The following is a 70220-nucleotide window of genomic DNA, read 5'->3' as shown; positions in this document are numbered from 1 at the left end:
TGGCTTCTCAGCAGAAGCGAATGGTCACACAGCCCCAGAAGAGTTTGGGTTGAAAGGAACCCTAAAGACCATCCAGTTCCAGCAACCTGCCGTGGCCAGGGATGCCGGCCACTAGAACAGGTTGCTCATAACCCTGTATGGCCTGACCTGGAACACCTCCAGCGATGGGGCATCCACAATTGTCCCTCGAGGGTGGAGGTGTGCCCTCCAGCATATGGAGGGATGTCTGTGGATGCAATCCCTGGGGATCTTTGAGTGAGGGGAGAGCTCGGCTGTCAGCTTTGTTTATCAGCTGAACTTCTAAATGGTGCAGCAACAGTTAGGATTTTAACTGCAATGTCAATACAAGCAAACGGTTAATACAAAAATCTCCTCCGCATCCATTCCTTGGAAATGACCTCTGCAGGGCCCTCCCAGAAATACAGCTATCCTGTGTCCATGCTGCAGGAGACAGTACTTATCCTGAGCCTGACGGCTTGCTGCTGTCTCCAGACATTTCCTTGGCAGCTGGTTTTAATTACCGTCACTATGTGGTACCTCACCTGCTCCTGCAGACTTGGCACCACGAGCTACTGAGAGACTGATGGGGTATCACACCATGTTCCCACTGGGCTGGACAGGAGTTACTGCTCAGGGTGTCAGCACAGGAGGCTCACTCTCATCAGCTCCTCTGGGCATTGCTTTGACTCGTGCCAGGTCTAGGTTTGGCCCAGACAATGAGAAACACTTGCAGGAAATGCTCTCTTTCCCTTCTGCAGCACTGGAAGTACACAGGGTTCTGCAGTTCACTCTTGTGGATTTTGGAGCTGTTAGTGCTGGTCATCTGGACAAGACTCCGTTTCATTAAAAGCAGGGAGAAGGCCTGGTGGACACACAGAGCTCCTTCCCTGGCCTTGCAGCTTGGCTTCTGCCTGGCAGTGGGTAGGAGGCAAAACTGGCTGGGCACCTTTTGCAGGCCCAGAGGCCAGCTGTTTCCCAGGTGAGCCCATATGAGACAGCAGTCCAGAGCTCTGGTTTTTCCCCCCAGCTGGATGCTGGAGCTGTTGATGGGGACATGTGAGGAATCATGGCTGTGATCACTGTGGAGATGCACAAGCGCTGCGTGTGCAGGACACGGGCACTGCTGTCTGTTTGCACTTTTCAAAATGTGTGTTTACACCAACCTGTCAGTTAATAACAGCCTTTTGAGATAAAGCAAAAGCATCCCAAGGAGAGAAGGGAAGAACTTACTCAGTGAACAGGTTGGTTCTACTCCCTAGAAAAGAAACAAAGCCCCAAGCCACAACCAGTGCACTCAGGGGCTCTTGGTGACAGACTCCAGATCGCATTTCTTTTGGAAGAGAAAATCTACTGAGACATTAAAAAAAGTATTACCGGAATAAGACTACTCATCTCAGACTGCTGAGGGTTTCTTTACACTGCTGAGAGCGCTCTCCTCTCTTAGAGAGCTCTCTTTCTACCTGGAAAAAGGACTTTTTTTGTGTGCTGCAGGGTCTGATCAGCCGAGTATTTCCAAACTGCACGGGGTCTACCCTGCTGTACGGATCTTGCACGAGCAGCCCCAGTGGCACCCTCTGAGCTTTGTCCTGGGGTACTGCTCTGGCTGTCCTCACCAGCAAGTCCTGCCAGTCTTACCTCTACCTGCAAGAAAAGGGTCATTGGTGTTTGTCTCCAGCCAGATTCTGTTTTTCTGGCCACAGAGAGCAGCCAGCGAAGCAGCCTTCCCACCCCCATGCCCCGGGGCTGTAGCTGGAAAGGGCTTTGCTGTCCAAGTGAAAGCTGGATGAAGCTGAGGGAAAACAGATGTGGTTTCAAGATCAAGCCCATCATATGAATGAGAAGCCAAACTGCTGATGGATGGGGCAGTGTTTAGCTTGGGCATAGAGCCAAATGCACTGCTGTCCTGCCCAAGCTGTAGGTCTGCTGATGACCAAGAACACAGACCCTTGGAAGGGTCCAGAAGAGCCTGAGTCTGAACAGAGAACTGACCCAGCTGGAGCTTGTGCTGCATCCCAGCATTTCAGCTCTGCTGCAGTGTCGTTTCACAGCACAGACTTGGGATGTGCATTTTCACTGCAGTCCTGGGGCTTGCCCATATGAAGCAGGTTTCAGCTGCCAGCTATGGCACCATGGCTCTCTGCAGGCTGCTGCCCTCGGTGGGCCCCCTCCTCCAAAAGGGCTGCGGTATTGATGGGGAGATGTCACCAAGTGCCCTGTGTGCACTGGGAAAACATGACCTTTGCTAGATCCTGGGTTGGTGGTGGGGCTGGAGTTTGGAATGGCAGCAGAAGTGCTACTCATGCTTGTGCTTGGCCATCTGATGTGGTGACAGACACTTGGAATAGGCGGCAAGTAGGGGGCTAGGACTTGTGCTGTCTCAACAGTGTGCTTTACCCCAAGCCTCAGTAAACCTCTAAGAGGAAATTTGATTTAAAATGATTCTTCCTGACTCCCAGAAGGCCCTGGAGTGAAGAAGGGCTGAGCAAGGGTCACTCATCACCAACTCATTAAAGGCAGAAACCCAAAACTCCAGGGAATGTGGTGCTCTGAGGCAGCTCCTGACACGGGTCACTGGCACGAGCTGCTCCATGCTGTGATTTGGCAGTTGGGAATGCACAGTGCTCCGTGCCCCAAAGCCATGTCCAAATGGGGATGATTTTGTTATTTTTAGCATTTCATACAAAGTGTTCCCTGTTTTCATCCCATAAAACCAAATCCAAGGTTGTGTTTACTCCTGGAGATGTAGATGCTTTGTTTCCATAAGATCTTTGGCTGGAGTTGTGTTGTATTTTCATTTGCATTTCTCATACATAACTCGACATCGAGTTTTGTGTTTGAGAGTGAGCATGGCCTGGGGGAGGAACATCCCCCACCACGGTTCCTGTGGCCTCAATGGGATCACAGTGGGACTGAGAGCTCAGTGAACACCTGGGAAGGCTGAGGGATGGCTGATGCAGTGGCACCTGTCCTGCTGCCCACTCGGGGCAGGAGGGACACTCCAGGGAAGAGCAGAGCATCCTCTCCTGAGAGCATCAGCATCCTGCACCCATGGGCTGCCCAGGGAGGCCGCCAGCTACCAAGTTGCCCCTGAAGAAGGATTTCCCCTTTTCAGGAGCATCATCCCCTTGCACTGCCACATGGTGCAACTGCAGTTTTTGAGAAGGAACAGGGAAGGAGCCACCAGCATCCCTTCTTCCCCATCGCCATTTGCACATCAGTGTGCTCTCCCTTATGGGGTGAATTCAGAAAAAAACATATTTGCACTTGAATACCAGATAACTTCTAGGCCAGCAGTTGATGTCTCAATCCATCTCTAAGGCTCGCTGCTGCAAGCACTTACCTTTGCCCTTGCCCAGAGGTGCCTGTTCTCTGCACTGTGCAGAAAGGCAAAAATTGCACAGGGTGGAATGTGTTGGAATTGGCACTTCGGAAAACGCACACTCTGCTGGAATGTGCTAACATCCAGCTCACACAGGACAATTAACTCTATTTATGTTCATGAGCCCAAATCTAAAACTGGATACAGAAAGCAGCTCACTCACATTAAAGGGTTTTATAATCATTACACTAAAGTATTTCTTTTGAAAACATTTTCCGTTTCTTAAACAGTTAGGATATTTATAAAATATGGCATCAATTACTACATATTTCTTTATTCTCACTGATTAAACAACCTATAATTATATTTAAGCCTCTTATTTGTATATCATGGCAGCATTAAGAAAAGCTCTGTGATTTGTCTGCATGGTTTTATTTCCAAATAGCAGAGAGCTGCAGTCTCTCCTCCTTTGGAGCATTAATGTGGTGGTGATGGTGCTCAAGCAGCAGCAGCCAGGTGCCTGCTGCCCCAGCCAGCTCCTGGCAAGGGGGTGGGCTGAGGCTGGCCATGGTACAGGTAATGTTGAGCTCTGTGTTTCTTGGACTCTGAGTGCGGTGTTTACAGCAGCTTTTCCCAGTCATTTACTCACAGAAAAACACTTTCCTGGATCCATTCTGCTTGCTGTGAAACAGTCAGTGCTGGAATAACCAAATGCTCTCTGGCAGTGTGTTGTTCACAAAGGCACTGCGGGCTCAGCCCTTCGGCAGGCACGGCGAGGGGACACGGTGATGGGAGATGGTGATGGGAGATGGTGATGGGAGATGGTGATGGGACACGGTGATGGGAGATGGTGATGGGAGATGGTGATGGGAGATGGTGATGGGAGATGGTGATGGGAGATGGTGATGGGAGATGGTGATGGGAGATGGTGATGGGAGATGGTGATGGGACACGGTGAGGGGACACGGTAATGGGAGATGGTGATGGGAGATGGTGATGGGACACGGTGATGGGAGATGGTGATGGGAGATGGTGAGGGGAACACAGTGATGGGAGATGGTGATGGGAGATGGTGAGGGGACACAGTGATGGGAGATGGTGAGGGGACACGGTGTGGGGACAACGCAGGGACACAGGGGACACAGTGAGGGGACACGGTGTGGGGACAATGCAGGGACACAATGTGGGGACACAGGGGACACGGTGAGGGGACAATGCAGGGACACAGTGAGGGGACACGGTGAGGGGGCCCTGGGCAGTCCCCCAGGGCTGCGCTTGGCTGACACCAGTGCAGGGATGTGGTGAGCACCTGGGACAGGGCTGGCAGAAGGGCCTGGCTGTTGCAGTACTGCTGCTGATTTCTCTGAACTTCCTCGTTAGATGGGTCTGAAAGCAAAGCTCCTGCTTGAATAAGGAGCACGGACCGTGCCCTTTGGAGAGCCATGGCTCGGTTCTTGTCATGGGTCTTGGCAACTTCTGTTGGGGTTTCACTCCATGCTGATGTCTCACTGCTTGAAAACTACTTAGTATAGATGAGATGGATCCCACTGGCTCTTCCTGAGCTGGAGCAGTGACTTCAGGAGTTCCTGACTGGTGTTGCAGTGACTGGCAGGGGCCTGGGGACACAGTGGTTCAGTCCCAGACTGGAGGGAGCTAAAGGAGCAAGCTGGTACAGATGCACTCTGCAGTCATGTTGCTGTGGTTTAGGTACTGCTGTGGCATGTGTGCACTAATATTAATGCCATTTAAAGGATTTTACCTTTAAGCAAGGACTGGGGAAAGAAGAGAGATGTTTACTTGCCCTACTTGAGTTCCAGCTTTTCCCATGCGTGTGTATGGCACTTGTGGGGGTTAGGAGCAGAGCCCTGACATTTCATTGCAAGATGAGACTCCCTTGCATGGATGAGCTGAGTAGGCAGCTTTCCTTGTTATGCCTTACAGATGTGCAACAACAGCCAAAGTGTGAAGCCAGAAAAGAGCTCAGGAAAAAGCTGCTGAGAATTACTGACATGGCTGGGAGAGTAAAGCCCTCCTATAACACAGCATTGTTCTCCTGGATATAAATCTCAACTGAAATATGAACATCAGGCTTCCAGGGACTTGCCAAAGCTGAAATGTTCATCACCAATATTCAAACCCAACGTGTCCTGCACAGAATCCTATTTCTCACCTTTAGGCTGAGGCATGAAATCCCTACCCTGCAAGGCCTACATGACAGACTGACTTCCAGCTAGTGGCAAAGTCAGGCCAGGCAGCAGGAAGGACTGGCAGAGGAGGGAGTGTGCTTTTCTGGGCAGGAACAATGGCTGGGGCTTATGCCTGAAACCTTCCTGCAGTTCACTGGGCCCTGACAGGCCCAGCCCACACAACAGCAGGGCAGCAATGCTGTGAGTTGAGTTGGTGAAGTTCACCAGATATAGAGGTTTTTGGGACAGGTCTGTGGCACAGCACAGCATCACCACTAAACCTTCAGTGGTGGCTCTGCCCTGTATCTCTGATATATGCAGGAGCTGTGCTCAGCTCCATTTTTGCTGAGTGTTTCCTTCCCATCCAGCATAGAGCCAGTGCCTAATCCAGTGTGGTTTGTCCAAGTAACATGCAGGTCTCAGGACAGCGTATTTCTGTGCTCAGCCAGGACTTTGAAACCGTGTATGCTTGGATGGGGTGTCTGCCAAGGTAAGGCTGGCAGAGATCAGTCCACTGTGTGCTATCCCCATGCAAAACCCTCTCTCCTTGCTTTAGCTGAGCAGGAATTCCCAGTTTGTCCCAGTACAGTGGCAGGAACACATGACTGCAGATGCTGGAATAATGACACAGATGGGACCCGAGGCACAGCTCCTTCTCCCCCAGCAGCCAGGAACTGGCCTTAGGCTCCTTCTCCTGCATGGATCCGATGTTCCCAGCGCATCAGCCTGGCTCCGTGGTTGGCAGTCTGCAATTCCCAGATGGCAGCCTGGAATTTGTGCTGTGCTGGCAAGGTACAAGCCATTGTTTCTCTCTTGGCAGAGTGGCTGAGAGAGTCCCAGAACAGTGGGGCCAGGGACTCTCTTGCTCTGTTTATGGCTCTAACGTTTTGCATTGTTTCTCCTGACCTTTGTGCCCCAGACACTTCCCCTTTCTTTTGAAACTACAGCTTTCTGCCTCAGAAAATCTTCGGGGTGAAGTCTGTACAGTGGGAGAACTGAAACAGAGTTTCATTTTTCCACCCTGTATTTCTTCAGTGGCCCTTCTGTTCACTTAGCCATGGAAGTGACACAGTTATCTAGCAGGAGCAAACAGATTGTTCCAACTGACAACTTGAGTCACTTCTGAAACCCTACACAATATTTCACAAGCCACATCTGATCCTTGAAGCTCCCTCTTTTCTGTGTGACCTTCTCTGCTGTCTTTAGTCATCCTGTCTTACCTGGGGCTTCTTCTAAGTGCCCTTGTACTGATCACATTGCTCCTGCTGCCTCTATGTGGTGCAGGTTGAGATACTTCTGGGAAGAAGGGCATCCTCAGCTTATTTGGGTGGGCACACATGCTTTTCCCAGCAAGGTCCTTCTCCTTGAAGCAGGATACCTTAGCTCCAGCTGGCAGCATAGAGATCCTGCTCTTTGATAAGCATCTCTCAATACCTGAACTGTTTCCTCACAGTAAAAATGGCAAGATACTTGTATCACTTGTGCAAATATCAGGTTACAGCACAGAAACCAGATTGTCTGCAATTAGAGGACTGAATTAATAGGAAGACAGACAGAATCCTGTACAAGATGAAAGTTCATTGTTTGCCTGCAGATACTGAAATTTCTTTGGTTCATTCTCAGAAAAGCACTGTTTTGTCTTCCAGAGTGACACAGAATTTGATCTGTTCTTTCTTTCAGCTTTGGGATGGGGCCCAAAGTTAGTTCCCTGCAGATCACCTTACTTTATGAATAAGAGGAACTCCTCCTGCAAGTACCTGTGCTGGGAAAAGACCAGCTGTGAATGCTGCTGGAGCTGCAGATGGGAACAGGAGCAGTCCTGGGGCTCAGAGATAACCTCTCCCAGCCTGGTGGAAGTGCTGCCTGGCCAGGAGTAGATGCTGAGCTGTGGGTGAGCGGCCAGGGGAAGGGGAAGGGGCAGCTGATACTGCCCCAAGGCAGAATGCCCTCCAAAAATACCCGACCCTCCAAAATACGTTTTTCCCTGTTTAAGGCATGTAGAAGAGGAGGAATTGTGTAACAGCAGGGAAGCGTACAAGCTGTCAGATGTGGTCTGCTTGTGATTACACCTCAGCTTTTGACCTGGATCCCTTTAGAGCTGGGACATTGGTGCTCACCAGCCTGCTCAGCACCCTGGCTCTCAAATCCCTGGGAGCTTTGTGGAGATGGATCACAGAGTCTGGAAACTCGGTTTGTCACTTGTTGTGCCTGTGGACAGGGCTCGGTGGTGAGCTCAGCAGTGCTGGGGTAATGCTTGGATTCGCTGGTTTTAAGGGTCTTTTCCAGCCTAAATGCTTCTGTGACTCTATGCTGCTGTTTCTGTGATTCCACTCTTGCAAGACCGTAGGGCACACCGTTCCGGCGAGTCAGGAAGCCCCAGAGCGGTGCCAGAGGCTTTTTATGTTCTCGAAACTGCTTCTGGAGGGAGGCTGGGGTGAGTCGGGCGGCGAAGCCTCCTCGTTCCCCGCTCTGGAGGCGGCGGCTCCGAGGAGGAGCGGGGATTTTCCAGGTTTGCATCTGCCTGGGGTTGTGGTGCCGCCTGCTGCCGGGCTGCGGGACGGGGTCTCTGTCCCGCCGGGAATTCGGGACTTGTCCCCAGAGCCGCGCGGTGGCGCGTTCGTCCCGGCAAGGGAGCGCTGGCCCCGCTGGCCCGGCTCTCCGCTGGCCCGGCTCGCCCCGCTGGCCCGGCTCCCCCGGCTCCCCGCTCGCCCCGCTGGCCCGGCTCTCCCCGCTCGCCCCGCTGGCCCGGCTCTCCGCTGGCCCGGCTCGCCCCGCTGGCCCCGCTGGCCCGGCTCTCCGCTGGCCCGGCTCGCCCCGCTGGCCCCGCTGGCCCGGCTCTCCCCGCTGGCCTCGCTGGCCCCGCTGGCCCCGCTCTCCCCGCTGGCCCGGCTCCCCGCTCCCCGCTGGCCCCGCTGGCCCGGCTCTCCCCGCTGGCCCGGCTCTCCCCGCTGGCCCCGCTGGCCCCGCTGGCCCGGCTCTCCCGGCTCTCCCGGCTGGCCCCGCTGGCCCGGCTCTCCCGGCTCTCCCGGCTGGCCCCGCTCGCCTCTGGCCGCTCCCCGCTCGCCCCCCCTCCCCCCTCGCCGCTCGCCCCTCTCACCCGGCTCCCGAACTCTGTCAGACTGTACTGCTTTTGTTATTTATACATTATCTGTATACTTATACAATATATTTATGATAAATGTTATTGTTTTTAGTTGCTACTCGGGAGTGAATCTCGGCAAGATCCATTTGCCCTACATACGGTATTTTTTAAAGAATACGCCTAAACAGCAGCAGCGCTTTGCTTCTCCTCTGCTCAGGTAATAACAGATAACACAATTCGTGCCAGTGAGAAAGTGCTGCTGAATTCTGCACCTGTCCTGGTTTCTGGGATTGAGCACAGCTGTCAGAATTCCCAGTCTGGCCTAATGAGGTCGGTGCCTCTCTGTGGCATAACTAATCTGGACATACGAGCTGCTGCTTTATTCCTTTCACTAATTGCTTGTGGCTGTGAAAGCTTTTCATGCTTTAAAAAAGTGAAAGTCAATCCCCAGAAAATTCAGGAACTGATAACAGTCTCTGCTGGAAGGAGCAAAGATGAGAAGACCTTTGATTTGTAATTTGTGGTCTAACAAACTAAGAACAAAAAATAATGGAAGCTTTGTTGATTTTATTTAACAGAAAATCCAAGCTGGTTAATTTTTGCTGCATGGATTTAAATGCACAATACGGGGTGCCTGAGACCTCCCCAGCCTCACTAGGGTGAGAGTGAGGAGCTCCCCTAAAAGCTATAATTAGAAAGGCAGCTATTTCCCCACGAATTTTTATTTTTGAAGTGTTTTAAATGGCCTGGTCTTGTCCAAAGAGCTCCCTGCCTCTCTCCTGCCCTGCCTTCTTCCCTTCCCAAGTTTCTCTAATGTGGGTCATGCCTCCATGTTTGCAGGTGGCTCAGTACAGAATCTGCATTTTTCTTTTTCAAAGTTAAAGTGACTTTGAAATACGGTTTTGCATCTAATGCAGAATGTAATAAAAAGACTTTAAAGAGCTGCTGACGCCTCGTGGAAAAGTGGAAAACATTCTGTTGAGAAACAATCCTGCTACACTGTCTTATCTGCTGTTCCCTTTGCTCATTTTTGATAGCAAGGGGCACTATAAATATATGTAACTATACATAAAAATGAGAAACCTTGGCAACCAAAGAGAAGGTTGGCTGTTTTCTCATGTTCCTTCACTGTGGGCAGGTGGGTGAGGGTAGACAGAGTTCATCAGTCTCGCTTCATCTTTACAGCTACAGCTGATGCTGTGGCCATTTGCTGAATGTTGGACTGAAAGGGAGTCACGTACCAGTGGATTATTTTTCCTAGAGGTATTTGTTAACCCTCTAAAAATAGCGACAGTGGTTTCTGGAGCACTCTGACAAGGTTGGCAATGGAACAGAAATGAAGCGACGCTTCAGAGCCAGAGGACAGGAGCTGCCATATGGTGATGGGGGCCAGGGCTGCAGCCACAACTCCCCAGGGAAAGGGGCAGGGGAGGCAGCAGTGCAGGGCAGCAGTGCAAGAAAAGGGGCAGGGGAGGCAGCAGTGCAGGGCAGCAGTGCAAGAAAAGGGGCAGGGGAGGCAGCAGTGCAGGGCAGCAGTGCAAGAAAAGGGGCAGGGGAGGCAGCAGGGCAGGGCATGGCACCCCACCCCTGCTTGGCTCCAAGGCAGAGCAGCGTCACACTGGGCTGCTGGGTCACTCTGAGGACAGGGGGACAGTCCCAGAGGAGCTGGGCACACAGAGCTCAGGGACCACTTCCCTGTGACAATGTCAGAAACCCACAACAGTTCCTTTAATCTGCTCTGCAGAGCACAGGTATTGCCTTGCGGAACTAATGGAATTGTTATCGTCGTAAATGGGACCCCACACGGGCAGACGTCTGCTGCAAGGAGTGACTTTGTTTCCAAATGACTGGGCAAAAGAACCTGCTTGATCCCTTCCCTTCTGATGGCTCTTGCAAAGAACAGCTCTGTCAGAAGCCCAGCAGAGTCTGCTGAGAGGGGCTTGGCCTCTGTACAGTAGAAAATCCAGATGTTGGAGCCTGGGCTACAGAGAGGAGCTGGGGTCCCCTGCCTCACTGCCGGGGTCCTGCAGATGAAACCTGCAGTGCTGCATTGCTAAGTGCTCCTTGGCTGCTCCGTTTTCCAGTAATTTTCCCAGGCAAGTGATGCACCTGCCATAGCCTCAGGAGAAAATGTTTATTGCCATATCCATCCACTGTTCAGAAAAAGAAAGTTATTTTGGCACTGAAATTCTGTACTCCCCTCCAAAACTGCACCTTGTTCATGCTGTCAGAAATGGTAAAAAACCAGAAGGTGGGCGGAAACCTCCATCAGGTGTTGCAAGAGGCGCTTTCCTGTCATTAGCATTTTCTGAAGTAAGAGCCTTCTACAGAAATTCTTGAGTGCATTATTAGTAAGTTGTATGAAAAAGAACTGTTTGGACAAAGGACAGCTGGCTTCCAGCTTGAGTCTGCCAGGACTGCCAGCAAGTGGCTGAATGATGTGTGGCAGCATGATGGTGCAGGCATCCTGGCAGGGCAGGTGCAAAATGCCCCTTTTCAGTAGGACAAAGCAAGAGCTGCCTGGTAAACAAGGAAATCCAATTTAAAATCAGGAGTAAGTTGGGAAGCCAATATGAAACAGGTCTGTACACTCCTGAGTGGTAGTGTGAGAGGGTACAAATCACACATAATGTTTAGATGGAATTGCAGCTCTGTGAGATGCCACCCAAGTCTGATGGGATTCCTTGTAGGAACTTGGAGTACGTATGGTTTCCAGACATCTCTTACTTAATATTGAGAAATATTAATTAATTAACTTAATATTAATATTGAGAAAGCCCCCCCTCCCTTTTTTTTTTTTTTTTTTGGCTTTCCTGCACTTGTGACTTGATATTCTCTGAAATGATGTGGTGACATACAGGTGTGTTCTTCACAGAGCAATCCAGCCGTGCTGGGTGAGTGGGTTCAGACATCTGCACAGTGTCATTCCCCTGTCACCAACTAATGGTGGCATAATTAGAAAAGTCATTAATTCTTGCTCAGCAGTGCTAGAAACTATTTATATCAAGGTAGAAAGCCCTGCACGTGAGGCCAGGGTGGGTATGGAATGTCATGTGTGTTGTGGGGCCCAGATCAAGAGGATAATTTTCTTCCAGAAGGGAATTTCCCTTTTTGAGCCTATGCAGACAGTGCAAAGTGTCTCCTCTGACTGAGGTATCACTCTCTGGGCTGGCTGTGGGGAATCCCTTTCGATATCCCCTGCAGGCTGTCACCATCACAGGCCTGGGGGTCCTGGGGAGAGCCCTGTCCTCCCGGCTGGTCTGCATCTCCCTCCCACTGCTCTGGGCTGTCCCGGCGGGCTACCGATAGCCACCGGCCCCCAGCCCCAGGCGTCTCCTGCGCTGGCAGCGCTGCAGCCACAGAGGGCATGGAGAGCAAACCGGGAGCACATCCTCGTGTCTGCACTGCTGCTCAGGCTGGCAGATTGCACCCGCATCCCGCTCCTCGCACCTGGGCTCAGCCACCAGGGACTTTTTGAGATGCATTGGCTGCTAAGAGCCCTTTACCCAACTCTCTTCCCACCTGGGGACTCCAGCAGCAGCTGTACCTGCTCGTTTGGTGTGATACTGGGCAAAGGTTGGTCCCCGGGTCCCTGAGCCAGAGGGGAAATTGGGGCACTGGCGATGCTCAGTGAGTCACAGACAAGGGAAGCTGATATTTACAGGCTTCCAGGGTGCAGCTCAGCTCGGGCTGAACTCCACGTTTTTCCCGTACCGGAGTCAATATTCCCCCTTGAGGGGTTCGGTCATCTCCCCGTGCCTGGGCTTCTCCTTGGTGCCCGCCCTTGGTGAGGGGTGGGAGGAACTCGGGACCTGCCGAAGCAGCAGAGAGGCTGCAGTGGGGACCCGCTGGGTGCTGGGCAGGAGCTGGCACAGAGGAGATGGAGCTGCAGGGAGCTGAGGGTGCTGCTGAGGTGCTGGGGGAGCTGTGGAGCTATGCTGGGGTCAGCTGAGGTGGCATCGTTCAGAGAAACGCTCCCGTTGTCGAGTTAAACACTTCACTGGGTTTTGCCTAGCGAGGCACAAATAGCTTGTCTGTGTGCTGGCAGTCAGGCAGCAGCATAACCACAAGGGAAATATGTTTCTGTCTGGGCTCGCTGCATCTTCCAGGCTTTGCTGGAACGATTTCTCAAAGAAAGCATAAAATTATTTTAGCCCCTGAGATTAGCGGACCGAGCCTTGCCCTCCTTGGGAACGAGACTGAAATCCCTCTGAGAGAGGCCTGGTGGGCAGCTGCTCCTCTCCGCTGAGGTGGGAGATGGGGAGGAAGGAGAGGAATTGTTGGGAATGGGGCACCCGCTGTTTCGGCATTGCGGGGAGTCCCAGTGCTGCCTTTGGCTGCCAGAAGGAGCACTCGGGCTCTGTGGTGTGCCTGGATCATAAAAGGTGACCTCGGAAATTGCATTTCCAAACATCTTCCCCTCTCTGGGAACGATGGCATTGCTCCTAGTGTTTCAGGCTGGGACTGCCTGGGGCTCTTTGTTCAAACTCCCTGGGTGCTGCAATTGTAGCACAGAGCTAACGATGCTTTGCCAGAGCCCAGGATCCTGGGAGGCGGCTGTGGATGAGCCTTTTGTTACCCGGAGGATTAAAAACTGCAGCTGGGGATGAGCTGATGAAATCAAAGTAACTCATCTAGGGACGTCCCGCGGGCATATTTAGCAGTGTGATGGAGCCAGGGTTAGCCACCTTTAGGTTGTTTCAGTCAGCACGAGCCGGCAGGAGGACTCACAAACCTCTGTGAAGAGGCACAGAATCTTTTAAACGTGCTCAGCAAACTTTGTTTTACAAGGAACCTGCTGCTGCCTGCTCCGATTTCACCGCTGAATGCAAGGAAAGGAGAAGTCCAAAGTGCATGGTGCTGCAGGGGAGAATCTGAGGGTGGCTGTCACAAAGGCACAGGGACTGTCCAGGGTCGGTGAGGACCCTGGCAGCAGCTCTCTGGGCACGGGGTTGGTGGGATGTCTCACACCTGGGCAGCTCCACATCTGCTCACGGCCAAGGGGTTTGGGAACCCTGATGTGAAGTTTTCTCGAGCCTCCGTCTCCTTCCAGATAAACCCAGGAGCTTCTGTGTGCAGGGCCAGGGCTGCTTTGTGCTCTGCATCAATCTGTCATCTCTGCTCTTAATGGAAACAGGAATTTGGACTGGGAAAGGAGTGGCACAGAACTGGAGGTAGCTTTCATCTGCCCACGGCACCAGTGGCTGCTCTGTTTGTCCCACATTGCATTGCAAATTAGGTCCCAGTTCAGGCAGGGCTTGCTGCAAAGATGTCTCACTGATAAATAGTGGGCAAGTCACTGTGCCCTTGCCTATGGTTTCCTCTCCTCTTCATTTCCCCATGCCTGAGAGTGCAGGAAATGGAACCTGGAGAGCACTGCATAGGCCAAGGGAGGAAGGGGAAATAGAAAATGCTGTCAGGAACACCAGATGTTGCTGCATCGCACGGTGAAGCATCATTTCTCCTCTCCTCAGAATTCACTCTGAATCCACAGGCTGACATCAGATTGTTCCAGAGGAAGGCCTGGAACAATGTCCCCTGGAGTATGTGACATTCACCACATATCAGTTGTTTTACTGGAATGAGATAGAAAGTAGATTTTTTAAAGCACAAGGTGCAGCTCCTTGCAGCAATCCCCCTCTGTTTGACAAGGTGACCTCCTCCCAGTCCTGGTGCTGCTGTGCTTGGGCAGGTTTTGCAGTGTCCTTTGGTGGGCTCTGATGTGCAGGCACTGAGCTGTGAATGCACACAGGCATTGGGCACACAGCTTGTCCAGAGCCCTTCCAGGAAGGAATCAGCTCCAACTTGTGATTTGCTTTGTTCGTGTCTGTGGTAACCTCTCCTTTGTAGAATAAGATTTTAGAGAGCTTATGAGAATGATCAAACCCTTCAGCTTCACTACTGTGATTAATCAATCACAGCTGCTGCTTTACAGCTCCTTGTTTTGATGTGTTTTGGATTGTTCCAAAGTTATCCCTGCTCAGGGACAGGAAATATATTCCTGAGCCCTGTAGGGTGCTGGGATAGAGCAAAAGCTGAGTTTTCAACTTATTTCCAACATTTCTTGTACCTATGCTGTCATTTATTGCCAGCAAGCATGGGATGCTCCTGGGAATTATACAATCCCCCCCAAAATGTGAGGAAAGGATTTAAGAACCAGTTCTTCCCTGAATGGTAGCTGCATCATTGCAAATATTGTCTGATCTGCCCTTCTTAGCACTGAAGTATCTGAGACTCCAGGTGGCATCTCTAAAGAGTTTGTGTCAATTTTGGAGGCTTAGTTGCATGGCTTAAATGCTCCTTAGCACTTTTTTTTAACAGCTAAAGAGCCAAGCAGGATCATGAAGCTCAGATAGTTTGTAAAACTGCTGTCAAACAGATTAAGCTGGAAATGGAAAATCTGCTGGTGAAGTCTTTCCTTTCTAATGTTTGTGTGATAGAGGGTGATTTAAAGTCCATTTCACCACTGTGAAAAACGAGGTTCACATATTTTTACATAGAATTCAGAAGTTTAATAGAAAGACAATTAGGAGATAAAATAAAATATACAGATATGGCCTGGTATCTCTGCATCCAGCAAAGAAAGCACACCTTGCTAACAAAGGATTGTCCCTTAAAAACAGAACTCTGCTACATATTCATAAATTCTTATACATAATTCAAACATTCCTCTTAAGTTTTATATGTTTCTTTGTTTAGTTTTTAACTTGCCCCCTTCCCAATAAATCAATCTTCTTGGCTCCATTCAGTCTTACACTCTCTGATAACAGAGGTACATTAAGTTCCTTTCCTGGAGGACTTGGAGGACTGCTGTCTTCATCTGGATAAGACAATCTAAGAATGCAAGGGTGTCTCATCTTTTTCAGTCTTTGGGTTATACAAACAAAAGTAGTTTTTGCTTTAATACTATGCCATAGCTCAACATATATGTATTATATCACTATTTCTAAGTTTCATCAATAATAGAAATAGAAGGAATTATATTAACACAACAAAGTTTTCTAACCTGATACATCTAACATTCATTATAATATTTGCAAAAAGCCAATATTATGTATCTATAACACCACTGAGGTGAGGCCCCACCTGGTAGCAAAAGGACAGTAGCGTGGCTCAGCCTGCTGCAATGCACATACAAAATCCTTGAGACTGTCTGCAAAGTATATTTAATAGAAACAAATTGCACTACACAGACTCAGCTCTTGAAGGTCCTGGCAGGACCCCGTTAGTGCCCCTCAGCCATGGCTGGGCTGTGGGTGCCTGCAGAGCTCTCACAGGCCCATTCTGCCATCGCACGTGTGTCACATCTGCTTCCCCAAAACACAGATTGCTGAAGGTGCAGCATTTTTAACAGGCCCTGGCAAATCTGACACCTGGACAGCAGAGCAGTTTGATGAGAAAAGGGGAAGGCATGTAACTGCCCTGATTAGCCAAATGTTCAGGAGGGGAATGATGCAAGCTTAGTTTCATCTGGCTTTGGAAGTGAAGGCACAAAGGAGCCTTTCCATATCTTGGCATGCAAGACAAGTATGCCCGAGTTCCTCTGGGGTGCAACCACCAATTGCCTTGAGCTGCAAAGCCTTTAAGCCCTCCCCTCCCCTATGGAGACCCAGCAACCTCATCCCTGCTGAGGGGTGTTATGGGGACTGAGGGAGGTGGAGCAGAGCCAGGTTATCTGCCTTTGTCCTGGTTGTTTGTGTAGCCTTACACCTGGAAGCACAGGGCTTGAGGTACAAGGTTTCTCTGCTCCATCACATCCCCTGCTTCTTACCTCTTGCTGGCAAGTGAGGCACGGGCCAGTTCAGCAGAGCTGGGACAGAATCCTCCCTGACACCAGCTGGTCCTCACCCTCCTCTCCACTGTAGGCAGAAAGGAGGGCAGCAAGATGGCATTGCCACTGCAGGTGTGCGATGGCAGAGAGATGGTGCAGGGACTGTGTTCACCTACAGCCTGGGCTTCCAGGACTGTCAGTCTGCATTCTGAAGTGGCTTTGTCTGGGGACAGTGCGCGCAAAGATGAGGGAAATCCACCTTCTTTCCAGATTCAGGCGTTACTGGATTTCAGAGTGGGGAGACAGTTTGGTTTGGGCATGACTTTGCATTGCAGACTCCCAGGCATGTGTGTCTCACGCTGTATTAGGGATCGTCTTCCCATCGTGTAGTTTGCAGGGGTCTGTGTCCCCCCAATTTCTCCTTCCCGTTTATTGCCTTGCTCTCATCCTTGCCTTGCTCTTCTGCCCTGACCCTTGCCCGGGGCACTTGATTATTGCCTGCTGGAGCCGTGACCAACCTTTGACTGGCGAGAACCCATCCCGTTCCCTTTGGCATTTGCTGTCCTCCAGCTGCTGCGTTGAGGGAGCCCATGCAGGAACTTGCCTCCCACTGTCCCCGCGTGCTGTGTGTGGTGGGCGCCTGCAGTGCCAGGCATGCTCGCTCCATAAATCCAGGGTATTAAAATTAGTGTGTCATCTGCAAAAGCAAGAGTCTGGAAGTATGCTCTCCCTGGCGACAGTGATACCTTTCACAGCCTCTGCCCTGCACATCAGATACGCACATCCTTCTATTTTCACAGCAAGGAAAACGACAGACTCACAGAATGACTTGGTTTGGAAGGGATAGCACAGATCGTCCAACTCCCTGACGTGGACAGCTCCTACTAGAGCAGATTGTTCTAAGTCCCTGCTAACCCATGCTGGAGCACCTGCAGAGATCCAGGGGCAGGCACAGGTTCCCGGGCAGGCTGTGCCAGGGGCGGTGGGGCCGGGGGCGGTGGGGCCGGGGGCGGTGGGGCCGGGGGCGGTGGGGCCGGGGGCGGTGGGGCCGGGGGCGGTGGGGCCGGAGCTGCGAGGCCGGGGGCTGCGGGCGGCCCTGCGGGGCGCGGCGGGGCCAATGGCGCTGCTGGGGGGGGGCCGCGGCCCCGGCCCGGCCCCGCCCGCCGCCCCCCGCCGCACTCGGCCTGGGCTCGCCGGAGCGGCGGGAGCCGGAGCTGCGGCTGCGGCGGCCCCGGAGCCGGGGAGCGGCGCCCGGCTGGAGCGGCCCCGCCGCGCCCGAGGCACCGGCCCTGGAGCCACTGACCATCGGCCCCGGGGGTACCGGCCGGACCCGAAGGTACCGGGCACCGAGCCGGCGGCTCGCGCGGGGGTGGTTGCGGGGATCTGATGATGGGAGTTGGAAGAAAGTTTGCAGAGGAATCGGAGTCTGTTAATAGCGGTGTCAGTGCGGGCGGTGGGAGGCGATCCGGTCCCGGCTGGGAGCCGCTGCCGGAGCGGCTTGGGTGATGGCAGCGCTGTTGCGGATGGAGCCGGGACGCGGGTTCGACCCGTCAGGGAGCGGGTGGCTCTGCCCCCCGCCACCCCCAGACCCACGGCGTTGGTCCATGGTGACCGGCGCACGCCCTGCCGGGGGTCCAGACCCGCGCCAAACCTCGGAGTGTTTTCCCGGCGGAGTTTTTAGGGACTGCAGCATCCACCTGTGAGGCGGCGTCCGGAGGTATCCAGGCCTCTGGGTGCAGGACCCTCGGGAGGCAGCCCCTGTGCTGCTGGGAGCTGCAGCTCGGGGTGCTTTGCCGGAACGAGCTCTGCACAGGCGTCCCCACGGGCCAGATTGGGAGCGGGAGCTGCCGGGGCTGTTGGGGTACGAGCGTGGATGTCTGTAGATGCAGGAAAATAAGCCTGTTCTCTGTGTTGTTTGGGAAGTTTGGAGAACTTCCTAAGCCACCGGGGCTTGGAGACCAGAAGCCCGGTTGCAGGGAGGCCGCTGAGCCGCGGGCTGGGGCCGCCGTCCCCGGGGACAGCCCCGAGCTGCGGAGCGGATCGGTCCGAGAGCGCCCTGGGGCTGCCCGGCCACACGTGTTGCTCTGGGGCTCTCCGTAGGTCAGAGCCCAGCCAGAGCTCCTGACACAGCGTGAGCGAAATTACTCCTGGTTTGGGCTGTGTGAAGGGTCTCTGGCAGCTGACCCCTGAGCTGTCGGGATTGCTAGCGGTTCGTGTATCTCGGTTAGTGATACCGGACTTGGGCAGTGCCGCCCTAATTCCTGATGCTAGTCATGCTTGGGTGCCTGTCCTTGGGGCAGCCACACACTCCTTTTAACCTCCCGTGATGCTGAAGTGACCTAGTGTGTGGTATTTGGTGAAGAACAAGATTTGCAGAGCGTTGAGTTAAAAATCTTCAGTTTGTATTTTGTGCGTGAGGTTGTGCTGTTTGCTCTTGCGAGAACACGTGCAGTCCCTCTGCAAAACACAACCACCGGGCCCGGAAGGTGAGAGGTGAGCAGGGGGATGTTCTTGGGGAGGAGCAGCTCAGAAAGGGAGACGCCGGGCAGAGGGGTTTGAGTTTTGGAACCCTCGTCATTCCTCACGAAAGGGATAGTGACCTGGAGCATTGCCTGACCCTAACCCTAAGCTTATTGCACTGAGCTGTGGGGCAGGGAGCAGCAGGGACCTGATAAACAGTAAGAGGTGTTTAGCTAAAGGCTCTAGACAGTGACTCATCTGCTGTAGGAAGGGACAGGAAGGGGAGGCAGTGCAGGAGCTTTCTAGAGTACAAATGGGGCTTTCCCCCTGATTTTATCAGGAGGCAGGAGATCAGGAATCCTTTGTTACTCCCAGAATAGTGTAGACCCGTAGGTTATAAAGCTCCTGATACAAGTGTCCCTGTACCAGCACCTCCTGCATCCCTGACCCTAGGGAGGACCCTGCCTTCGAGCCACATCCTGGGGTGGGACAGTTTCAAAATTTGGGGTGATTTCCAGTCCTTACAAGTGGTTTTATCTGACCATTCTTAGTCACTTCTGAGTCACTCCAAATAATTGATCTTTGTCCATACATTGCACCATGGTTCTACGTGTGCCTGACTGGCTGGGGTGTTTCTGAAGTCATTTCCCTTGCCTCTGAGTTGCTCAGTCTTAACTTTTCTTCTGCACCCAGTCTTCTTCCCTCGGGCTTTTCTGCCTTTTCCTGCCCTGGACAGCACAGAGGAGGTGCAGTGCTGCTGCCTTTCACTTTTCCAGGTGTGCTGCACCCTGAGAGGCCTCCCCAGCTATTTGCAGCATTGCTGACTGCCCCCACTTGAAAAGGCTGTGTAAGGAGTTGTTTGGCTGATATTTGCTTGGATTTGTTTTATTTGCTGCTTCCAGTTTGCAGAGGAATTGGTGCAGCCGGTTGGTCCTTGCTGACTGAGCACCTTGCTCACAACAAGCAGCTGGCTTCCTCTCTCTGGGGATTTATGGCTCCTGCACCGCCTCTCCCCCTTTGCTGGGGATTTACCTGGGAATGGTGATGCCTGTCTGGTGGTGGATTTGTAATCCCTCCCTGCAGGGAGGGAGGAAATATCCCCAAGCCCCCCAACAGACAGTTTTCATGCCAGTGGTTAAGGGCAGACAATAGTGGGGGTTGCTGAGAATTATTCCTTTGCAGGAAGCAACTTTTGACCAAAAGTTGGTATCTTTTTGAGACCCTTAAGTCTCTAATCATACCCTTTTCCATTGCAAGGTGTTCTTTCACGATTAGGTGAGTTCTTCAAAGTTTCTTGGAAATGGCTGTGGGATCCTGGGGCTGGTCCTTGCACTGGTGCCTTGGACACTTTCGGATCTGGGGTTCTCACTTTATCTGGGTTAAGCTCCCAAGGAAAGAGGTGTGACTTTTGAGATACAGAACTGGTTTGAGAGATCAGAACTGGGCCAATTTCTAGGCCAGAATGGGGCTCTGGGTGTCCCAAGGGCAGATCTGGGTACAGAAACAGTTGAAGGTCAAAGTTCCCACCTCCCTTCCTTGCACAGATATCTTCCTCTGCTGAGTACAGAGGGGGTTATCTCCCTGATATCTGCTGGGCAGGTAGCAGGACATAGCTTTATTACTCTTTTCAAAGCATGAAAAACACCCCTTGCTGAGAAGTACTGGAGCTGTGAAATGCAGACAGGGCTGTCCCCAGGAATAGCAGCAGCCTGAGGGAATGGAGAGAAGGCTTTTCTTCATGCCCTACCACCTCACCCTCTGAAGAGAGAGTGTTCACTGTGTCTGTGTCCCCCAGAGGAAGCTTTAGCAGCGCCAGGCTTTGCTGTAACCCTCAGGCACTGTGTGGATGAGCCTGGATGGAGAAATGGCTGAATGGGACAGTGCATCTTTGCCTCTCCATTTCAGTTCTCCTGTGATTTCCTCGATGTTTTATTGGTAGCACACTCCATGTCCCCTGCCCTCTGGGGTGTCGTGGAGGCAGTCCAGGCAGTGCACAGGTTGTGGGGCACCTGTGGGTGCTGAGGGTTCCCTGTGCCCTGCCCAGGGCACCGCAGGGACTGATGCCCAAAGGCTTCCCTGCTCTGTCCTGCAGCAAGCTTGAGAGATTTACTTAAGGTATATATAGGAGTACATTTGTGAATACATTTAAAAAGTCAAGAGGTATTAAATACATCTTTTTCTGAGCTGTGGCTTGTATCAGAGCTGTGTTTTCTGGGGTGGCTTATGCTCTGCTCTCAGCTTGTGCCTGCTCAGCCTGGCTCCTGCACAAGAGTATTTGGGTCTTTGTGTTTCTGGTCACCTTGCAGAAGACACAGACAGTGGTTTCTGTTCTCCCTTTGCACCCTGTTCTGCTGGGTATTTTCCTTGGCCAGGAGGTGTGAATGCTTTACCTGCCACCACCTCCTGCAGAGCAGAAGATGGCTTTTTGCAGGGAACCAGGGGAGTGGTGCCTCTCGCTTCTTCCTTATTAACTAGAAAGGAATAAAGTTACAGAGGGATCAGATTTTGAGAAAGACCCAGAGTTCCAAAATGTTCCCAGAGGATAGATCCCTAATTACTGTCTAATTGCATTAGAGTTTAATTTGTTGTTGTTTTTACTGTAATGTTCCCATTTTCCTCGACAGTTTGCTCTGTTTCATTAACTAGAAATGGCTGGCGATGAATATTTTCAATATCAAAACTTGCCTGCTGTGCAGGGCTTGACAAGTTTTAGGCCTTTATTGTGCTGTCAGGGACCTGGGTGACCTTGCCAGCCCTGGCTGCCTGGGACTCAAGCCTCAGGTGCAGCACTCACCTAATGGCAGCGTTTTGCCTGTACATGCAAGTTTGGTCCTGGGAGTTCTGGTGTCTGTCCTGCTTCCAGGAGACATGGAAACAGCTGAGCTGAGCTGTCCCCAGAGCAGCTTACGGGCAACTGCTCTTCAAAAGACTCGTTTAATCCATTTCTCCTGAGCACAGCGGGGAGCAGGTCTGGAAATGAATTTGGGAAGCTTCAAAAAGGGTTTTCTGGAGTTTCATTTAGAAAGCAATGGGGGAGAAGAATATCGCTGATCTTAATTCTGAAGCAGAAATATATTTACTTTGCCTTGTTTAAGGGGAAATGGTGTAGAAGGTATAGTTAAGCTTAGACCTGCTTTTTGCCAATGCATCTTTGTTGGTGAAACAAATCCTGGAGGTGGGAGAGTATAAATAAACCTTTCCAATTTATTGTCCTCAGCACTTGAGGCCCTAGAGGTGTCACTTGTCTCCTGCTTCAATATACTTGCTTATATATCACATCCATGTTACTTGTGTGTGTCACAAAGGGCACCTGAGCAGGGTCCCCACTGCCTGTGAGCTGGGTGTGGTGGAGCTGCACCCACAGCTCTCGGTGACGTGAGCCACGAGGAGACATGGGGAATCGTACTGTGAACTCAAAACTGCTCCTAAATTTGATCCAGCCACTTAAAAACAGTGGGTGTACCTGGTGGTGAAGTGAGACATTGGTATTTAAAGCTGTCTTGAAGGATGTAGCCAGAGACATGACACCCAGCAGTGAGCTGTGAAGGTGAGACATGCTCTGGTTTCAAAATTCACTGAGAAAATGGGAAAAGCTTGGATCTGCAGCACCAAGAGTGGCTTGTCAGAAACCCCCAGGAACGGGATGGAATTGAACACCCACTGCATTTGAAACCATAAATTAGTCGGTTAAACCTGCTGTTGTGCAGAATGCTGTGCAAGCCCCTCTATTATTTGATATATAATAAGCACATGTGAGCTGATTGTATCAGAGGCAGAAACAGTTGTGGCCTCTGTGTGTGATGAGGGTGCTCAGGCTGGCAGTTCCCTGCTCTCAGCTGTAACCCTGGATCTCAGGACGCTGGTGGTGTCTTCCATGTCTGTGCTTGCCACCTCCGAGCTTCAGTCTTGGCTTCAGTGACAGCACTGAGTGGTGGAGGCAAGCCAGAATTTAGTTTGACTTTAAATGAAAATTAATTAATCAATTCTGTGTTTTCCATCCTACAATGTCACTAGTGAAAGCATCAAGATGATAACTGCGGATTCAACTGCTCATTTGAAAATACTGAGCAATTAGACAAGTTTATGACAATATTATTTCCTGCCACCAGAGATGATTCACAATACTACTAATTGTAGCAATAATTAATCTGTCTAATTTTTAAGCACACAGCTGTAGTTCATGGTAGTCTGGAGGGGCCAGGAGCCACACAGTGTGGGGACCTGTTCTTTTCTCTGTTTAATTATCAGAGGCCTTCACTGCTTCACTTCACTCTCACTGCACTTTCAGCTTGTTGTGCCTTGGTGAGGAGGTGCCAGGCTGCCCCCCTTGCTGCTCCCAGAGACACAGGCAAGGGGGTCCCAGCAGATCCCCACATCTGGGAACAGGGCAGTGAAGACAGAGGGATGTGAGGAGCCAGTTCATAGTGTTCTGCTCTGGCAATGGCTTATACAGGACGTTACAAAGCAGCTGGGATGTTTTTAGTTTTGCAGAACATATGAGGAGTATTTCTGAGCCCTTTCTCCTCCTAGCCAGACCATAAGGCTGACAGCCACGGGTTCAGGGTAACCTACAAACTCCACTTGGAAAACTGACGGTATATGAAACACACTAGCTTGTTTTAATGCCTTTCTATTGCCTCTGAGTACCACAGGGGATGCCAAATAAATACTGTAGGAATTGGAGTCCTCAGACTACGCAGGGAAAGGGAGACCTTTCCAAAGCTATGAGTCAGAGCTGGTCTCTGAAAGGAGCAGCCAGTGCCCACCCCAGAGTTCACCCAGCTCCAGCCCTTCTGCAATGGCAGTTTAATTTCTCACAAAACCAGAACCATTTGCATTTCTGGAGACCCTTTGGCACACAGGGCTGGAGTACTGCAGTGGGCATTGATGCAAACGTTTCTCACTGCTCATCTATTGGTAACAGACAGAACAGTGGTTTTTTGCAGTGGAGAAAATGAAACATGAATTACCCCAGGTGGCTTGCTGAGGTGCTCCCAAGCACAGGGGAGACAGGTCTGACATAAAACTTGAAAGTCCAGCGTGCTTCTGCTTGGTGTGGCTGAGAGTGGAAGATGCTCCTACTTCTTAGAAGACAGCAAATGCAAACAAAAGGAGGGGTTTGTTTTTTCTTTTTTAAATCTTTTTTAAAGATGGGCAAAGATAAAGAAAGTGCGGTAGGAATGATGTAAATGTTTTATGTTTTACTTAAGATAAAGCTCCTTGTTTGCCGGTGCTCACAAAGCTAATTGACAGATTACATGATAATAAGGAGTTTAATGAAATCTGCTGATACCCTTTAGAGGATGTGGAATTTGGACATGCAGTTAAATAAAGCCAGAGGTTTAGTTGCTCTGTGCTAACTGGGGGACTCTGGAAACATTTGCGTTCCTGGTATTTAGTTTCTAAATAATTTAATTGATGACAGGAAGGTCTGCTGTAGCAGAGCTGTGGCTGTAGGGAACAGTCTAGCAGTCATGGCAGGCAGGGAGGGTTCCTGGCCACAGTTGCTCAGCTGCCTTGGTGGCACCTGAGCTCCTGTAAATCCTAGCAGGTGGCACTTGGTGATTCATCTCTGGCTGGCAAATACAGGGTGGGAGTGGAACCATCCTGGGGAAGGGAGAGGAGCTCAGCCCCCACACACTGAACCTCAGCTGAAAACTCCTGGATAACCGGGAGCATCTCTGCCTCTGCTGTCTCTAGCTTGTGTTAGCACTGTCAGCAGTGACAGTGAACTGATCTGGGGTTAGTGCTGCTGAGGCTGATTGTGGTTTTGGGAAGAGGTGCTTCAGCTCAGCCACATAGGCAAGCATGCAGGCTTTTATCAGGGATCCAGAATTAAAATAATCCCCCATCAGCAATGGACAGATTTGTTCTCTGGAGGCTTCTTCTAAGTCTGTTGCCACCTTACATGGCTTTTCCTCTTGGGTTTCTGAGCTGAAGCTGATGGGGACTGACAAGCCCTGATTATGCAAAGTACCACAGGCAACGGGCTGCCGGCATGGGATTTGGCTTGCCTCGCTTCCTGCCATTTTGTACTTTATTAGGGAGCCCCTGGAAAGCGTAGGTCCTGCTTTTCCAAAACTGACCCTGTCCTGATGGGCTGCAGGGAAGGGCAGCGGGAGCCCCTCGCCTGTGCTCCCCCTGCACCGCGGGCCCCACTGGGCAGCGGTGGCTGCTGGCACCGGCTGTCCCCAGCCCGGCTGCCCATGCCCATGAAACATGAATTGATGCGTCTTTTGGTGAGAACCCACCGTTTCCATAGCAACCACGAGCATCAGGATACCCCTGACTCTGGCGTGAGCCCGAGGCGCGAGGCCTGGCAGGCCCGGGGGCCGCAGCAGCGCTGCCCTGCCTGGGGACAATGCCAGCTGCCACCAGCGTGCCACCAGGGCACTGGGATGGGACAGAGCGGGGACGGGAGAGCCCCGGGATGTGGAGGCGAGCGGGAGCAGGCACCAGGCTTTTAGACCAGGCTGTGCTGGACTCCTTCCCAGTCTGGCAGGCCTGGGCTTACTCAAGGGGAATCTGTTCCTGCAGTAGCTGGGTCCTGGGTCAAGGCCCCTCTTCTGTGAACCATCCCGAGCAGGAGAGGCCCTTCCCTCTGCGTATGACTCCAGCAGCCCCTCTGTCTTGAGAGTAGTCTCTGTGGAGCCTGCACAGGTCTGTTTTAACCCTTATTTCGGGAAGTTTCTGAACTGTCCCCACTGCTAAAGGTTGAGCTGTGCCACCTGGCCATGCTGGAGGGAGTGACAGAGCCCGTCCTTGAAGTGTGCAGTGCCCAGAGTCGATATCCTGAGGCACAAAATGTGATTGCTCTCCCTTGAATTCCTACAAACTGTATTAAAACAGTCACAGTATATTAATCTCTTTTTTAAAATGTATTTTTATTCAAATCAGCGCATGTTTGCAATTAAACCCTGCTCCACGATGTAGTGTGAATAATCAGAAAAAATCGTGTGCTTAATGGGATACTTGAATTTGTAGGGAAAGGAGTGATGCTACTTGTAGCATTGCAGCGTGACTCCCTCTAAACTTGGCACTGGCCTTCCCTCAGCTCCCCTGAGGCACTTTGGGGCATGGAGGGCTTGTCTCCACTGCACGCCCAGATCTGTCCTTTGCTGTCTTTGTGCCTCTGATTTCCGCTGCTTGCCTTTTGTTCCCGCTTCTAACAGGCAGCAGGTCAGAAAGTCAGCGGCTGGATTTCAGTGCCACACACAAGCTCGAGTCTCTTGCTTTTGCTCCCCCATCAGGTGGGTGCTTTGCTGCCTGGTGTGGTGAGGTAGGGGCTGCAGAGGCACACCTTGGCCCTTGGCCCTGCTGCTATTGCCTGGCTTCCCTCTGCCACCGAGCACTGCTGATTTTCCTGATGTGTTCTAAGGCTGTTTTCTTGCTTGGTTCTGTTTATAGAAATGGTACCTTGATGATTAGGTGAGGAGATGGGAACATCTGGCAGCTTTCCCCCTAGCCCAGAGCTTATGAGTCTTGGGAACTCAGTGAGACTTCCCTGGCAATTTCCTCCCCACAGTGGTGTGAAAGCTGAGAGGCTCTTTTCAAAAACACCATCTCCATCCATTGAGAGGGCACTGTTGTGTGACTGTACCTTTCTTAGTCCTGACACAGAATCCCAGAACGGTTTGGGTTAGAAAAGACCTTAAATATCATCTTCTTCCAATTCACTGCCATGGCAGGGACACCTTCCACTAGCTTAGGTTTCTCCAAGGCCCGTCCAACTTGGTCCCTTGGGCACTTCTATCAAAAAGCCAACCCCAGTAAATCAGTAAATGAGCAACTTGCCTGCTTACACGGCGGGGGGAGGGAATTGGGAATTGTGTGAAGTGAGGCATTTGGGGTGCTGAGGTTGAGGCTCTGTCTCCCCTGTGTTGTTCTCCACAACCTCTCATCTCTGTGCTGACACATGCAGCAGCCACGTGCAGGATCCCTCCTGCTCCCCAGCTCATGCCACACACAATCTTGTTCTGATTTTCAAGGCTCCAATAAAGCGTGTCAAAATGCATCAAAGGCTCAGTGCAGAAGTGAAGCAAATTGACTCTGTAGAGGATTTAGGGAATGGAGGGAGTTGGGATAAACCCCAAACCAAACAAGAACTGCAGGGAGGGTGAAGCATGTAGAGATGGCAGATGTGCAGCGCAGCTGGAGGGACGTGGAGCATCTTTGATTTGGCAGGAGAATGGGAAAATCTGAAAATAGCACACACATCCTCTGGAGATGTGGCTTGTAGGGACACTCTACCACCACCTCTGGGACACAGCGTTATCTGGGCTCTGTTACATTGCCCTGCTCCACCTCTCTGGGATTATGGAGGGACAGCAGAGGAATCCAGGTACTGCCTCAGGCTGAGGCTGCAGATCCCATGGCTGTGAATTGGGCTTCTTGAACCAGCGCAGGGTGGGCTGCAGAGTCCTGTCCTCACCATGGGATGGTTTGTCCTGTCCTGTCCTGTCCTGTCTGTGGCTGTCAGGGAGAGCCAGCAGCACAGAGCTGCCCCAGGCTGCCCCTTCCCAGCCCTTTTCCTGGCTGCTGTGACCTCCAGCACCCAGACTGTCTCAAGGCAATAAAAGCAGGAGGAGAATTGCACTCATGGAACAGGCTCAGTCATTGTCCTGTGGTGCTGGGAAATCAGGCACTTCAAAAGGCAGTTTTGCATTTCTTCAGATGCCTTGATGTAAGTGCAGTGACAGAGTTGCTCAAAGCACATTAATTATTAGTAAAGTCTTTTTTTCTTTTTATTGCAAGACAAATTAAACAACAGACAAAAACAGGAGGTGTTACATGAGTTGTTAATCCATGGGAGAGTGACAGCAGCAAAAGCCACAAATAATTCATAACATGAAAATCAGGACATTTAATTTTTGGCTTGTTGTTTGCGTTTGGCATTTGTGCACATGCTCAGTTGCCGTTTCTCCTGTGCTCCAGTGTGGAGGTTTCAGAGGCTGTTAATTTTGGAAAAAGTGATGATTATAGGCCTTCAAGACTAAATTGGATAAGAGACCACAATTTTTTTCTCTTCTCTTGTCTGGAAAAAAACAACTTGCTTAACCCTGTGTTTTGTATGGCACTCCTTGTCCTCAACTGGGCAATAGAAAAAATGTGTACAGGAATTCCAGGGCGCTTCCACCACTCTTCTTTGTGGCAGGGTCGCATTCAGGATGTGACCCCACCTGGAGGAACTCAGCTGGTGCAAAGCATTTCCTTAGAAAGGAATTTGGCTTTGCATATGTCTCTGATGTCGGTTGTGGGTTGCTATGCTGTAAAATTTAGTGCAGCTTAGTTAGACCCTTTCTGGGCATTGCCAAAACCTGGTGTCAGTCTGATCAAATTGACTTTTCACTGAGCTGTTAGTCATTGAAACTGCTGAGAAGAATTGCAGCCATATGGCACAAGGTATTGCAGATGAGGTCTCCTGTGACACTGAGCCATTCCTGGAGATGCTGAGCTGACGTGTGCAGGGGCCGTGGATCTGGAGCAGGGCGGGGACTTTGCACTGGAGTGGGGCACGGGAGGCCATAATAAACCCCACGGAAGGACACAAAGCGATTGTCATTTTTGGTAGAGGCCCTGTCATGTCCCCACCTGAGGAGGAGGAGGACGCTAGGAGTTTCAGATATTTCTACCTCAGTGTGCAGACCGAGTGCTTCTGCTCAGCACGACAGTTTGTGTCCAGGTGACAAGGCTATGAACCCCATGCTAATTCGTCGCTTCTCAGCAAGAAAAGTGTGAGAGTGTTCAGGGACATGTCCCACCCTGCTCAGCACCTGTGGTTGCCCTTGAGTGTCCCTCACAGCCGAGGACATGCTGATGGCTGGTGGCAGGGACACCCCTCCCTTCAGGGCTGCATTTTGACAGACGGGCTGTGAGGTGAGATCAGCTGAGGGCTGGTCACTCTTGGAGTAGTTAGGCATGTGTGGGAAGGGAGAGAGTCACAGCGGTATGAAGTGATTAGAAATACATAAATATTAATTGCTTATGAACTCTCTTTATCACACTTGCAGGCAGAAGTTAATAAATCACTGTTTGGATTAACCCACAGAAGGGTAATGCAAAGTGTATCTGAGATGAGACAGAAATGGGGAAGGGAGCTTTTCCAGAGAGGAGCAAGTGCTGGTTTTAGGCTGGACAGCCACAGCTCAAGCTGTGTTCTTTTTCAGGGTTTCATGTCTGGAGTGTGCCTCTTGCTGCAGAGGGGAGCCCTTGCAGCTGTGCAGAGAAGCCATCATGCAGCCTTGCAGCGGCGTCTCTGCACCGCTCCCTTTGTAGGAAGCAGGAATTTGGTTCTTGCACATAACGGGGTCCCTGTGCAGATCCCCGGGGAAATGCCAGCCCTGGACCTTCCCCGAGGCCGGAGTGCAAGACCAGCTGTGCCACCATGGGGACTGTGGCAGCTTTAAAACCTGTCTGGTGGAGAGGGGCATTCATTTCACTGCGTGTTCATGCGTGTTCATTTCATAGCTGCATGTTAGCTGGATGTTCTTTGGCGGCTGCTGAGGAGGGGAAGAGACTTTTGCTCCTCTGTTGCATTTCTGTGGGACAGGTAATTTTCCATTTTCTCAAGTCAATGACTGGTGCTTGAATTTAAACTTGTTCTGGGGCTGTCTTGGTTTCAGTGGCAACTTTGCAAGGGTGATTTTTATAAATGGATGCTAGTTGTGGATCGCTTGTGTGGAAATCTTCCTTGCTAAGGTGAATATATTATTTTTTTGTCAAAATTTAATTTTACCTAGAGCAGTTATTGTTACCAGAGCTTTCTAATTATTTTGAGTAGCCAAGCTTCCATATGCTTAAATCCTCATAGCAGTTTAGCCTAATATATTCATGCAAAAGCATGAAGGAGGCATTGCTTCCATTTGTTCCTTTGTTCCCCCTAATCCCCATTCCCCTCTGCTCTGCCTTGTACTTTTCATCACCCTGAAAAAGTAGTGCCTGGAAAAAGCAACAGTGAAACCCTCTGCCAGAATGGCAGGCTCAAGGACTCCTGATTGTATTCCTGTGCCTGGACAAGGGGACCCTGCCTTCAGTCCTGGAGGCTTTGGCAGCCCCGGGCTTGCTGTGATTCCTGGGCACACAGGGAACTTTCAGGATCTGCCCCTGCTCACCTGTTCATCCAGGCAAAGAGAGCTGCTCCCTGAACTGCCCTGGGGAGAAGGGTCCCCCCATCCTTCCAGCAGTGGTCCTGTGGGAGTGTGGCAGCTGGGAGACAGCTCTGGGATCTGAGGAGCTGCTCGGGGAGGTCAGAGCAATGCAGTGCCAGGCTGTCCTCTGCAGAGAGGAGGATGGGGGCAGCCAGGAGCTGTGCCTCACTGAGGTGCTCAGGTGGTGCCAGGCAGAGCAGCGTGGTTCTGCTGGCAGGGAAGATACACCAGGATTTGGGAGCTGGGCAGGAGAGTGGGAGTTCCTGTCACTTTTGTGTAGGGGTGCGTTATGTGAGGGTCTCTTATTCCAGAAAGACTTTTATTATGTAGCTCAAATATTTACACATGAATTGTGATGCACAACAGTTGCATCGTAGCAGAAGCACCGTGTTCTCCTGGTGCTGAACCTGTGATATCGAGGGGAACGCAGCCCACACCTGTATCAGAAATTACTGCTTAGGGAAGATGCCTGAGATCCAGTTCCTGCTGCTATAAAGGAGGACAGGTGATTCCATTTGAGGAAAATAGACTCGGGCTCTGTTATCAGAGCCCAGAATGCTGAACTAATACTGAGAAGCTTTTGATTCACTCTGATTTTTGCAATGAGGGTTAGTACTAGCATTGCAGGCTGCATGCAAATGAAGGTGGTATTACCTGTCTCTGGCTTGGTTGCTGGATTGAGGTTTAATGAGATTCTTTGGTTTTGTTTTGTGTCAATCTCTTGGAGTTAAGTGAGATTTCTTCCTTCCACTGTTTTGCTTTTGATGCAATTTTGCAACACTTCTTGTATTCCTAAAAGGGTCTTTTGGTGTCTTTGAAAGTTTCTCAGTGCAACATCTCTCTGGACAGAGTAATGAAGACTTTTAAATGAAGATTAAAATTAGGCAGATAGCAAGAGAAAACAAGCAAATATCTTTGCAGAATCGAACAAAAAGCAAGTGCAGCAGCAGAGGAGCTCTGAGATTTTTGTTTTTGTCTGGTAAACCAGAACACCTGAGCAAACCTTTTCCTGGAGCTCAGGGCCGGCTGGTTTCTCCAGGCTGGCAGTCTCTGGTGTCAGCTCAGCTGCTTGTTTTCATGCAATATGCAGGGACCACAGTAACCGCGGGATGGCAGGACACCGGGGATTTGGCATAACCACCTCCAGCTCTGCTGCACAGCCCGGCACTGACCGGCCTTTCTCCACCTGGCTTTGTCTGCTAATGACATCTCATAGCCTGTTCATTTCCATGTTATTTTTCTTCCCAGTCAGTGGAATGAACTCTGTAAAACCTGTATTATCAGTCTTCATTATGCTCAGGTTTGTTGTGATTGTGAATTAATAGGTTTTATTTTGGCATTAATGAGAAGGCACCAGCCTCTCTTTTCCCTCTTACTTTGCATAGGGGTTGGTTTTAAATATTCTCTCTATGTAGCTGCTTCTGTTGTTTTCTGGCTCTGCTTGGGTTCAGTCTGTCTTAAGCCTCAACTTTCCTCATGCACCCCTTGATTGTGAGTTCAGATCTGTATACCTGTGGTGGCACAAGGAGGAAGCTATGAACAGAGGAGCAACATGTTCCTGTGAATCAGAGCACTCAGCAAGCTGGTTTTAAAGGTGCAATGTACGTGTAGAAAATTCTGGGGAACATGTAAATATTTGAACAGCTGCTGGAGAACAGCAGAGCCCAGTAAATCATCCAAACAATTCTCTTCCACATCTAAATTGGGAAATACAACAGAGTGCTCTTCCAGCTTAAAGCCACCTTCCTCCAGGTTGTGATGCTGTTTGCCATCTCTATAAAAGTCTTTATAAGCTCTTTTACGTTGTATAACAAATGGTCAAGCATGTTTTGAGCCACGAGCGATCTCTGCCGCAGACGATTCTGTGCGTGGTGTTTCTAGACAGGAAAGGCAGTGGAGAACAGCTGTTCGTGAGTAGCTCACACAGGGATGTCGTGGCAGGACAGCCATGCCATAGGACCTGTGCTGTGTCTGTGGCACTCAGGTGGCTCTTGCTTGGGCACACCTGGCCTCTTGTGTCCAACTGCTCCCGCTGCAGCAGCGACGGGCTGCTCTGGTCTGCCCAGGGCAGGGAATGAACACTTGCCATGGGCTGTTGGTGCATAAACCTGGGGACTCCAAATGGGAGGGATTGGGGATGTGGTGGGGAATGTCTGTGGGTGACATTTACACCTGTATAACATTGGTTTCATTCCCTCATGGTGACAGGAACTGCTCGGCTCAAGTGTTGCCTTGCCCTTGGCTCTATAGCAGCCTTGTCAGACGCATCTGCCTGCTTTCTGTAACTGATTCTGCTTCTTGTCTCTTCTCTCTGTCATGCACAGATGAAATCCTCTGACATCGACCAAGAATTGTTCACTGAAAGTTACTGCAAGGTGTGCAGTGCTCAGCTGATCTCTGAGTCCCAGCGTGTGGCCCATTACGAGGTAGGATGTTCTTGGTCTGCTACTCCACCATTGCAGTTCTGCTTGGAGGACTCAGCATTTGAAGAACTGTTTTTGCTGGTGGCATCTTAATCTGTCAGTGGTGTCACTGCAGCGCTGTCTGCTGCATGTCTGGCTTTTTCTTCTGTTTTTGCCAAGTCAGCCTGCAATTTGATCAGGACTGAAGGAAACACAGTTAGCAAGGAGAGCAATTAAGAGTGCAGCAAAACAAGCTCAGGTTGTATTAAATGTGCTGCACTGTGGCTTGCTGAGTAGGAATCACTGATTGTGCAGAGAATAGATTAGAATTTGTGAATGTATTTAAGCACTTAAGAGCAATGAATAATTAGAAAGGATGGATTATTAGAGACATGTTAGAACAGCAATTAACAGCACTGCATATCTTCAAAACAAACTTAAATACATTCCTATTAAACAAGGAGGAAATTATGGAGGGATATGATGTTGTAAAATCCTTCAGGGAAGGAAACCCACTGCCTGGGTGTAGATCCTGCCATGATGAGGGGCTCTTGGTGTTCACCCAGTGGGAGAACAGGGATTCTCAGGTTAAATGCAGAAGAGGTGCAGGGTCACTGTGTGGTGGCTGTGCACGAGGGACCGTCCTACCCTGCGGGTATGTGAGATGGTCCAGCCTGTCCTGAAGGACTCCAGAAGTGATCCATGTCTGCATTATCTATATTACATAGTTTGTATACAGAGAATAAACTATATTAACTCTGTATAGTCATCATATGTAATGTAGAAATAATATGGATATTTGGATAATATGGAATAATTTGGTTTGATTTGGTGATCTTGGAGGTCTTCTCCAACCTAAACAGTTCTGTGATTCTGTGTGATGAGCCAGGGACTTTTGCACTCACGGGAGGGGTGTGTTTTGCTTCTGTTTTTGGTTACATGGAGACTACCAGTGTCTGCAAAGTTTCAACAAAAGCAGAGTTTGTGCACAGGGACCTGGAAGATGAAGTTACTCCAAGTGTTTGCTTGACTTGAGTGTTTTGCAGTTGATACACGAGGGAGACAATCGTGTGGCCAGTGGAGAATGTGCAGGAAGCTTAATGTACGTGATCTGAGGATGCTGTGCTGCATTAATTAACAATGGGAACAAGAATGTACGCTTGCTTGTAGGGCACTTTATGTGTCTGTTTTGGTGAATTTCTTAGGAGCTCTTCTGTAACTGCTCCTCTGGCTGCCCTCTGTGTGCAGCAGAGATCCCTGACAGCTCAGTGAAGCTGATGGCTGCAGTTTTAGGGACACTTTCCAGATCTTGATATGGGGCACCGTGGATGCCAAATTTTGCCTACAGGAGGCAGGAGCATTGCTGCAGAAACAGGAGCAGTGCCTGGTGAGCCACAGGGTGCTCAGCCAATCTTCTCTCCTTTGTGCCTGTCATTGTAGGTATGAGCTGAATCATTAATTCATGGCAGATGTTTTTGAAATATAGAAAACAACACTGTTTTCTGTTGTATATTTTAGTGCGAGGTGTTGTGCTCATTTGTCATCCGCTGTGAAATCCCAGCAGACACTGTAGATGTTTGGCACAATAGTGTCATTCCCAAACCTTGCTGCTGGGTTGCATAACACAGAGCAGAGGCTTGGAGTGAGTGAGCTGTAAAGACTACTTAGGATCCCCTCCGGTGGCCCAGAGTGCCAGGAGTGGCCCTGCCCTGTGGCTGTGCCACACTTTGCTGCTCGACAGGGAGCAGTATTCCTTTGGAGCACCTGTTCTGGTTGCCACTCCTGAGTGTGATGCTCTTTCTCCTGGTAACCTTCTGGCACCCTCGTCCCAAGAACCCACAGGCACGGTGAGAGGCTGGAAACCTGCCCTGGGGTTTTCTAGGGAGGTGGAGCTGGGGGCTCCATCCTGCCTGAGGCTGCCAGCCCTTGCTGCAGGCCATTAGTAAATAGCAGGAGTGTAAAATTCACTGTTTCTTTTTAAGTATCAAAGTAGCCAGTCACAATTTTCACACCTTTCTCTTTTCTTTCCTTTTTACTTTTAGAAAGTACTGTATGGTTAAAAACTGATTATTTTTGTAGGGGAAATATCAACTTCAGAAGACTAACTTTTCTACAAATTTTCAGGAGCCCTGGGGATGGCCAGCCTGGCTATCCACGGGCACTGAGGACCCTTGGTGATGGTGCAGCCAGGGATGCTGGGTGCCAGGGCTCTGTCTGGGTTTGTTTTGGTCAGTAGCACACTTATCCTTCGTGAGTGAGCCTGGAGAGAAAGGGAATTGATCCACTGCCTCACTAGCGCAGTCAAGTGAGCTCTGCAGCCCTTGTGTCAGGGACTGGAATCCTGGCTCTCTGTGCATGCAAAATAAGACATTTCTCTGTAAGAAAATAGAGGGAAACAGCCTATGAAAGGGGGACGTTTTTATCTTGCCAAACAGGAATAGTCAGTTCCAATCTCTGTCTCATCTCCTTCTCCAAATCACCAACCAATAACTTTTCTTCTACGCTACATTGCCAGGAATAAAAAATGATTTTATGTCAGTCATGCAGTATTAAATGATATTATTTCCAAGGGCAAGTGTAGTGGAAAAATGACGAAAGGATCAGAATGTTTGCAGCATTTTTTGCTTCCAACTTCACATAGAGCAAATACTGCCTTTATTACATGTGCTTCATGCAACTGTGTTTCTGGCTTTGTCTGGTGTGTCTGGTGCACCCTGGCTCTCCTTCCCGTCCTGGTGAAACTGCCAGGTCCTGCCCTCCTCTCGAGGGTTCACCCCAGGACAGAGCTGAGCCCAGTCGCTGCCTGGGACATTGACTTGCAGTGACATTCCCAAATGAGGAAATGCCTTAACGAGCTCAGCGCCCGCTGCGGTGCCGAGCGTCTCCAGGGGCTGGTGCTGGGCACTTCTGTGCAGCCGTGACTGCGAGATGAGACAAATCTTACTGGTTGGTGTTGGTGCCCAAATGAGTGTGGACTTGCAATTTTAATTCTTAAAGCAAATTAATTTGTCCCTTGAAGTATCAGAAAACTCTATTCCCACTTCTGTTCTGGAATAAAGCAGCAAAGTAGGGACGCCTGGGGCAGTCCCTGGGTGACACTCACTGTGCTGCTGTGCCATGCCAAGTATCCCTGAGGCTCCCTGGCTCCCCTTTCCTTCTTGGGAGGAACAAAAGGGAGCAGGGTCGCTGTTCGTGTGAAGAATCCCTCCACTGCAGGTGATGGCTGGCTGTGCCAGGTGGGAGGTGGCCGGACACGGGGTGATGGACAGTTTGGGGAGGGCATTTCACACCTCATGTTCCACTGTGCTGCGCTTGCTGCAGTGCCATTGAAAGTCTCTGCCCCAGAAATGAGGTTTTTCTTCTCTGTATCTCTGCATCTTTCTTTCCTCTGGAGCTGGAAGCCTCTTTGGTGCCGGATTCTCTCTGGATTACCTGTAATTTAACATTTCTTTCCAGCTCTGTCTTTGAGAGAGGTTATATTAATCACTTTGGTGAGGTGCTCTATAAATTAAAAAGCTAAAACAAAGAGAGCTAAGGTTTCTTAGTTAGCTCTGAGTCTTCATCTCTATGTAGAAGTGTTCACAGCCATTAGGAAGATGTTACCATTTATTTTTGCGTTTCCCCTTGAAAATCCTGCAGGAAAATTACCTCATATACAAAGTTGCTCTCAGATTTCAGCCTGAGCTGCACATTCATCACCACATTTGCTCCTCAAGCTGCTGTAATGCTCTTCTCCATTTTCTCCATAATCTTTATTGCTTCAGGTGTTCAGAGAGTGCTTTGTTTTTCCATTTAAAATGACAGAAGATGCAGGTCTGTAGGAAGAGCAGCCCAGGAGGGGGCCGTGCAAGTGTGGGCTCACCTTATGGGATGAGGGAATGCTGCCTGAATGCTTGTGCTGGAGCAGCAGGGGAGGGCAGAGGCAAAGTGTATTAAAATTCAAATGCAGAAGAAGCTGGGGAGAACAAATCAAGTGCCATGCCCTTTGGCTCCTCTCCGGAGCTGTGCACTGTGGAATTTCTCACTCTGGAGCGAAGCAGGCGAGCGATATCGACAGCCTCATCAATACTCCTTGTCTGCACGGGCTGGAGTGGTGCTGGGGTTAATCTGCTTCCAGTTGGGCTGTCCTTGGCTGGAAACGGCATGAAGTGATGGCTTGTCTGAAGGAATAATAAACATTGTTTACTATTGGCACATTAGTGCCTTAAGGATCAAGATGTGTGTGCTCAGAAAGGCAATCCTGTGTCTAAAATATTAATGTGCTGCAAGAGCACATAGTCTATTTAACAAAACAAATGCTGTGCTAGAAAACAAGGAGCTGGAATGTTTTGTTTCTACTCCCGGCTCCCTGTGTGTGATGCTGCAAGCATTTCCAGGATGGAGGAGTGGAAAGGATGTGCTTTAGCTGAAAATGAAGGCTGCACAGGGCTGTCGTGTGTCAGGTTCTGCCGATGTCAGTGATCGTGGAAGGGAACGTGACATTTGCTGGCCATGATCTCTCTCACATGTTGCTGCTCACCTGTCATGTTGTGTCTTGCTTTGGTGGCAGTGACATGGAAATCCTTCAGAGGATGAAGGAGGAAGGGAAGAAGAACCTTGGCTTGAGGAAAAAAGCTGAAGAGAACATATTTGTGTGGCAGAGACGATGAAGGTGCTGCTCTGGTTTTTTTCTGTGCACATGCAGGCCTGCTATGGATATTCCTTGGCAGTTTGTGCCATGGTAACAGCCCCAGTTAAAATATATGAGGTAAACGTGGCCACCCATTGCATAAGAGGGAGATAGGTGGGTGCCAGGGTTTTAGGGCACAAGGTTTGTGCCTGCTCTCTGCACACAGGGCAGCAGCAGCTGCTGTGTCACAGTGTGCTGTGGGAACCAGTGGAGACGGGATGGGACTTTACAAGGCTCTGTGTTACTACTCTGTTGTCAACATTAATGGCTGAACATTATTTTTAATGCACTCCCAGTGTCAAAATCTGTTGCTAAACAGCAAAGACAGCAGCGCAGATGAAGCCCTGTGCACAGCTCCCTTCCCAGGTACCTCTGCATAGAGGCCTGTTGCTGCCTAAAAATAGCTGAAGTTAAAAGGTCCTTCAGAGCAGCAGTAAAACACACTGGGAAAATGGGACCCCAGGGTTAGCAGGAATGGAGAGGTGTAAGGGATGTCACATTAGAGCTGCATGGAATGAGAGCAAAGAACGATTGCGCTGGCTCACCCTGGCCAGTGTCCCTGGGAGAGAAGTTCCTGCAGCTCGTGCTGTTCCTCAGCATTCCTTCCTGATCCTGATCTTCCTGGGCACCTCTTTGTTCCAGGTATTCTCTCTTGCTTGTCTTCAATATTTCAAACTTGCAGCCCGTGTTTGGATTGGGGTTCTGTGTGTTTGAAAGCAGTCTTTAGTTCTCGTTGTGTGTTGTGACAGAGCCGCCCCCGTGCGCTCGGGGCTGACGGGCTCAGCAGAGACTGGCACTGTCGCGCTGTGCCGGGGATTTGTTCCACACAGCAGAGATGTGGAGCAGCAGCATTGCTGCTGTGGAGCTGCTGCTGGGCAGCTCGTGCACGGCAGACATGGGATTTGTGTTAACTCTTCTGCCTGCTCCTGGGATGGGCTGTGCTGGCAGTGAAGTCCACCCACACCTTGAGCAGCAGGACCCAGCAGTAGTGTGGCCCGAGATGAGGGACTTGAGCTGCAGCTGCAGGTGAGCAGCGAGGACTTAGCTTGCTGTGTGGAGTACATTTCAGAAATTCCCAGCCTGCTCACTCTGTCCCTGCATCCCCTTTCCCTTGGCATGTTTACAGAATCATAGAATGGGTTGGGTTGGAAGGGACCTTGAAAGGTCAAGTCCAACCCCTGCCAAGAGCAGGGACATCTTCAGCTCAGTGGGGTTGCTCAGGGAGGTACATTGCCTGGAAAAACCCATAATACATAATAAAATGGAGAAGGAAATGTGTGGTTGCATTAGTGTGGATGTAAGATCCCCCTGCAGAAGGAATGTGAGGTCAAGATGCAAGAAGGGACTGCCAGTGGGTTTGGGGAGGAGCAGGTGCCCGTGGTGGCCCCGGCTGTGGGGACAGGTCTGTGGGTGGCAGCACCATGTGAGCCAGGTGCTGAGCCCAGCTGCTCCTGCCATGCTGCTCTGGCAGCACCCCTAAGGAGAGTTATTCTCCACAGGGTACCCAGCAGTGTGTTGGACAGGAGATGCTTTGGCTGCAGTCAAAACCAATATAGGAAGCAGTAAAGCTGAAGATCCCAGTGGAAATGGTGATTCCTGAGACAGAAAATTCATCAGTGGGTCAGGATCCCCACTTGGAGTCAGCCTGGGGAGCCGGGTGGAATCATCACAGATGTAAGGAAGTGGAGCTAGGGGTTGCTTGGCTGAATAGATCCTCAGTAGCTGCCTTAATGTGTAAACAAATCAATGTCCAAAACAGTGGTGTGCCTCTCATGGCTTTGGAGCAACCAGTTTGATGGGGGTGCAAATTCAGCTGAGCACCTGGGAATTGCAGACACATATCTGTGTGCTCAGGAAGGCAAAAGCATGAGTAAACACTTTTAAAAAAATTTAAAAAATTAACTCATGGAGGAAAAAGGGGAAGTTGATAGAAATGACCATGAATTATAAATGAGGCATTTCAAAAATTACAAAAGGAGAAAAAGGACTTTGGCATCCAGCAGCGTCTGGAATAACAGCCGGGTAGTTCAGCTCTGCAGCAAACCACAGGGATCTTGACAATGTTTGTTGTGTGGGTAGTAGAGGCAGAAAAGGGAAGGCATTTGCTGAAAATACTTCTCCTGTCTATTTAAAAAACGCAGAGGATGTTGTTATATCATAGAGGAAGAAATAGATTGGTTCCATTCCAGTAGAAATTTGGAAGGTTGTTTGGCAGCAGTTATAAATTCCAGAATGATGTCGTTCAGGTCAGCAGGTCCAGTAATTCCCACGTGGGTGCTTGAGGTGCGCTGGCCACCTGCTGAGCAGTGTCACTGCTGACCCTCTGTGGGTGTGGGACAGTGGAGGAAGTTTCCAGGAGGAACCAAGCACAGAGCCAGGCACGGCAGTGCCGGGAGTCAGTCCCGTGCGGGGAGCCGGTGCCGTCCGGCTTGGCACAGCTCCTGGGCACAGCATGCTCGGGAAAGGGGCTGGAGGACGATGTGCCTGGATTCCTGCACAAGGTTTGCAGAACTGGGCCAGCCAAAAGAACTTTCTCTCTTCTGATGAGATTACGAGTGGGGCCAATACAGATAATAAAATTGGTATAATCATGTGACTGCGTGTTGCATGGCAATTTAATTAAGAATCTGCCAGCACACAAAAAAATCAACACAGTGTACACTAAAAGGATTAAAACCCAACCTGTGGCCTTCTGAAAAAGAATATTTTTTTACAGACTAAGAGAAGCTGCAGCTGTTTGGGCTGCCATGGTGGTTCCTTCCTTCATCTGGCACCTGTGTCTCTGCTGGAGCTCGGTGCAGCCACGTGCTCCCCAGTGTGGGGGTCCCTGGCCTTCGACTAAAGAGATCACAGAGGAGGAGGAGCAGGAGGGGAAAGCTGAACTTCTCAAAACCATAAAGCTGCCAGTACAGGATCTCTCCTGTACTACACAGGGATTGATGAAGAGATGTATGGGGAATACGGAAATGAGATTATATGCTAGCACAGCCTGGGGGAAGCTGCAGAGACAGTTGATTTGAACCTGAGGAGATGGGAAGAAGGCCCTGCCAAGCAAAGTGTTTCAGCCTGCTGGATCAGCTTGAATCAGTGGTGTAAAGTGGGAGCAGTTCTGGGGCCAGGGTGGGCTGCTGAGCTCACGCACTGGTGAGGAGACTCCTCTCCCAGACCCCTGGGCAAACGCAGGGAACGGAAGGTCCATGTGTGTCTGTGTCACCTGGTGACCCCTGGCTATAAAGCCTCAGCTGTGTGAAGGGAGATGGCTCAGTCCTCCCCAGAGCCACTGGTACATCACAGAGAAGGGATGAGAAGCCCCTCCATCAGACAGGGTGAACAGGGTGTCCCAGAGCAGCTGTGCTCCCCCAGAGAGCCTGCTCTCGCCGCTTGCTCCAGGCAGAGTGTGCTGCAAAACCCAATTTGTGCAAAATCAAATTGCATTTCATAGCACAATTTAGCTCTGCTTTGCCCTTTTATGTTTTAGGGTTGAATTGCCAGAACTTTGCTGTCTCTGCCATGATCTGTATTAGAGTACATTTGATAGAGATAGAAATGATCCATTTATTTACTTTTATTGATGAGCTTTACAGTAGCAAATGAGCTTGTGATGCAGAACTCTGCAGCAGTTGTGTGGAAACAGACCCTGAGCTCCCTGCATAGTCAGGGCTGGTTTTCAAGCCTGCAGTATTAAACCAGACTTAGTGCCTTTAAAAGGTGCTGTTCCCACTAGAGACAGGAAAGTGAAAATGCCTTTGGTGTAACACTTTGTACAGCTACAAAAGAAATATTCAGGGGCACTGAAACACCTTGACTGCACCCAAAATGAGGTTGTGGTGGCTGTTGGAGGTGCCTCCACGGGTCAGTGTGTGCTCATTCCGCAGTGTGGCAAGTTTTGTCTTTCCTAAGGCTTGTGCATGTGGTGAGATGGGTCAAAATGGGAGCTGGAGGTGTCCTAATCCCAGTTTATCCCAGTTTATCCCAGTTTATTCCAGTTTTCTGGCTCCTGTTTGTGGTTCTTTCTTTGGCCCCTCCTTGTGCCTTGCAGCTGCAGGTTTTCAGCAGGGAGAGGATAACCCGCAGTGCTGTTTGCGAGCAGCACACTAAGAATAATCACTGTGCTCCTGCCGTGCTCCTGCTGGGGTGTTGGGATGATAAATACACATGTAAATGTAGAAAATGCCAGAGATAAAATGGGTGACAAATGGGCTGTGCTTCCTCTGCTCCGCAGAGGGAAGGAGGTGCTCACCACATACGTGTGGAGGCCAGGGATGATTTTAAGCTCCACTTTTATGACCACAAGATAACAAGGTTGCATAAGGAGCTGTGTAGTTTTAAATTATGTCAAACATAAGTAATTTCTTTACCTTGGCTTTCATAAATCCAAACAAATGCACCCAGAAAGGTGAGAGGTGTTTTACAGAAGGCTGAAGATTTGCTGTCTTTTAACGCTGACATCTGGGCACCATTTCTGGTCCAGCTGAGTGCCACGGAGCAGGACCGTAAAAAGGATTCCTTTTAACATCTTTGCAGCTTACACACACCCAGCAACCCCTCCCAGATTTTTTCCCCTGAAAAGCGAGCAGGCTGTGGCTGTGTGCGCGTGGGCATCGTGACGTGTTGGGTTAAGCCAACCGAGGGAAGAGCCTCGTGACTCTGGGGAGGATGACTCGAGGGAGGCTGACTGCTCTGCGGGGTCTCAGTGCTCAGGGAAGAAATTCAGCTGAAAAACTCTGGCCACGGTGCCTTTGCGGTATGTTTGACTGGCCCTGTGTGGTGCAAGGGACCCTCTAAGCATCACTCCAGGCAGAAAGTTGGGACCAAGGAGCAGGAGTGGCATTGCACCTCTGTGCTGTGCATTTCAAAGATCTGTTCTGTCATTTTCTAATTACACAGCCACTGTCTGTCTGGGCTGCTCAGCTGATAGCTGGAGCTTTGGGGTTTCTGCACTTCGCTCTGACCGTGGAAGGTCACATTTACTAAATGCAGCAGGAAGACAAGCTGGGGACAGATATTTGACATTGTTTATCTTGACCGATTTGCTTTGTGGAAAATATTATTGCATAGTCACATTTCTGCATGTGAATGCAAATATAGCTCCCTGCAAATTTAGCTCCAAGTTTATACCACAGGAAAAAGAATGTTCCAGAACATGCTAATGATAATTTAATATTTTTAAATAGCAGCTCTGCAATTTCACTGATCTGAAATTATAATATTATGGTGCTCTTGTTCTGTGGGGCAGTTGGAAGGGGTGATTCAAAGGAAACACTTGCATGGTAACAGGTCCCCGTGTCTCTGCTGCCCATATGCTGGGTGCAGGTATTTTGTGGCTGCCAGATTTACCCCCCTGCATCTGGTGGAAGACAAGACCTGATGTAATTCAGGCTTTTGAAGGTTTATGTCTGTGCTCTCGCTGTAGAAGCTTTAAAATCTTCCTTTAAGTCTTGGAAGTCCCAAGGATTTGCTTTGGCTGCTGCTGCTGGGGTCACCAGGGGATCTCCTGTCACTTCCAACCCTCACCTGCCTGTGAGCTCCAGCTGTGCCCTAAGGCAGAGTGAAACCTGCTCGTGTCTCCCTCATGGAAGATTTTTACCCGTCTTACGTTTTATCATTCTAGAAGCGTAGGAGCTGTGGATTTGGTCTGTGTGTGTGCCTCTGACACCTCAGGATGCTGCTGTGTCTCTGGCTGAAGCTCAGTAACCCTCATCTTTCAGCCTGCCCCACCGTGGAAATGGTCTAACAACAAATGCTGTCCTTCCCTTGCTGTCAGATCCCTGCTGTGTCTTGGAACACTCAGCAGGACTTGGAGAGGGGCCAGGGTGGACCATTTCTTCTGCTAATGGCAGATTTCATCCCACAGCTCATTTCAGCTGGGTGCAGAGCTCTGTGAAAATTCTGAGAAGTGCAAGTGCTCCTCACCTGGATCCTTCCCCCTTTTATCCTGCAGTGGTGGATATGTTTGTCAAGGGGATGTGAAATGTCACTCTGGGTTGGTGTAGTGAGCACAGCAACAGAACCCCTTGTAACTTCAGTTCTCCCTCTTCTTTTCTTTTTGCACTCCAGAGCCGGAAGCATGCCAGCAAAGTCCGCCTGTACTACATGCTTCACCCCATCGACGGAGGCTGCCCGGCGAAAAAGCTCCGGTCAGAAAATGTGGGTATCATCCAAGCCCCTGCTTGTTCAGCTGCTTTGTGAATCATTGACTCTGGGCTTCAACATTCTCTCTCTTACAGCCACAGATGATCAGGTGCCCCTGAGGTAACATTTAGATCAGCTGAAATGCAAAGAAACTGGAAATAATTTTCAATAAACTACACAAGAATTATTATGTGCAACAGCAACAGTAATTGCGTTTTTAGTTATCTGAATGTTCTTTCATAGGAAAAAATATGCTGTTAGCAGACACTCAGGGCTTGCTCCATTTCAGTGCAGTGGCTGGATCTGCTGGTGAGCAGCTGGGGCAGGGGATGGGGGCAATGCCTGTGGGAAGCTCGTGCCACCAGGTGTGGGGTGATGGCCACTCTGGGGTGCTGCTGGCAGTAGAGCAGCACTGGGGTCACTTGCAGACCCCTTCATCCAACTTCCAGCATGTGACAGCACTCTAAAGGGTGAGGGTCCCTGGGCAGACGGGAGGAGTCACACCTGGCCAGGGTGTGGGGAGCAGTGTGGGGTGGCAGTGCTGGGTGTGGAGCTGTGTGTGCACACCTGGTGTGTAGTGCCAGGTACAGAGCAGGGCTAGGTACACCTGCCATGCAGGAGACCAGGGGTGCCTGCAGTGTCATGGCTGGAAACCCCTGGCATGAGCAAGAGGTCCCCAAGAGCAGGGTCACCTCCCCAGGGCTCTGGGGACTCGTTCTGGAGGTTGATGTGCTTTATCCAAAGGCTTCTCACCCATGTTTGCTCTCAGTCTGCCAATTTAAAGATTGGTCATTGGCTTCCTCAGCTGTGTTCAAATAAACAAATGAAGGTGAGGAATTGAACCAGCTCACAGCCATTTGTCAGGCAATAGATAGAAGGATTTTTTAAGAGATAGCTTCATGGGGAATTATTAATTCGGCTCCTCCCCACATTCTGGGGCTGTGGGAGAGCTGTAGCGAGGTTCCCAGCACACAGCATCCAAACCAGTTCAGTGTGACTGGGGCTGAGTGCTATTGGTATTCAGTGTGATATCTTGTAATTAAAGGGAGAAGCACACAAGTTTTGCCCAAGGAATCTGAAAGCTCATTTACATAGTAATTAAAACACTAGTGAACTTCTCTATTGCACACAGGCCAATTGCAGATGCAATCTGCCCCTCCACAGCAGGATCTTGCAGTGATTTTATTGAGTTATTAATGCCAGTGTGGGCAGTGCAATGGACAGGTGCATACAGACGGGGAACAGGCTCCTCTAAGGAGTTTGGTTACATCCAACGAGGAGCCACACACTGCATGTGCACCTCAGCATGGGATATGGAGGACAGAGAACCAATCAGACTCAAATAAGTCAAAGTTGAACTATTTCCCACTGCTTTTGTGAAAGGCAAATGGAGAAGGAATGTAATTCTGTGTTTGCTGATGCTTTTGCCAAGGGCAGCCCTAGTGGGGGTGGATTAACGCGTCCTCATGTTCTAGGTGAATGCTAGGCTAGGCCAGACCTAAATTCTAAAATTATTTGTGTTATAAAAATATAACAGGGAAAATCTGCCAACATTTACAGCTCAAAGTAGGCCTGTTGCTGATCAGATATTATACAAGCCTTTGCATTTAGAGAGAACAGAACTATTTAGGACATCTGTAATGCTGCACAATAACATCCCTACCATCTACATGAGTGCACTGCCCAATCTTAGCAGTGTCACTCAGGCCCTGGCACAGCAACTTTAATGAGTATTAGAAACAATCTGTGAAAAACTACTAAATTTGTGTTGAAGTATCTGCAACTAAAAAGGAATATCAGCCTTTTTCCATCAGAAGTGTAACATGGCTGTACGCTGCTGGGTTTGTGTTCTGCTGACCACAGAACTGACACCTGGTCCTTCTGCCAGGCAGCAGCAGCAGGAGAGGTGGCTGCTGCTGTGGATGCTCGGTGCAATGGCATTGGAAACAGCATTTGCTTCCTGACCTTTTTGTGAGGTGGAGGAAGGGGTTGGCTGTTGTTTGAGGATTGCAAAAACACTAACACCCATTAGCCCTTTGGACTGGGAAGCAGAAGGCTTCCAGTGGTTAACAACTCGATTGTTGTGCTCTTCATTATTGCTTTAATTTAGTGTGGAGGAGGGGAAAACCTCATGTCTTGACCATTCATGAACTGGTACTTGCTCTTTGCTGGTACCATGACAAAAACAGACTCCAGAATGGAAATGGCCTGAATTTCCTATGGAGCAGCACAGAAAGCAGCTCTTTAACAGCAGCACCTTCATGCACCAAAAATTAATTCAAATTTAAAAGTTACTTTGCACCACTTTAATGCTGTGGTTTATACTGCTGTGTTCTAGAGTTTGTATAATCTTTTTTTCTTATTAAAACTTGGGAAATGAAGACAGCAGATTTGTATCTGTGGAATAAAAATCCTTACTTTTCATGTGGATTGCTTAAGGAACATCCAGCAGAGGCCTGCAGATGCCTGGCCCTGTGTGAGGATTATGCCTTTTAGCAGCTTGTTAACAGGCAGCCAAATAACTGAAGTTAATTCTGTTGGATATACAAGGCTGAAGCTTCTCATATTACAAAAAGAAGCCCTAGAAATGAGGCTGGCTCGGTACACTGGGGGTGGGGGAAGAGTGGGGATGTCAGTGTTGGGAGATGGATGCTTGAACTCCAAGCCAGTGCTGGAGTTTGTAGGAAGTTCTGTGCTGCAGTGTAGAGAAGGTTTGTAAGGTGGGGTTGGCTGGAGAAAACTGCAGAAACAAAATGTAGAAATATTCCTTGGCTGGGTCTGGGAGCACGGGGTTCCAGAGCTGCCAGTGGATTCACAGGAGCTCCTGTTCATTGTGTCAGCCCCAGGAGCTGGACCGTGGTGAAGGAGGGCTGGGTGGGTCAGGACATCCCCAGGGAGCAGCCACCTGCCCTGTGCAGAGCCCTGTGCCCCAGCTGAGGGAGTGGGCGAGCAGCAGTGTGATTTCACCACCTGCACAATCCTGTCAGCACAGCAGCATTCAGCAGAGGACCCAGATTGGCTTCCCCTGGCCTCTCTGGTTTCAGGTAAAACAGCCCCTGACAAATGAGAAGGTATAATTACCCTTCAGGGCTGGATCAGCCTAGAACACCTCTGGCTCTGTGCAGGGGTTTGGTTGGTGGAGGAGGGGAGGGAGGTGATGCTGCTAAGGGATGATCCAGACCTGGGTAAATGCTTAAAAATGGCAGAGCCCAAATACCTCGTGCACCCCACTTACAACTAACAGCACTTGGAGTACAAAACTGGCTGTTAGGGAGCAGAGGATTGTCATTTGTGTGCAGAGGGGCTCATAGACCCACCAAGAGTTTGGGGACACCCCTCTCCTCCTGGTGGCTGAACTCTACCCACACATCGAGGTGCTTGCCCAGAGACTTGGGTGAACCCAGATGAGCTGCACAGTGAACTGTGGGTCAGCGTAAATGGCACCCTGAACCCTACGTGAGGTATTGTGGGCTCTTGGAGGGGGTTTTAATTTTTTATTTTTAATTGCAGTCTAGCTGAGAAAGTAGGTTGGAAAGGAAAAAATGTCACTGAAGAGCAGCCCTGGCAGAGGAAGAGACCCTGGTGCATTAACACCGAAGTGTATCAGCTTTTCAAACGAGCTCTGTTGGAGGCTCTTTATGTGTTGCCACTGATGATCAATAGATACTGGAAATTTTCTACTCTGCTCTTAACTTTCAAGTGATTTCCCTTTGAAGACATAAAATATCTTGAGAGAAAGCTATTTAAAAGAAGTGCAAATTACACTCAGAACAGTACTAATCACCTCTTGAGATTCCTCCCTAAGGTTTGATTTACAGTTATCAACAACAAAAAAGTGATGAAAATCAGTCATTTTTCTAAAAGTGTTTTTTTGGGGGGGAAAAGATGTCCTTCAGTGGTGGGTCAGCTGTCCACTCTGTGTTAGGTTTGCTGGTGTTGGATCCTGCTGGAGGGACCTGTGTGATTTCAGACAGTTCATTTGTTTCTCCCACCTGCAGAGAGGGTTGTGCCCCCCAGTTGGGTCCCCCCAGATGTTTTGGGGTCTCTTAAAAAAGTTCATCAGGAGGAAGCATCAGTGTTGGATGGCAGGGAAAGCTCTGGGTCTGTGTGATTCCCTCAGGCAAGAACAGCAAAAAAGTCTGAGAGAAGGGAGGCTCAGGGATGTGCCCCGAGCTCCAGGGCCACAAGGGACACGGTGACAGGCATCACACCCCTCTTGCCACCTCTAGCTCTGGTCTGTGCTCCCAGAGCAGGCTGGGGTGGAGGTGCTGGGGAGTTGGAGGTTGGACAGGGCTGGGACAAGGCAGGAGCGAGGCTGGAGGAGATGAGGAAGGGAAGCCCCTTGGCAGCCATGGCTTTGGCATAACAACCTAGATTCCTCCCTCCTATTCTCTTCTGTCTCTGTGACTGTGCTTAGTGGGCTTACACACCTCTTTTTTGTCTGTGTTTTTGTCTCCACCCAGGGCAGTGATGGTGACTCAGTGGATAAGAACAAATGCTGCACACTATGTAACATGTCCTTTACCTCAGCAGTGGTGGCAGAATCGCATTACCAAGGGAAAATCCATGCCAAAAGGTTAAAACTGTTGCTAGGGGAACAACCAGCACTAAAGGCCACAGGTAGGTGCAGAGGCAGTGAGTGGAGCAGGAGGGGCTGGTGCAGAGTGGTGTGGGCTCACGGCGCTGAGGGGGCTTGGCCACGGTGCTGGCTTGGTGTGTGCAGGCAGGAAATGGGTACAACGTGGAAAGCTGAGTAGTGGTAGCTGGCAGAAGCAGCTATTCATTTGTGTTGCTGTCATAACAACCTTTAAAAATTCCTGATGCTCATTATTGTCTGCTTTGTGTATGTAGATTAGGGGTTTATCAGCTGGGACTGGCCCTGATGCCAGAGCCCTATCTCCAGTTCCACAGTTCCAGAGTGTTTTCTCAGTGGAAGACAATGTCTCCACTGGGTGCAGATAGCCAAGCCTGGCTTTAATTATCAGCAGTTTAATTATCAGTTCAGCTAATATGCTTAATAAACCTTTGGTGTTACTATACAGTACAGAACATCATCTGCCCTGCCACAGAGGGAAATTCAGGCTTTAAAAACCCTTGGATTGATTGTCTCTTGATTTTTGCCCATGTGGGTTTTGTGCTTTCCTCCAGAGTGATTCTAGTGATGCAGCTATTAACTTTCACATTTAAAAAGTCAAATGTTGAAATTGGACAATTTAACCATCTTATTGTTTGCTTAACCATAAAGTCCCTGAAAACCACTAATAATCTGTGAAAAGAAAGTCTTCTGTGGTTGTCGAAGCAGAAAATGCTTGAACAAAGCACTCACCTTTCTCTAGGAAGGATTGCTGGGCTGAAGTCCTGCAGACAGATGTGACCCAGAATTGCTGCCAGTGGCACTTCCTTCAGCAAAATACAAATGGAGCTGTGTGTACTGGACCCTGCCTAGCATGTAAATCCTAGATGTGATTAGATAATGGAGGTTGGCACTCTGTGTGTGTGGTTTGCTTGCCTTTTTAACTTCAAAGACTGTAGATGCTGATCCAGAGAATATGATTTATCCTTTTCCAGGGTGAGCTTGGGAGGCCCCTTTGCCTGAGGGAATGTGGGGAATGTGTCAGGGGGATTTGCCCAGTTTAACTGGCCATGCTTGGGCACCAGTGTGTCCTGGGGGAGGCGAAGGTGAAGCCATGGCAAGCTGGGGAGCCACCCCTGGGTCAACCAGGAGGAAAGCTCTCACTGGAGCTATCACAGCCTCTCACACCTGAGTGTGTCGGGCTCCTGAGGCTGTTCTGTGCAGCTGGCACACAGCTGCAAGGGCACTGAGAGCAGCAGGGGCTCGGCCTTGCTGTTCATTTGTCCAGAGCTTACATTAGAGCTTGAGCCCCATCCCTCATGTGCAGCCTGCCAGCAGCTTCTCCTCTCACACAAAGCACCTGCCACAAACCCTGGATTCCTGCTGGAGTCCAGGGGAGCTGATGTTCACAGGAGGGCTGGATCTCGGAATAGGGCATGGACTGATTCCCATGTAAGTTGACAATTTGGATTCACCCTTCAGCCTTTGGGCTTGCTAAGAGCTGCAGCCTTGCATTGTGGTTTTTGTCTCACTTTTTAATCATCTAGATCAGCCTCCAAGGCTCTAAGTGAGTGCTCTGGAGTAACTGGCTCTTCAACCATCCTAATCACTGGGAGGGAGCAACTCGAGGACTCATCAGCTCTTACAGACACTTGATGTGGAAGATGAAGCTGAGCTCAGGAATATATTAATAAGCACCTCCTTGCTCTCCAGCAGTTCTCAGAAATATGCCCTTTGGACATAGCATTTTTCTGGGCTTCCTCCAGTCACCCAGCAATTTTCACTGGATTTTTGTCCCAGTCCTCTGTGGCTTTCACCAGGGAGCATTAAGTCTCTCAGAGAGAGCTGCAGAGACTCCACTGCTCATGAGTCCTGAGAACCAACCAAGCACGGCCCTGAGCGTGCTGGATGCTCCTTGGGAGGATATTCTGGGGTTTCTGTCTCATCAATCCCAAAGAAAAGCATATCTATTCTTAGACCCCCTCACAGAGAGCTACGTTCTCCTTCATGGTTACCATCCAGATGGAACACAGATGTCCCATTCTCTGCCGGTGCTTTCAGGAGAAGAAGTGGCCTGACAGTCGGGTTTCTCACAAAAACGATGTCTCATCATGACAGTGAGATAGTTGTGATCTTTCCTGTTGCTCTGCTGTACAAGGCTGTAGCCCTCAGAGGCTTCATGTCACCACTATTGCTGACTAATTCCTCTAGTCACTTCCAACATCCTCTGTCAGCTTGCATCCCATCATCAGCATGAGTTACAAACCAAAGAATTGTGGGGGAAATAGCTGCTGTCTTCATCAGTCCGAGTGTGAGGACCTGCAGGCATCCATCCAGGGAAGTGGCAGTGGCCCTGGCTGTGGGACATCAAACGGGACTGAGTAAATGGCTTTTTGGTTTGGGTGCTAGGATCTGTCCAGCAGCAGCTGGAGTCTTAGTCCAAGATTCCTGGGATTTCTTCTGCTGAAAACCGAGTTTCCCAGTGCCCCCTTGTTGTGGCTCACTTACTTTCTTGTCCTCATTCTGAGTTTCTGGAGTGTGCCAATGGAAAAAGTTGGGTGCCATTTAAATCCAGCTTGGAATAAAAAGCTTTGGATGTGAGAAAGAAGTCAAACATTAGTTCATTGCCGGAGTGCTAAAGTGTTTCTAACTTTGTATTTTGCCTCTTGCAGCAAAGTAAGACTTTCTCACTTCCCTCCCACAGCGAAAGGGAACGTAAGGCTGACTGTCATGAGCTATTTAGCATTTTGAAATACTTGAAATAGTCAAACTCGCAGCTTTTATGTTTGTGTTTTAGATGGAGAAACATTTTTAACTTTTGACGTTTCGCGAGTGTTTATTATTAATTTTCATGTCTCTGCTTGGGGAATGATGGCATTTGCTGTTCTGTAGCAGTTATGTAGTGCATATCAAAATGATAAATTCACATTTGTGGAGAAGTCAACTTTCATCTGTTTCTCTTTGGGAGAATTTGGTAGACTTGGGATGTTTTTGTTAATTGCCAGGCTGGGCTCTGCACACCTTAGGACTGGTGGGGGTTGTCAGTGGGACTTGAGGAATGTGACTTTAAAGAAAATATTACTAAATTATTAGTACTGTGCGTGCTAGGAGGAAATCCTTGCCCATGGCAGCCCCCATGTGATGCAGGCAGGGGGTCTCTGCTGCGGAGCTGTAGCCCACAGTCTGATGACAGCCAGGTGTGGATGTGGGCTTGGGGCAGGGCTGGGGTGGGCATGGGGGGCTCTGGTGCCAGCCCCCCTGGCAGCCTCCCTCCTGCCTGGTGTTTGGTGCAGCATGATTGGTGTTTTGGTGTTTTGGAGCCACCAGCCTCGTGGAGAGGGGCTCAGAGGAGCAGCCATGGGGCTGCTGGGCTGGCCAGTGCCTGAGAGCAGAGATGCTTCTGTCAGGTTTCCTTAGTGAGCAGGAGCTGTAACTCCTGTGGACATCACCAGCTCTGCGAGCTTCAGCCTCCCTGGTCCCCCTCCGGCAGCAGCATGCATAGGAACAAGGAGAAAGCTGGCCAAAAGATTGGATAGATTTAACTTTATAGCCTGGGGCTTGTGGAACAGCAAGTCAGATCTGTGGCAGAGCTCCTGGGCTGCCGAAATTGCTGGTTCTTTATAATGCTCCCAACATCTCTGCAGCTCAGTCTGCTTCCCTGGACTCAGCCCTGTCCTGGGGTGCTGCAGAGGGCTGGGTCCCCCTGGCATCACCAGAGCTGTTCCAAGTCTGTGTGGCACCTCTGGGCTCTGGGCATGGACCCCTTCCTGCAGGGAGGCTCCTTGGGGACTGCAGGAACACATTTGCAGGAAGCAAGCTGTGCTTGCTTTTCATGAGTCAAGCACGTGCAAAGTGTGTGTAACCCCTGTTTGAACAGGAAATACTGCAATTCCCTGATTTTCTTCCTAGTGACTGTGCTGGCTTTGCTCTTTGCTCACACTGGCAGTTCTGCTGCATGCACCTTGGAGGGGCTGGGCTGTGTCTCTCCTGCTGGAACCATAGAAAAGACTTTTTTTTAGGAGCAAAATCCAGCCAGACCCTGCCTGGCCCCGCCCGGAGCAGCTCTTCAGAGGCAGCGTCATCACTTCTGGAACACTGATACCTTGGCAGTCATCATCAAAAACAATAGAAGGTTATAAACCCCTGTAAATTGATAAGGTTGTAAGTAATGTTATATGTAAGATAGAATTTCCTTGAAGGCTGTCCCTTAACTGAGCAGGTCAGCAGAAGATTTATAACAATATTAACTTTCTCCAGCCATGGGATCAATCACAGCGGGCTCCAGGCATAATTATATATCTAAATATATCCCTCTGCTGCTGTTCCTGGTGTCAGCCACTGAGGTGGGTTTGGCATTTGCTGCCCTGTGTGCTCATCAGGGCTCAGATGGATCATCTCCCCATCATAGACAGCCACCACACACCTCTTGCTACCTCCAAAAGTGTCTATTCCAGTACCATGGAGAGAGCAGGTTGTTAATTATTTAAAGAGCAGACATTTCACGTGGAAAAGAAAAGAAAAGGAAAGCCACATAAAAGGGAATTTTTGAATGAGGTGTGATAATTAAGTGCTAGTCATTGTATATTTTTGTATCCCTGTGTTACCTGAACTTTATTTTACTTCAAACTCTTTTTTTGGGTTTGTGACTTGTATTGTATGAAGTTGGGAAACTCTGTTGAACAAAGTGCATTCCATTATATAAAGACTAATCACTCACTTTTTTTTGGAATGATTTGGGGGTTGTGTTTATGTTCCTGGATGAGCTTTTGATGAATCTGAGGGAAAACAGAATTAAATTAAGGTCGTGTGTTGTTGGTACCTGACAATTCACAATGTGAAGATCTTTGAAGGATGGGACTGGCCATTATTTATTTTTCATCTGTGACAGTTTGCAATGACTATGGCTTTCCCCGTTCCTTCTGAGGCCAAATAAATTGAAAAATAAGAATCCTGAGATAATGATAAATATGTCTCTATCCTGACAAGGAGATGGCTCTGCATGGTGTATTTATTCTCCACTGACGATTTTTCCTGAGAGTAGCAATTCAAGCAGGATAACTTTAGCAAATTTAGTCAGATCAGTGATAGGACGTGTAACTGCACTGAGAGCATCCTCTTTCCCCAGTTAGTGAAATGCAGAAAGCTGTGTAACAGTGCTGGGCTGTCCTTTCATTAGGCTTTTTTTAATGAGAAATCGTAGCTTTCCAAGCAGCACCATCCCAAATATCCACTGGGACCCTGTAACTGCAGCTAATTCCTCCCCGTGTCTGAAGGGGGATCTGCGGCAGAGTGTGGTGTTGCTCAGGCAGCACGAGCCTGGCAGAGCTCACATGTGAACGTTCCCTTTTCCAGAAGCTGCTTTGGGCTCCCTGAAGCCACCGCACACGGCCAGTGGCGCGGTGCCGCCGCCGCCGCAGCGCAGGGACTCGGACAGGTACTGCCAGCTCTGCGCCGCCTGGTTCAACAACCCCCTGATGGCTCAGCAGCACTACGACGGCAAAAAGCACAAGAAGAACGCGGCCAGGGCCGACCTCCTGGAGCAGCTGGGGAAGACCCTGGACCTGGGGGAGCTGCGAGGTGAGAGACCTGCCCATGGAGAGCAGGGACCGTGTGGGATCCAGTGCCCACCGCAGTCACCGGTGGTGCAGGGAGCCTGAGATGCTGTTACTGCTTTATGAGGTTCCCAGCTCTGTAAAAAAATCCCCTGCTCCCAAATGCTAGCCTGCAGTTTTAGCAGCATCCTTTCAAAGTTGTTTCCTCTTCTGCCTCCTCCTAAAATAGTCCTTTCCATTAGTGCACACACCTGTCCCCGAGCAAGTGTGGCCTGTCCCTGGGAGAGGAGAGCACATTACAGCTCGGCTCCATGCAGAAGTGCAGGCAGGAGGATGTTGCTGGAGGCAGAGCACTCCCTACATCTCCCTGATGGAGAGCAGGACAGCTGTCTCACATGATTTAATTAGTGTTTGTAAAATGCTGCGACGGCCCTGGGTCAGCAGCAGCAACAGGAGCTGAGCATTTGCCACAGGGATGTTAAACACAAGGTTTTTGTGTTCTTGTTGAAGGGAGAGCAGCCTTTCTTCATCTGTCTGTCAGTCCATCCATGGTGGCCCCACAGGGAGAGCTCTGATGCCTGCAGGGTCCCTGTGGGAACTGTGCCCTGGGCTTGCACCCCCCTGGGAGCCACCCCCGAGCAGAGCAGAGCCACAGCCAGGCCAGCAGTCTCAGCAGCTGGAGCCCCCCAGCATCCCCAGGCCCTCCTGAGCTTGCGATGGAGAGGTGCAGATTGTGCCAGCTGGGGATGTGTCCAGAACTGAATCTGGACAAGAACCTGTTTACTCTGAGCTGTAGGCACAAGAGAGGCACGAGCCTTTTGTCTCCATGGTCTGGGTTACCATCCCATGTGCACACAGGGCCCTGAGTGAGGCAGCTGAGGAAGAACAACAGGTTTGATTCAGAGCTATGTGGGGGAGCTTTGGTTTGCCAGTGAGGCTTTGCAATAACATTTTGATATACAAGCAAGGTTTTCTTCCTTGCTAAATGAAATAATTTTTCTTTATATTCTAATGACTGTACAGTATATTTGGCATTTCTTGATCTCCCATAAACCTTGTAATGGTTATCTTGATCCTCCTGTGCTACCTAGTGTGACTCACGGTGCCATCAATGATTCATGTTGGCTGAGTCACTGCCCGCTGCTGGAAATACGTAGGAACAAAACCTGGGGCAATAACATGCTCAGAGCTCAGTGCTTTGAACTGTGCCAAGCTCAGGAGTGGCTGAGGATGTCATTAACTGTAAATAAATCAATTGGGAAGTGTTTTATTCATTTAGCTCTTGGGAGAGTTGAAATTGGAGGCCTTCACAGCCTCATCAGCTGCTGGTTTTTACCCTGACGTTGGTGCAGTGCCTGGTTGGGGTTTGCACGGGATGCAGTGTGCCCTGGCAGTGTCTGTGGGTGGCAGGAGAGGGGACAGCAGAGCTGTGTGCAGGCTGTATCTGTGCCTGCCGTAGGGCAGCAGCTGTGGTTCTCTGGTTCTCAGCTTCAGGGTGCTGTTCCAGGGGTTCAGTCTGCAGTGCCCAGTGCTCCACAGCACCAACGAGGAGACAGCCAAGGAGGCTGTTCCTGAGCACCAAACTGGGAAACCTTCTCCTGGAGGCATTTAGCTGCAAGATTAGAGCAGACCTTTACAGGTGTTGAGAACAGTCTCTGCAGTGGCCAGCACAGAATGATACCCAGCTCGTGCCCGAGCAAACAGCCTCCCCTTGGCAGGTAACATCACATCCACCTACAAGGTAACAGTGGCAGCAGGACATGGCTGTGCTGGGGACAACATCCCCATATTCTCCTGCTCCACGCTGTCTTTGCTGCCTCAGTTTTCCCTGGATTACAAAGTCATCCCTTTCCTCTGCATCCCCAGTGGCTTCTCCCATCACAGCTTAAATATTAATTCTATTTTGACTAGTGTGGGAGATGAACATTTGATGCATTGTATGAGCCTGGAACAGGCAGTGTCACTTGAAGTACAACATTTCAGCAGCCTTTGATGTTTTGATAATGGCTGTAATAAAATATTTATTGATAAATATGAATGTATATTTGGAGAAATAAGAATAGAGATATATTTTTGGACAATTGATATTTATAGGAAACAAAAACATTGATTCTTCTCACCAAGTGCTCATCCTGCAATTTTGAATTCTCAGAAATAAGAATGAGGAGAGGGGGAAGAAAAAGCAGAAATGAGCATTGTTTCTGCAGTCTTTGTTGAGTTAAAGCTGCAGCACAGGCACAAAGATCCCTTTTCCTTGGCCAAACAGAGTGCAGGGTCCAGCCCACTCTCAGCAGTTCTGTGTGGCTTTCCAGCCATGGCACAGAGCTGCTTTGGGACCCACCTTGGTCTGTGGCTGACCTGGAACCCCTGGAATCCCAGGGAACATACCCTGAAAGAGGAAGAAATTGGGAGGTTTTTTTCCCTGCAGAGCTGCCTCCCCTGGCTGCCCCTGCACCCTGGCACAGATCATAGGAAGACAAAACCTGGTGGGTGCCAGCCCCCATATTCCAGGCTTTGCTCTGGCAGCTTGTGCCTGTTCAGCAGCATGGAGTGGAAGTGCTCAGTGGGAGGCAGATGTGGCTGTGTCTGATGGCTCTCACCCTCCCCAGCCTGTAACAGACACAGGGAGGAAGAATGGCAAGTTTCCTCCATCAAGTGACATCTCACCAGTTTTGGTTCATGTCTGATGAACATCAGACAGGATGGCAGACATGCCATCCCCCATGGCCCCGCTCTGGTTCCCACTCTGAGGCAGGTGGGCTCTGCTTGGTGCTGGGGCTGAGCCAAACCCTGCAACAGGTGCTCTGAATCCCTAAAATAAAGCACAGGAGCCTCTGCAGTCCAGGTGGACAAGGGCACAGAGATGATGTCACTTGGAGCCTTTGTGTTCTCAGATAAATTGATGCCACAGGTGCTTTCTTCCAGAATCAGGCAAAGAGCTGTGCTTCCTTTTTCATCTCAGCTCATAATTTCTTTGTATGCCTTATAAATACTTCTCATTCTGTGCTGTCACTTGTGGTTAGTAAGAAGCAGTTTAACAAGAACTCCCCTGGAATGGGTTTTAATGCATTTTATGCAGGATGACATTAATAACTTAACTTGTTAATATTTTATTTAATGGGGATAGGAGGACATTCAATTTTACATGAATGCATGTCACGCTGCAGGGGAGGCAATGCTGATGTGCCTTGAGGATGCAAAAGGGGATGTGAACACAGCCAGAGCCCAGCAGCTGCCAGTGTGGACTGCTCAGGCTGGGACCACCTTCCCATCACTGCTGGCCTGTAGGGCTGAGCTCAGCCCCAGCACACTGGCTGGGGAGTTTTATGAAACTAGTTTCAGCCAAGCAACAGCTCTGATGAGCTCCAGTGAGGTCAAACTCTGGTAATTTTTATATTATGGAAGTGATTATTGCCTGTGCTCTTATCCTGCTGTTCATTTGAGGCTAGTTTCCTCTCTCAGTCTCCATCCCAGTTGATGGAATCAGCCCAGTCTGTGGCTGCATCTTGCAGCCTGTGGGAAGAGCTGCATCAGGGAACAGCACTGAGTTCCCTGCACAGAACGCAGGGAAGGGGAGCAGGGTTCCCCCTGGTTCATCACTGTGAGTAGCCTTGACATGCTGAGGGAGAAAATCATCATCCCCACTTAGGAGCTGCATTCGCTGAAGGCGTTTCCACCTACACCAGTAATTAAGATTCACTGAGGCTGCTGTTAACTTGCTGCTAAATTGGCTGAGCAGCAGAACCTTATTACCTTAAATTCAAGTATTACCTGTTTCTTAGTTCCCCAGTCCCACTTTGCCATGTGGAGATCCTGGTGGGGCCCAGGTTCTCAGTCTGCTGCAGTGTGCTGACACCCGGTGCCACGCACTGCCCTTCCCATTCCTTCACCTGCACTCTGGTGGATTCATGTGGCTTCTGCTGCCTGTTGGTTTAATAAAGGAAACAGGAGCTGACAGCAATGGACAAAGTGTGTGACTATAAAACCCTCACTGCTCCATCAAGAATAAATTCTGTAGGGAGAAAGTCCAAATGCACATTTGCAAACTGATTTCTGTTCTGTGCCACGTCATGATACAGAAATACAGAAACTACTTAAATACCTCTGCAGTTTCTGGCTTGTTGTTTTCAAGCACTCATCTGAATGATTTTGAAATATTATTTAAAGATGATTTTCATGTTGTGCCAAATTCCTGAATGAGAGATATTATGAAGCATTAGAGAAGAATGGAGCTGTTGGTGTAGCTGGTGTCTAGAGTGCAAAACAAGACAAGGGATTTTTTTGAGAGCCTGTAGGTTCAGCTGGGGAGGAGTCAGTGTGCTTATTACCTATGCAGTTAATTATGGTGAGCATGGACTGATCAAATTTGAGAATGCCGTACATTATTTGTTCTAAATATGTTGTTTTAACAATTTTGGCAAAGAAATAATACTGTAGAAAGCCAGAAGAGACTATTCCAAGGAACATTAGAACTGTTCCTAAGGAGCAGAGCAGTCCCTGCAGGAGTCCCATGGCCTCCAGTGTTTTTGAGCAGAGCCCTTGGTTCCACTGGGGACTGTCTGTACTGCAGCCAAGAGAATTCAGCAGGTGAGAGCTCCTGCTCTGGCTCTGGGTGGCTGCCTGGTGCCCCTGCAGTCTGCCAGCCTTCACCTCCAGCCAGAGGCTGCTGAGCGTGGGATGTCAGCATCTGTCTGGTCTTGGCTGGTTCACTTTGGGGGATAAATCAGAGTGGATCCCTCTGGGGAAAAGAGAGTTCCTAAGTGATCTGGCTGCTGAATGTACTAACAGGGAATTGCTCTGAATTGTGATCACCACCAAAAATTGGAGGGATAAATGGTGCCTTGAGTGCTTGTTAGTGTGAGCACAGCGATGATGCCCTGAGGAGGGCACAGGAGAGAAGCACCACACTCTCAGGAGGGATTAACCTTTGAACCTGCCTTTCTTCTGCTCAGTTCTAAAAATATTTCTTTAGGTTTCTCTAATGCTTGGGTACCCTGGCCTGGAAAAATAAATAGGTGGGTCACTGTAAAGAGAAATCTCTGTGAAACTGGAAATGAAATGTGGGATCTAAGGACCTTCTAATTAACTAGAAGTTTGCTTGGAGCATAGGTTACTGCTTTTGTTTTTTTCTATTTCTCCCCCTTTCTTCAGTCATTTTCCCTTGTTTGTACTTTCTAGCTCCATTTTGACTCAGAATAGCCCCTGGCCCAGGCACAAGAGTGCTTCCCTGTGGTGCAGCCCTGTACTTCCCTTGGCCCCACGGTGCAGCACAGCCAGAGCCAAGGGATAATTAACTCTGGGTTTTCTTCACAGGCCTGAAGCGCAGCTACACCTGCAACATCTGCAACGTCACCCTGAACTCCATAGAGCAGTACCATGCACACCTGAAGGGCTCTAAACACCAGACCAAGTGAGTATCGTCGTTCTCCAGTGGGCTGCAGTCAGTCTGTGCCTGTCCAGGTGGAATGCTCAGTGACAGTGACAATGCTCCCTGGCATTGGAGCAGTGTGGGAGCTGTGCTCCAGGGCCCAGCTGTGCTCCAGGGCCCAGCTGTGCTCCAGGGCCCAGCTGTGCTCCAGGGACCAGCTGTGCTCCAGGGCCCAGCTGTGCTCCAGGGCCCAGCTGTGCTCCAGGGCCCAGCTGTGCTCCACTGGCCAGCTGTGCTCCAGGGTGGGAGCTGTGCTCCAGGGACCAGCTGTGCTCCACTGGCCAGCTGTGCTCCAGGGCCCAGCTGTGCTCCACTGGCCAGCTGTGCTCCAGGGTGGGAGCTGTGCTCCACTGGCCAGCAGTGCTCCAGGGCCCAGCTGTGCTCCAGGGACCAGCTGTGCTCCAGGGCCCAGCTGTGCTCCAGGGCCCAGCTGTGCTCCACTGGCCAGCTGTGCTCCAGGGCCCAGCTGTGCTCCAGGGCCCAGCTGTGCTCCACTGGCCAGCTGTGCTCCAGGGCCCAGCTGTGCTCCAGGGACCAGCTGTGCTCCAGGGACCAGCTGTGCTCCAGGGACCAGCTGTGCTCTGGCTGCTGTGAAAACAACCAGAGGCACCTCCAGGTTGAGGAATGCAGGGCTGAGCCCACATGGGCTTGCTGGAGTCCCACTGACTTGTGGATAATGATACTGAGTCTGCAGCTTCTTTCATGTGTGAAACCTCAGAAGAGGCACCATAAGCCTAAGGCAGGGATTAGGTGCTTCCCAGTGAATCAGTTTTTGCTGTGATTTAGAGTAATTATGCATTACCCAGCTATGAGAACTGGGGGGAGTCTGCTCTGTCAATTACTACAAATTATTAAAATTAAGTGATGGAGATACATGATAGCAGAGACTAGATTAATGAACTAATTGCTCTTAATGCACTTACATGTGAGCTTTGGGAACCATTTCAGGCTGAATCACTTGGAACTGCCCAGATTAGGAGAGGAATATAAAGGGTTATACATGAAGTGCTTCAGGTAGCTTTGAGGGTAGTCTGAAAAGTGAGCAGGATGAGCAGAACTTGCAGTGATTACTAATGGCTCCTTCTGCTTAAGCCAGCACAGGATAAACCCAGCCCTTCCCCAGCTGATGTCAGACCTTCACAGGTTCTTGGTGTTACTCACGTTAGCTCTATTCTATTTATTCAGGGGACATTTGAATGTCTTCAAATGCAGTGATCCAGCTCAGCTGGCAGTGCAGGTGTGTTGTGGAGCCCTGGGCTGGGGCCAGGTGAGTGAGCCAGCCGTGGTTTTGGGCTGTGCCACCAGCAGTCTGTGACCCTCGCTGTCTCCATCTCCTACTCCTCAGTTTATCTCCCTGATGGGGCATCCAGGTTATGTGGGGACAGTCAGGACAGGGTCAGGGTCCATACCCAGTGCAACAAATTCCCACTGCTGGAAAACAGAGCTGAGAGCTCTTCCTCTTGGAAACCTGGAATGACAGCATCTGTGCTATGCTGCCCTGGCCCAGAGCTGTAATTTATCCTTCCCTTGCCAGTCCTTCCAAGTCTGTCTGATTACAGCTGTGGTTGCTGTTGGTATTATTGTGAAGGATAAAGGAGTTTATCTCAAACCAGAGCAGCCTCATGGATGGGAGATAGAGATATCCAGAAAGATGTGTCACCAACTCCCCACACCAGAAGGGTGCCTGATCCTCTGGGTTATCCCCACACCTTTGGCTCTGTTGTGCAGTCTCCTGCAATTAGCAGAGATTAAAAAATCTTAATGTCTAGTGCTGTGAGTGACCACCCGGGGAAGTTACTCGTGCTTTGTCTGTGGCAGGAGTGATGGATGACACGTGTGCCCTGGGCTCAGCCCGTTCTCAGCACAAAGGAATGTGCTGGGCAGCACAAACAACAAATTTTGGCAGGGCTGCATCTATGTCTCTCCAGCTGTTCCAAGCAATTACCTCTTGTATACAAAGAATGGGAAATCCAGACCTGGTCCTTTGCTGAGTTTCCACAGCCGTGATGTCCTCGTGGGTCACTGCAGCCCCGTGGCTCCCAGGTGTGCTCCGTGCTAGGGGGCAGGTGAGGATCATCCCCTACTCGTTCCTCAGCAGTGTTCCCCCACTGGTTTCTGCAGCTCTCATTATTGCTGGTTAATGTCAAGGCTGTCCTCTGCCTCCTAACTCAGGCTGAAGCCACTGAACTGCAGTTGCCGAGGCAACAAAACATTTTATGTCATTGTCATACTTCATACAGTTAAAGACTAAACAAACCTGAAGAAAGGGGCAGTTTGTGAAGGACAGGGGTGAAGGGATACAGGGGCTTTGCTCTGGGACAAAGAGCAAAACAGGGAACAGTGATTACAGGATGGAAGCTGAAACGATGCAAAAAATACCAGGCAGATGAGTTTCCTGGAAAGCTGCTTGAGGAGTTCAGGAGAGAAGAACTTTTATGAGGCATGAGCTGCATTGTGGTTATTTATTACTGTTCTGAGAGCTGCAGAGAGCAACATGCTGAGAGCCCCAGTTAGAGCTGCCTTAAATAACCCACCATACACACCATGGGCTTGGCAGCTGTGTTACCCAGGACCCTGGCACTGCCCCGTGCAGGGCTGGGGGTCCTGGGGCTCCACACAATTTGAGGCTTGTACCCTGCAGCTAAGCTGCTCTTCCTTGAGTTGTCTGGCCAGGAGAGATAAAGCATTCATAGGACCTTCAGGGATTACCCCAAGTGCTTCTGACTGCATTTGTGTGACCAAAAGCAGTGGGAAACAGGGCTTAGGAAGGAAGCTGGAAGTGTCTTGGCTGATATTTTGGTGTGGAGTAAAAGATGCAGGAAGAGGGAGCTAATACTGAGCTGGTCCAAAGCAGATATATCTGCCAGCTCCCATTTTTTTCTCCAGGGTGCAGGTACTTGAGCTTAATTTGAAAATGAAGATTAAATGCCACATTGGATGTGTGTGGAGTGCAGGGCTCAGCTCAGGCTCTGATGGGTGATGCTGTGGGCATGTGCTGGCACGAAGCAGCTTTTGGAATGTGGATGGACTCTGGAACATCTGCAGCGGGGAGGAGCACTAAATCTTTAATTAGGGATTTATGAACTGGGTAGAGATGATTGAGTCATTGTTTGACTTGCTTTCCAGAAATAGATGGTTTTTTTCTCTCTCTCCTCCCCCATGAAGCAGAGAGAAGCAGTGCTGGGCAGAGTGCCAGGCAGGGGCCAGTGCCCGCTTTGGCTGAACCATGGTGGGCACCAACAGCTCCTTCCCGTGGGGACCAGCAGCAGCCAGAATCCCAGCTGGGAATGTGACTTCTGAGAGGCTGGGAGGGAGACAAGTGCCAGCCTCGCTCCTCACTGTTCACCATGGGCTGGCAGAAACAAAACCTCCCTCTTTTCTGCTCTTTGCAAACTGTGAAGATGAAAAATCATGGATCAGAGTGATTTGCAGTGGGAATGAAAGTCCCAGATAGTTGTGAAAGGAGACAGAGGGTATTCAGTGTCTGGGGTCAAAACAATGCTTGTGCAGAGTTACCCTGGGGCTTGGCAAAAATCTCTTCCTGGGGAGGGGTTGGGAACAGGCTGGGTCATCACCACAGGCTGGAGAAAAGAGCTGCTGGATCTGGGTGTGAGGTTCCTCCTCTGTCATGTGGCTGCAAGGAGCACAGGGGCTTCTGGCAGAGCCCAGACCTACGTTTGGGGTAAGTGTCACCCCTGGGCCAGCTGTGGGTGTGTCACCCTGCAGTGATGTGCAGTGGGCTGAGAGCTGGGTGCCACTGCTCAGGCTGTCAGCAGAGATCCAGCCCCAGTAATTAACAGTCTGACTGTGTGGGGATAACGATTCCCACTGCCATAAGAATTTTGTCTTCTTGCCTTCATTTTGTCTCTTTGATCAGCCAGACCTCTCTGCCGCATCTAGAGCTCACAAATGTATTCCAGGGTTTTATAATCACTCGCTCACACTTTCATAGATGCTAATACATGTAAGGGTTTCCCTCTCAGGCTTCCTGGTTAATTTAATGATTTTTGCAGAGAGGGGACCCAATCCTGCAGCCATCATTGGGGTAAAAGCAATTCAGTGGTCAAAAATAATTCTGAGGTGTTCAGAATGGTCACGTCTGGTAGGGGAGGTGGCTCTGCAGCCCTTCCTGCACAACTCAGCCTTGACTTTGGGCTGCACCCTGTGGAAGCCCAGATGGTTGATGTCCTGCTGAGGAGCAGAGACAGCAGGCTTGGGCCAGGGTGGGCTCTTTCCTCTTTTCTTTTCTTTTTTATTTTCAGGCTGAGAACACAGATGTCTGATTGGAACAGGTATTTATCAACATAAGCTGCTTGGCTAGTCAGGAATAATCAAAATATTGTTATTACCATGCGTGGAGAAATGTCACCCTTTCCCATGGTTTCATTTACATCCCTTTTCTCATCTATTTAAGAAGGTGTGAACAAGCACTGACAGCCTGCTGTGGCTGAAGTGTGTCCCAGGATCTGGTGTCTGGCAGAGCCAACACGTGGGGAGCTCTGGGGCTGCCTGGCCCGGCTCCACTTGGGTCAGATTTAGTGCCAAATGGCATTTCTGTTTCTTCTGGATGTTTCCAGCCCTGTCCCTGGTGCCAGAAGGTTGGGCTCCTTCCACACTCAGAACGAAGGTGTTCTCTGATAGAACATTTCCAGTCAATTTCTGGAAATAAGAGTAATGAGTTGAATGGTGCACTTCACACCCAGGCCAAATGATTTTGTTCTTACCTTGGTGGCTACAGTAACAGGAACACTTGGTAGTAGTAGCATTTCTGTGTGCTTTTTGTAATACATAGTGGCTTTTGCATAAAGAAGCCTTTAGAGCAGTAACAACTCCAGAAGATGAATTAGTTACAAAAGGTAGATGGAATTGATAGTCATTTTAATTTGTCACAGTTTCAGTTCCAGGGAGCAGCTGAATAATTACACTGCCTGTGAAGAAAGAGAATGCAATACTTCCTCTCATTATAGATCTAACTTGTCTCCCTTCCCTTTTAATGTAAGTGAAAATAAAGATATCTGTGATATCTTGTTTTGATCATCATTTGAAAGCCCTGGAACGGCCTGCACAGCTCTGTGTTGTGGTGTTTGGTGTACAGATTAATTATTTTAATGTGAAACCCAAACACTGGGTTAATTGCTCAAAGCACAAACCTGAGCTTGCCAATGCCAATTCCAATGAGGAATTCCTCATCAGCTGAGCCGTGCTGGGTCATGGAGGAGGCAGGAAATTTAAGACCTAAAGAAAGGAGACTTTTTCCAGTTTGCTGTGGTGGTTTTCTTTCATGAAATACATCTGGATGGAGCGTGACCTGGGCTTTGTTTCTTTCTTGCAGCCTGAAGAACCAATAGTAGCTCGTCAGTGGAGAAGAGGACAAGCACTAACGCTGCTTCTGTGGAGGGGAGCGGGTCAGAGGAGAGGAGGCTTGCTTGGACAGTGATCCTATGTGGATTCAATAATTAACATGTAACTAACCTTTGCTTTGGACAAAATACATGGATTTTTTTTTTTTTTAATTTTGTGGTGAGTTAAAATATTTCGATGGATTTTTTTACCCTTTCAAGACAATATTTATTCAGCACAGAGTCTAGAGTATGGTAACTATCCTGTAAATACAGCACTTACTCATCAGTCATCTTCAGGGACAGTGGAAACAAATGATTTTACTTTTTCATATTTATTCCTAGATTTCTCCCAAGAGTATAAGATTATTCTGCTACATTATCCATGATAGTGATGTAATCAGTCTTCAATCAGAAATAAACACACTTTCTTCACCTTCTCCAGCATGGTTTGTGTCAACACATACAGAGCAAAACCAGTGAATCCTGGGGACTGTGTAATGGATGAGTTTCTTCCTTCCCTCTTTGTCTCTAGAGAAACAAATGTTCCACCAGTGAAGAACACTGAACAGAAAGTGTGAATTCTTTCTCCTGGTAGGATTCCTGCAGGCTCAGCAGAGGCAGTTAGTTTTATTGGCTTTGTTTTGTGCTGAGGCTGTTCCATGCCCGGGGCAGCTGCAGGAGGCACGGGGGGAGCAGAGGCTGAGCTGGCTGTGCCATCCCAGGTAAGGCTGGAGTCCTGTGCCCCTGCAGGGAGGCAGTGGGGACTCAGAGTTATCCCTGCACTGATCCAGCTCTGCCTCTGCCTGCTTTGGGCAGCTGAGCAGAGAGAAGCAGCCAGGTCAGAGGAGAGTTCTGCATCCAGGGGCTGCCCAGAGCTGTGCTGGTCAGGAGCCTCAGCCCCCCAGGCTGTACTTGAGCCCCTGGTGCTGTGAAGGGACAGGCTGGGTGTGCTGCAGCATCGCCTCCTTCCTCTGTGGGGACACTCAGAGCCACTGCAGGAGCTGTGTGTGATTAATTTGTGCTCTTGCATTGATGCCTTTCATGTGTGGAGGAGAATGGGTTTTTCACAGATGAGTAAACATCTCCTTGTGTTTCATAGCTGTGGGGCGGTTTCATTTATTGTGTTTTGGGTAATAACACAAGCTGCCAGTGTTCCTGAAGCTAAACTGTCTCTTTACAGAGAGAATGATTTACAGAAATAGGGCACATCAGTCATGTGGGTTCAAGCCTGACTTTTCAAAGCTTCTTTCCCGAAAGGAACCCTCCCCAAGCAGCATCCAGGGTGCTGCAGAAGCACTTTTGTCAGGAGACAAACCCAAAAATCTGTGTGCTCTAGTAATCACTATGAGCTAATTGCAGCAAATTAATTACAGCACAAACAGAATTTCTTTCCCCAGGCAGGTGTGGAGACAGCTCTGCAGTGAGCTGGGTTGGACCCAGCCTGTGCTAGGCTGGCTGTTCTCCCCTGGCTGTGCAGCCTGGCCTGGAGCTGCTTCACTCCAGCAGCTCTTGGGCAGATGTTGTCTCATGGCACTGCAGAGCAGGAGGGTCAGCACTGCTGATGGGATTCCCACTCCCCAGAGGGCCAGCCCAGGTGAGTGGGAGGCAGGTGAGGTGCCCCATCACTCCCCTGTCCCCCCAGCTTCTGCCTGGAGTGACAGAGTAGCACAATATTTCCATTTGTTGCCAGTGTTGTCCAGGTCCAGTCAATCAGGCTTTGGTCCCTAAATCCTTTTAATCGCTTGCTCTTCCTAAATTCATTAGGCTTTAAAAGCAAGACATAAAAGGACAAATCTCCTCATGGTAAGTCAGTGATCCCTGTAGAAGTGCTGCCAGATCTCTGATGCCTGGTCCAATGGCCCCAGGCTGAAATGTGTGAGAGGATGTATTTGAGAGCTTTGAAAATGGTTCAGTGCAACCACTGCATCCCCCTAGGTTACTTTAAAGTGAAGGGTGAAAACATTTGTGTATATTTTCTTCATTAAAAAAAGCCCATAAACACACTCAGCATTTCTCATGCAGAACATCTATATGTAACAATTTGATTTTGTCTGTTCTATGTTTTGCCAGTTTAAAATTTTGTGCAAGGTAGTAAAGAAAGTAAATTTCAATAATTTATCATCAGTCTGGTTGGGTCTCTCCCCAGACTCACTTTACAGTCAGTGCTAACTGGAATAGAGGTGGCACTGGGAGACAGCTGCAAATGTGGCTGCCAGCACTGAAATGGAAGTGTTTTAGATGTGTTTTACAGTTTGTAGCCCATACTAATGCAGCTCTCCGGGTTCTGGTGCAGATGTGTCAGGTTGTGTTTCAGGGGCAGGACACTGACTTTCAGTGGTGTTTTATGCTCAGACATTGCTCAACACAAATAATTTGTGGTTTTATCTGGCTCCTTTTGTGGAGGCAGTGGAGCTCTATGGCAACAGGGTGTAACATGAGGCTGCCCTGAGACATGCAGCTTCATACAGAGATTAATCATGGGAGAAGAATGCTCTTGGGACATAAGTAGTGCTTCCTTTGTTAGGTTCCTATTGCATCAATTTAATTAGCAAGTCCTGACCATTAAAACCACCTTCCATTATCTTCAAGTGAAGTATGTGGAAGTCTAATTCTTCCTCTAGGCTGTGCTGGCTGCACCTGCCTGAGGTCATTGACCTGCCCAGCTGCCAGGAGGCTGTGGGGAATGCCCAGGGCTGGAGGTGTCTGGAGACAAGCAGGACCCACTTTGGGGTTTGAATGTGAGAGAGAGAGAGAGCATTAACCCCATGGTGTGCTCCTGCTGAAGTTACTGCACTGGGCTCAAGTGTGAGACTGAATGAAAAAATTTCTAGTGCTCCCTAATTGAGCCCTGTCGCCCCCTTGCAGGTCTCTGACAAAAGCCTTTGTCAAACATATTTTTAATCAGTGTGTGCATTTCAATTTGCATATTAATAGCAAGGAGCTGTTATTACAGCTGCTGTTGATGAGATGGTGTCAAGCCCATCTTCCCATCTGAGGAAAGAAAGAAACTGCGTCTATTATGTAAAGAATGACATTGGCAGAAAACATGTCTGAGGATCGTCCATTCTTTGTCTTGATCTTCCTTTATCTCTGCCTTTATTTTGCTCTTAATGGCTCATATGGATGCATTCATTAAACTTCTTTTTTCCCCTTAGAACAAGGATCATGTAACAAGAGACTAGGACAGGTTTTTGTGCATGTTGTGACATCTCCAAGCTAAGTACAGCAGTCTTGTTTGGTGTTTTTGACTTGTAAAGTGGCAAAAGGTGGCCCTGCTCTGGCAGCCATTCTTTGCAGCTGACCCAGAAGAATAATTAACATGCTGTAATGAACCATGGCACTGCTCTCCAGGTTCCAGCCTTGCACAGCTCCACTGGTTCCCATCCATCCCAGTGCCTGAGACTGGGCCGTGCTGGTGCTGATGGCACAGGAGGCTGATGGAGCACGGCTGCTGCTCCACAGAGGATGCACAGGAGGAATAGGACAAGGGAGAGCTCATGGAATGACTCAGAGCAAACCTAAAAGACATAGGAGAACCATCAAAATAGAAAAAAGAAAAGAAAAAATCCCAAGGAAAAAGCACTGCCCTCCATCCCAGCTCCACGAAGGAGCTGGAGGAAGAGCAAGCCCTGCTGCAGCAAGGGGAGTGCTGCACACACATTTCTTGAGAACAGTGCTGGTCTTAACAGACAGCCTCAGTTCACCCAGTGCTCAGTGCATTCAACAACTCAACAGCTTCTCCTAATGAGGAAATTGTTACTGTGTTGGGGAATGTGGAATCCAGCAGGTGCACAGGATTAAATAATGGAAAAGCATCTTTTCCAGTGCCAGAACCACGATGGTGCAGTGCCAGGGATGAGTGGGACCTGTGGGTGGGTGCTGTGAGGATGCTGCCTGTGTTTGGCCGTGTGGAGCACAAAGATGGAGAGGTTTGTGCTGCTGGGTGTTATGGAGCAGAGCTCTGGTTTTAACAGGAACCACCACGGGCTCTTCCCTCAGCCTGCCCTCAGAAGTGGCATGAGGCACGGGCTGCTCAGGCTTTGGCTGTTCCTGCAGGTTTAGGCAGCTGCAAATTTGAAAGATCTGGCCAGAGTCCAGCTCACATCATGCACCTCTAAACCATGGGAGTGCTGTCTCAATTGCTCCCACCACGACTCCTTTTCTAATGGAGATAGTTCAGTAGTGCAGTGATGCATTAAAATGGATCTCAGTAAAAAGGCAAAGCTAATTATAAAAGACCCAAACAATTCCTCCCCACTCTCTTGTCCTGAGCATCTGTGGCCACTGACCAGTGAGTGCCTACAGGCTCTGGAAACAGAAAGGCGAAATGGGTCTCTGCTCTTGTGCCCAAAGGTTGTTTTCCTCTCCAAATACCCCATCTGCAGCCTCTCCCTGGCACAGCTCAGGTGGTTATTCCACCCTTATAATTAGTTCTATGTAATTTACTATCAGTGTTGTAGTAGTGAGGATCTAAGGCTATAGGATAATAAGGTTTATAATGAAATTGTAGTATCCAATAGATTCAGAGACCAGACAAGCTTCAGGGCAACAGATTCTCCTTTGAATCTGGAATAGGAACAACAAGCTTCCAGCTAGATCTAGACTAGAAAAAAAATCAGCTTCAATTTAATGTAATTATTGGCAACAAATTAGGCAGTGTGGGGGAAAATGTAGAAAGTCCCTGTAAAATTAAGTAATATAAACCTAATTTATTATTTCAAATTCGGGAGGTTTAAATAGTGTTACAATCATCATCTAATTTCACAGGGGTTGAAATGAATTTGTTGTTTTGCATTGGACAGAAAGCTGGAACTGCCAGTTGCCAGCTGTGATTGCACATGTTGAGGGTTGTGTTTGGGGGCTTGTTCAACCCTCTGGTGCCATTCAACGTCGTGCACTTGGACGTGAAAATGCCCAACGTGGTGATTTCTGTTCTGAGAACAGGATATTTGTGTCTGTGCCAGTTCTAAAGCAAGCACAAACATAGATGCATGAGCATGCATTGCAAAAGGAATGTTAAAAATAAATTATTTTAAGCCGTGCTATATATACTTGGATTAATTTGGGGTTTTTGAGGATTTATTTCAGTTGCAGCTCTTTTCCCCAGCCAAACCCCGTCCACCTCAGAGAGGCTCTGGCACAGCAGGTCGCTTGTTTGGGTCACACCAGTCTTTCCCTCTCCCACCTGCTCCTCTCTGAGGTTTGCTCTTAGAGCAGAAGCCCAAATCCCCTGCACCTCTGCCAGCTCTGGGGAGTGGGAGCAGCAGGACCCACGCAGGGCTGGCAGCCCAGGGCAGCGTGCCATTGCAAGGGGACATGGGACAGCAATGCTGGGAACAGCAAATGGAGCTCAGGAAATAATCCATCACCCTCTCAGCGCTGGGAGCGCCCTGGCAATGTGCTGACAGCCAGCCCAGCCCTGCCTCCCCTCTTCACCACTTGCCTCAGTATATTCATGGTGAGTAGTAAAGCAATATTTTAAGTTCAGACCCGTTTCTCTGCAGAGCAACACCAGGCTCCTGTCCCAGGAGGGGCATTTAGAAAGGCCTCAGAGAGATTTGGCAGAATTTTCTCTTGGAAGTTAATCCAGAGAACATCTCTGGAGCCATTCCCTGTTGGCGGGCCTCAATATGTGTGTTTTAAATAGTCAGCTGCTGTGTGAGTTCAACATAAAACATGAGTATTCTATTTAATTAAACACACAGTTAAAGAATATATGTGGTCTGCAGAGGAATGCCCTGTGGCTCCTCTGCCCCTCAATGTGTCACCAGGGTACTGCTGTGTCCTTCTTGCTGAGCAATAAGCTGGCAGTGGCTTCAGCAGGGCCCTTGGGGATGATGCTGGTCCCCAGAGCAAGGAGCCCAGAGAAGGACCCAGGGCTTATGAAGCCATTTGGTCTCTTGAGGAGATTTGTTGCTGTGACAGAGTGTGGGTGACACAGCTCTGCCTGTGCCACTGCTGAGCCTCACCCCAGCACCCGAGGGCTGAGCAGCTGGGTCAGACTCAGTCTGGGTCATTAAATCCCTCCTGGGTCTTCTCCTCACAAACTTCTCATTTTTCTTGACCTCCTGTATACTAACTCGAGTAACTTGTGTAGAGAAAATTAGTCAGAGAACGAATCCAGAGTGCAAAATGTGCTGGTTTTTATGGTTTTATC

The 70220-nt window shown here is 49.7% G+C and overlaps 1 protein-coding gene across 2 annotated transcripts; it reads left to right on the top strand.

The window, feature by feature from the left end:
• The first annotated feature begins 17557 nt into the window (after nucleotides 1-17557).
• ZMAT4 (zinc finger matrin-type 4) lies at nucleotides 17558-64500 on the top strand. Of its 2 annotated transcripts, none has more exons than XM_005530795.3 (7): nucleotides 17558-17694; nucleotides 32290-32391; nucleotides 43094-43183; nucleotides 47632-47788; nucleotides 53094-53318; nucleotides 58607-58703; nucleotides 64054-64500. In XM_005530795.3, exons 2-7 carry the CDS (start codon nucleotides 32290-32292, stop codon nucleotides 64067-64069), a joined length of 687 nt encoding a protein of 228 aa, XP_005530852.1. In that variant the 5' UTR covers nucleotides 17558-17694; the 3' UTR covers nucleotides 64070-64500. The 2 variants fall into 2 exon arrangements, with proteins under 2 accessions (XP_005530852.1, XP_087924540.1); XM_088068414.1 differs by lacking the exon at nucleotides 17558-17694 and adding an exon at nucleotides 29305-29367.
• Nucleotides 64501-70220: the final 5720 nt, after the last annotated feature.

This window comes from Pseudopodoces humilis, chromosome 30 (assembly GCF_049639895.1).
Source record: "Pseudopodoces humilis isolate 2021_Gansu_Grassland_sample_001 chromosome 30, ASM4963989v1, whole genome shotgun sequence".
Classification (NCBI taxonomy): Eukaryota; Metazoa; Chordata; class Aves; order Passeriformes; family Paridae; genus Pseudopodoces; species Pseudopodoces humilis.
This window is presented reverse-complemented; position numbering and strand designations above follow the sequence as displayed.

What these genes read in the sequence shown, in the direction of transcription:
- ZMAT4 (XM_005530795.3), top strand. Translation starts at nt 32,290, where the DNA reads ATGAAATCCTCTGACATCGACCAAGAATTGTTCACTGAAAGTTACTGC. An exon ending in AAAAGCTCCGGTCAGAAAAT is followed by an intron (nt 43,184 to 47,631) that starts GTGGGTATCATC and finishes GTCTCCACCCAG; the next exon opens with GGCAGTGATGGTGACTCAGT. An exon ending in ACCAGCACTAAAGGCCACAG is followed by an intron (nt 47,789 to 53,093) that starts GTAGGTGCAGAG and finishes TCCCTTTTCCAG; the next exon opens with AAGCTGCTTTGGGCTCCCTG.